We start from the raw sequence: 72,089 nt of genomic DNA, 5'->3' as shown, positions 1-72,089 counted from the left end.
CCCAGCCATTGAGGCCATGACCTGAACAGATTTTGTGTCTAGCTTTCGGATAGAGTTTACGCTAGTCGTGGAAATTTAGTAGCTGGATAGGGAGCTTTTGGATATGAGACAGACTACTAAGACGGTGGTGGAGATTACCACCAAGTTTAGGGAGAGGGCCTTGTTGGTGCCCCAGTATGCGGGTGATGAAGAGATGAAGAAAACCCAGTACCATGATATGTCGCGAGCTGACATTCTGAAATATGTCAGTTATTCGACGTGCCCGACTTTGGATGATATGATAGCCAGAGCATAAGAGAGGGAGATTGATATAGAGCATGTTCGGAATAGGAAGGCAGAGGTTAGGTAGACGACTGGGGTTTTGGCGAAGAAACCCAAGGGATTCGACTTGAGTTCGAAGTACCAAGAGGTTCGGACCCGCTGTGGGAAATGCGGCAAGCCACACGAGGGAGTTTGCAAAGTTGGGGGATTAGGTTGCTATAAGTGCAGCAAGACTGGGCACTTTAGCAAGGATTATACTGCACCTACCCCCACCATTCAGACATCAGACCTGATTTGCTTCCATTGCAATCAGTGGGGCCATAAAAAGGCCAACTACCCGAGATTGGTATCAGGAGCTCCAATGGCGGCGCTAGATCCAGCGACCCTGCGGATCACAGATGGCCACCAGCGCAAGTCAGATGCTCTTGTGGTGAGGAGCCGAGCCTTCCAGTTGACAACCGAGGAGGCACGTGTCGCACCAGGTGTGGTGACGGGTATGTTTCTTCGCCCAAATTTTTCATTCATGTCAATTTGTTATTTATATTTCATGTATTTTGTTTTTGGATCGTTCCATGTGAATGGTATCCCAATACTGGTATTATTCGACTCGGGGGCTACCCAATCATTCGTATCTCTTGCACTCAGCAAGAGGTTTGCCGAGTCTACGAGTATGTTGGATTGTCCTTTAGAGGTCGAGATTGCGGACAATCGATCCGTTCGGGCATCATAGGTTTATAGAGATTGTGTTCTGAGGATATATGACGAGCGTTATCTCGTTGATTTGGTTCCCATTCCTTTATGTGGGAACAAGGTCATCATAGGCATGGATTGGTTGAGCCCTAATGAGGAGGTGATCGACTATGAGCAGCAGTTGGTTCGGGTTTGGACCCCAAGTGGGGGAGAACTAGTGATTTAGGGTGAGAGACCGCAGCATGGACCGGTCATGTATTCTATAGCGAGAGCCAGACGCTACCTTCATTAGGGATGTGTAGGTTTCGTCGCCTGTTTTATGGATACCCAGGAAAAGGGGACCGTGGATGACGTGCCAGTTGTGCAGGAGTATCCAGACATGTTCTCGGAGGATTTTCCTCATATACCTTCGAAGAGACAGGTGGAGTTCAGGATTGACCTGACTCCGGGCGTGGCTCCGATAGCCAAGGCCCCATATCGGTTGGCTCATCCCGAGATTCAGGAATTGTCTACACAGCTGCAGGAGCTGTTAGACAATGGATTTATCGGACTGAGTAGTTCATCATGGGGAGCCCCGATTCTGTTTGTGAAGAAGAAGGATGGGTCTCATCGGATGTGTATAGACTATCGGGAGATGAATAAGGTAACGGTGAAGGACCTTTATGCCCTCCCGATGATTGATGATCTATTTTACCAGCTACAAAGTGCATCTTGGTTCTGCAAGATCGATCTGCGATCGGGTTATCACCATATGCGAGTCAGGGACGATGGTGTGCAGAAGACAACCTTTCGGACTCGCTATGGTCATTACAAGTTCGTGGTGATGTCGTTTAGGATCACCAATGCTCCTTCCGCGTTCATAGATCTCATAAGCCGTGTATGCCGACCAATGACGGATCGGTTTGTGATAGTATTTATTGATGACATCTTGGCTTACTCCAAGACTTAGGAGTAGCATGAAGAGCAAATGAGGGAGGCGATGGAGAAGTAGAGGAGGGAGAGACTTTTCAAAAAGTTCTCTAAGTACGATTTTTGGTTGCACGAGGTGCAGTGTCTGGGGCACCTCGTCAACTAGAACGATATATTGGTTGATCTGGCCAAGGTAGAGGTCGTGATTAGATGGGAGGTTCGAAGGTCTCCATATAAGATTTAGAGTTTTCTTGGTCTGGCAGCTTATTATCGGAGATTCATCCCGGATTTCTCCGTTGTTCCACTAACCTGACTAACCAAGAAGTCGGTGACATTCCGTTGGGGGCCTGAGCAGCAGCCAGCTTTCGAGACTTTGAGGCAAAAGTTGTGCGAGGAGCCGATATTGACTCTGCCTTAGGGCATTAAGGATTTTGTAGTATATTGTGATGCATCTAACACGGGTTTATGCGCAGTATTGATGCAGAGAGGGCGTGTCATAGCTTACGCCTCGAGGCAGTTGAAACCTCATGAGGGGAATTACTCGACACACGACCTGGAGTTGGGAGTAGTTGTTTTTGCCCTCAAGATTTGGCGACACTACCTCTATGGGGTTCGTTGTACTATCTACACGGACCACAAGAGCCTGAGGTACTTGATGGATCAGCCAAATTTGAACATGAGGCAGCGACGTTGGTTGGATGTGGTGAAGGATTACGACTGTGAGATCCTTTACCACCTAGGGAAGGCCAATGTGGTGGTCGATGCTCTCAGCCACAAGATGGCTGGGAAGGCCAATGTGGTGGTCGATGCTCTCAGCCACAAGATGGCCATGACACTGATTCGGGATATATGCCGGAGGATGACAATGACTACTCCACTGCTGGAGCGGATTCGGGAGACTCAGGTCGAGGGTATGAAGATCGAGCGCCAAAAGTGCGATCAGATTATAGGGCATGTGGCTTCATTCGACTATGATAAATGTGGATTGTAAACCCTGCATTGTAGGGTCTGGGTTCCTTACTGGGGTGGAGTGCACTAGGTTCTCATGGAGGAGGCGTACAAGTCGAGATTCTCCATTCAATCCGGGGCGATGAAGATGTATCGGGATCTTTGCCCTGATTATTGGTGGCTCTGCATGAAGCAGGACATATCTTGGTACGTAGAGCGGTTCTTGACTTGCAGGAAAGTCAAGGCCGAGCGTCAGCGACCTCACGGCAAGACAAAACCATTGGAGATTCTCGTGTCGAAATGGGTAGGCATCACTATGGATTTCATCACAAAGCTTCCCAGGACCGCACGTGGGGTAGATTCTATCTAGGTCATCGTGGATTTGTTGACCAAGAGTGTACATTTCATACCAATCCAGGAGAGTATTTCGGCCGAGAAGGTGGCAGACATCTAGATCAGGGAGGTAGTAGCTCAGCATAGGGTGTCGGTTTCAGTGATTTCTGATAGGGATGTGCAGTTCACTTCTAGTTTCTGGAAGAAGTTTAACGACGAGTTAGGCACTCTTCTGCACTTCACCACAGCCTTCCACCCACAAACGGATGGTCAAAGCGAGCAAACCATTCATACTATAGAGGATATGTTGCGGGCGTGCGTCCTAGACTTCGGTGGTAGCTGGGATACCTACCTTCTATTGGCAGAGTTCTCATATAAAATAGCTACCATGCCAGTATTGATCGGCCTCACTTTGAGATGCTTTATGGGAGAAAGTGTAGGACCCCGATATGTTGGGGTGAGGTGGGACAGAGGGTCACGGGGAGTACCAAAATGGTACTCAAGACGATAGAGAAGATCTAGCAGGTCCGGAGTAGATTCCAAACGGCCTAGAGTCGGAAGAAGAGCTACACTGACAGACACCGATCAGACCTAGAGTTTTAGTTCGGGATATGGTCCTTTTGAAGGTTTCACCTTGGAAGGGTGTCATCCGCTTTAGAAAATGGGGCAAGTTGGGCCCCATGTATATCGGACCTTTCAGGGTTATAGCCCGGGTGGACAAGATGGCGTATAGGTTGGATCTTCTGCAAGAACATAGACAAATCCATAACACTTTTCATGTCTCCATGTTGCGGAAGTGCTTAGTGGATGAATCTGCAATTATGCCTTTATAGGATATTTAGGTGAATGACAGCTTGAACTACATTGAGAGACCAATAGCCATTCTCGACAGGAAGACGAATGATCTAAGGAACAAGAGGGTTGAGTTGGTGAAGGTGTAGTGATAGCACCGCAAGGGCTCGGAATGGACGTGGGAGCCAGAGGATGAGATGAGCGAGAACTACCCAGAGCTATTTCCAGCTGCAACAGACTTTGAGGACAAAGTCTGAGATAAGTGGGGGAGATTTGTAACGCCTAGTTCCTAGTATATATTTAATTTATAATTATTCACTTTTATATAGAAACTCGATGCGTTGGAGGCCCCAAACTCGTCGAGTAGAAATCAATTGGACCACGGCTTTGGAAAACTACAAGACAAGTAAGGAGATCTCAACTCGATGAGTAGCCTAGAAGAAATGAAACCCTAATTCCAGGGTTTTGCACCCTATTTAAACACCTTAACCCCAAGCTGTTGGCCTCATCTCCAGCTTCCACTATCCAAAACCCTAATCTCGAAACCCTAAGCCATTTTTAGTGATTGTGAACTAATCTTCTACTTTCTTGGTTTGTTTGAAGAAGGAGAAGCTTGAAGGAGGAGTAAGAACGTGTATGAGGAGAGTAGATCCAGAAGTTGAGCTTTATTCCTTGTTCATTTGAGGTATAAAGCTTCAACCTTGTCTATATTGGATAAGGTGTCTAAGTCCATAACTATATTTGCATCCAACTCGCCGAGTTTGTTCGTACACTCGACGAGTTGGACCCCCAGACAGCATATATTCGATTGTTTTGGCTGGAATTGGACTATGAACATTACCCTAAGCTATTTTTGGACTTATAAACTTGTTTTTGATGTGGTAATGTTCATGAATATCCAATTTCAAAGATAATTTTCAATAGATTCATGTTTTGTGTTAGTTTAGTGATTAGGCTAATTACATGAAAAAGTTTTATTTGAATTATCTTGTTCTTATGAGTTGCTTAGATTAATAGAATAGTTAATTGATTATGTGTTTTCAATCCATTTTAATCTAAGAGTTGATTCTAAAATGTGCTTTTTTAACTTGTCCTCAAGTTATATGAAAAGTCACATTTAAGTTTCATAAAACTCATAAAAGTTGGCAATGGTTTCAAAAATGAAGAGTCTTGTCCTCAGGTTATGGAGGTTCAAGAGTCACTTCATTAAGTATCAAAATGTGTAACCTTAATTAATTCCATAAGTTACTAAATAAAGAAAAGTTACATTCTTTTAATAATTTAAAGTCTTCCATAACTTGTCCTCAAGTTATGGAACTTGAAGAGTTTTTTAATTAAAACAACTTTAAACACATAAGTTATGGAATTAATTAGTTTTGAATAGTTTCAAAGCTTGCCCTCAAGTTTTGGAATTTGAAAAGTTTTCAATTATGAATACTTTAATTCCAAGTTAGCCCTTAGAATTTTAAAAGTTAAAATTCACCCCTTATACTTTATAATATTATAAGTTAATAATATTTATATATATATATATATATATATATATATATATATATATATATATATATATATATATATATATATGTATGTATAAGAGTTAAGTCAGTATTACCGTTAGTAGGCCTCATTCACGAAGCCAGTCAATAAGGGGGGTATAAGATTACTGTCTATAAAATGGCAGTTTAATGGGTGTCCACTCTCACCCACCGCTTCCTTGACCGGTGGAGGGTCGTTAGCCGAACGGGTAGGACAAGGACTATAACTCTCCCTTCATTAAAAGTATTAATGATAAATACTAAGTAACTAAAACATTTATAAATACCCAATATTAGTTACTTAGGAAAAAGTGAATAAGGTGCTAACCCATGAAATTACACTTTGCACTTTGTTTAAGTCATTAGTGGAGCGTATGTGGTTAACCGACACACTAACCTGGACTTAACAAGGTGGGCAAAGGGTAACTTAATATTTATCATAGTATCGGTGGAGCGTGTGTAGTTAACCGACACATCAATTAAAGGGTAAATATTAAGGGTACCCAGTATATTTGCATGGTTACTTCACACCTTGTTTTGTGATCCTCGGCATCCCAGTCACAAAACCTGAAGGGCACACTTGAGATTGAAACATGCCATTGAACAGTTCAATGAATCTCAAAAGATCAAGGAGTTTCAAGTCCAATTAAAATCTAATATTACATTTCGTTTATCTTGCTGGAAATTGGTGAATCGTCATTCACATACCTTAAAATATTTTATAGCTTGGATTATGGCATCCCTCTTCTAAGTTATAAAACAGTTTGTTGGGTCCTAGCCTTAATATTTCATATTTGGTGTCATATTAAGGACTTTAAATCAACTATCTTGAATATCTCCCAAAAAGATGTTTGCTTTAGACATTTATGATCTTCCTAAATCTCTTGAAACAAGATTTCCAAAATGAAGATGATGTCCCATGGAAATCATACTTCTTTCACCTCCTCCAATTATTCTCCCTAACCCACAAGTTCTTGAAAAGTTTAAGGTCACTCAAGCCCTATTGGCAAGGCAAGGTCTAGGTGTGATCACATCTTGGAGATGAAGTCACATATTGACAAGCCGGGAGCGTTGGGTGTCAAAGTCTTGAGAAAGTTGGTGGCTCAACTACTTTCTAAGTCACATAGTGAGTTCCTTTGGGACTCCTATGAAACAGACTATGACAAGACCCTTAATGATCTTATCTATTTGCTAAGATCAACTTCCAAAAGCTTATGGACATTGACAATAGTGACACAGGATATCCAGTAAAGCTCTCTCTTCCCAATGGAAAGGGATCGACCATAGTCAACTCGGTTGACCAAACGGTAAAGAGAATGGCTAAGTCTGTGATAGTCCCATGTTCCATTACCAAAGCGTCCATATGTTAAATTGCCAAAGGAAGGGGCATTGGTTGTGAAGCTGCCAAATTTACCTAAGGGTGTTAAAGTCAACAAGTTTGACTCTACTTCAGGTAAAGTCCACTAGCTAACTCTGCTAAGTTTCTATTCTGAGGTTCTTGATACATGATGTAACTGGCTCACATGGTGATGTTTTAAGAATCAAAGAAAAGTGAAGAAACTTAAAGAAAGAATATGTTGAACTAATCGCGTAGATGGATTTTTATCACATAGTTTGAAGATCGGATTCTTGAGCTACTTTTTAAGAGTTATGAGATATTGCTTAGGAATAGATAACAACAAGTTTTCATATGGATTGTAAGGATAAGTTTTTCCGCAAAGTTTTTAAAAATAAAAGGAAATTTTTGTTTTTATTTGTTTTATGTATCCTTACAATGGCGTTTGTCAAAAAATTGTTGCTTATATGATTCCATTAATAGCAAGAGTGGAAATATGAAATTGATTCTTTCATTTGTGGTAATGTCTAAATTTACCAAATAAGGAAAGATCCTCATCACCCAGGTTTCAATTGGACCGGAACTTGGAATAATGCAAGTTGTATAGCATGATGAATGAGAACTTTCAAGCATTGGAAAAATTAAGACTAACTACTTGTTCACATGGATGTGCGAGTCAAGTGAAGGACTAAGGGATCGAGTACACATTCTTGTGCACTGGTCAAGTCCACAACAAAAGATCGATAAGATTATTCTTCATAATTTACTAAAGCTCAGTAAATATGGTTATACTTACAAGCTTAAGTGTAATTCTGAGACATTGGAAATGGTTCCAATGTATGGCAGAGCGAATAAGAAGAATCAAATTAGGCAGAAGGATAAAAGTTTCTCAAATCTAAAAAGGTGGGAGAGTACTTTAGTATCAGTTTTTTTTATCGTCTTAATGATTAAGAAACCATAGCACAATTAGTTCTCTAAGGAAATCTTTGTGCATTCTTATGACTAAGAAGAGGAATCTTGAATTGGTGAAACGGCTAAATCAAGAAGATGAGTCATACTTCGTTCCAATACAAGTCTTAGAGTCATACTCCAAGATTGTAACTTGAGTGACATGTCTTAGAGAAGGTTTAAAACATATGTCAAATGTAAGAGTAAAAGTTTTCTAGTCTTGTACATTTGAAATTGGTAAGTTGTGATGTTTTGGATAAAACAAAGACCAACTAAGGACAATTGTGTGAAGTGTTTGTCTTGGTTAGAATCCACACTATCTCTTGAATATTTGAAAAGAAAGACTTATATGTCAAGAGGACACTGGGAGTCTTAAAGGTCTTGAAAGTCTCAAGAACTAATCAAGAATAAATCCTGAAGTTCTTCACTAGCACACGACTTGAGGTTCATAACCTATCGTGTTGACATATTCTGTGTCAATTCCAATTAAATTTGGCTTTGCATATGAGTTCTTAGAGTTCTCAATTGGTTGCACAACAACTTGGAAGCAATGGCAGGCCCTTGAGCTGCCAGGTGGCAAGAAATTAAGATTGAGTTCAGTCCATATGAGTTTGGATTTGTCATTATCCTTGTCTTGTGACTATGGTTTTGACAATTTACTTGGATAAGAACGCATACACCATTAAAATCTAAGAGTCATAAGGTTTCTCCCCGATTCATGAAAATGATGGTTAGGAAACACTTTCACTAAGTAGATTTTAGCTAGATAGCAATTATGATATTTGCATTCTCAAAGTTGTTAGTGGAGCGTTTGTGGTTTACCGGCACACTAACATGGACTTGTGAGAAGTGGCAAAGTTCTAAACAATCAAGACTATGATTACGGCATCCCTTTTCATAGTTCTTAAAATTGTTTAGACACACCTTTAAGCTATCTAAGATAAGGTGTATGATTATGATAAAGTTTTATCAAAGCAATCTAGTATCAGAAATCTGAACTTTGGTAAGAAAGTCAATAAAGTATTGATTTCTAGAAGTCCAGCTGATTTTTGAGTACATATCAAAGCTAGTGGGAGCATAAGTGTTATGCTAATAATCATCATGTTAGTGGGAGCATGATAATTATGATAAGTATTGCAAGTTAGCAATGTTAATTATAGAAAACAAAAAGGTTTCAATTGGGAAAAAGTTGTTTTGCTATAATTAAGGGAGAGGAAATTATACTTCATCTCAAATCTATAAGCTTAGATTGTGAGGTTTTAATCGTATTTAGTCAAGTATATATATGAATGTTATGTTGGAATGGCTCAACATAAGAAAATTCTATATATGGGTCCATTATTTGCGTTCTAAAATTCGATTATGATTACAACATCCCTTTTCATAATCTAAATTATGAGAACTTGGCAAATAGAAATGGAAATGTTATAGCAAAAGACTGGTTTAGTCTTTATGTGAGACATCATGAATCGTGTCCCATATGCTTTGGATATAGGATCGATTACATGTGCTATATTCATCCTTTCTAAAATGTTACAAATGCCGAGGGCATTTAGAAGGGAAAGGGTCTAGAATTGGATATGACTAAAAGGATTAAACAATTATCGAGGACAATCTAAGGTTTACCAAAGATTGGTTTCTCAAGGACAGTTGGAAGTATAGTGATAATTCTAGAAGGACCATATTGACATAATCTGTAAGGAGGCAACTCTTGTTCAGAAGTGATAGTCAAAATAAAATCTGGAAATGTTTCAAAGTTAGAAATTATTCAATCTATGTAAGATTAGGAAACTTAATGCAAGAAGGATGTTTCTAAGGAGCTGATCTCCTTTAGAATGATCTGTAATGGTTGTTGTCAAGTCTTTCTGACTTTGTACATAATCATTACAAGAGGATCAATGCATATAAGTTTAGAATCTAACAGATTTCAGTAAATGGCATGAATTTGGAATTCTTGCATTTGCAGTAAGGATTTAGGACCGTGAAAAGAGGATCATTGGAGTTATGTTCAATTGATCTATTTCACAAAGTAAAGGTCATAGACAAACATAGTATGCGTACTTGGTGTATGGCATGACTAGTGTTTAGAAAACATAGTGTACATGCTTGGAGCATGGGACAACTATTGTTTTAAATTCAAGAATAAAGTTGATAGATGAAACAGTATACAATGAATAATGTGTAATCGTATGGTCATAAATAAAAGGTGTTTTATTTATGTTCATAGGTTTTGAAACCATATTCGATTCAATTATTATTGTGTTTCACTTTGCATGTTTTAACTTCCAGAATAACTAGGTCATTTTTCTAGATGACTAAGTTATTCAAACCATCCACAGTCAGTCATATGTTGGAAGTAGATATGAATCAAGACTGTCATGGGTTGGCTTGTAGAGGTCTAAGATGTTGGACAAAGGGCTACAACACTCATGAGTGCTCATAAGTTCTGAGTATTGGATTCAACCCGCGCTCATTGGAATCACTTCATGGATTTTATCACGAGTGATCATGAGACGATAATATCTTATATTCTTCAAACCTAGAGATATGACTTGTTACTATGAGTTGGTTGTACATTGATTGCACGCAAACGCATTCGGTAACTCGGTGTAATAAAACGTGCCTTTGTGTATGATTCAACAAGTAGTAGAACAAGCCATATGAGTCAAAGTTTATCCATTCCTTTTACCTTCGGGATAAAAGAGATATCTGTGGGCCCCTCAATGATTTGGTGATGACAAATGTAAGTGCTCGGCTGGGCCAGGACTGATTTGATTTGTTCAATTAGTCAGTCATCATAAATCGGAAATCGGGAAACAACAAATGGACAGAGAGAATGATTCTAATCCATGTCTCAGTCCATATGATATCTAGAATGGAGGAATATATGATCCCTTATCTAATGGACAAGTCATTGAAAAAGGTTAGAGTTCATCTACAAGGTCAGAGTTCGACAGAAGCTTTTGAGAGCTACGATTGTCAGTCGGTTCCTGAAGTCATACACAATAATAGTTTTAGACTTATCCAAGTGGGAACTATTTGATTAATGTATAAGTCCATAACTATAACTGGTAACACTAGACCCGACCCATCATGGTCCATTTGGGTTGCATGGCATCATGCATTTGGATAGACTATAATGAGATAAATAACACTTAAGGTTTGTTAATATATTATAAGTTCTAATATATTAATAAGGTTATTTAATTAGTATTGATCAAGAATTAATTTGGAATTAATTAAGTGATCAAATGAGACTAATTAAATATATGGGTTGATTGTGTAAATCATTCATTCTTATATATATGGGCTTGTGATTCCAAGATTCCTTATGTTGGACTAAGTCCATGGGGTGACCCATGGATACTCCATGGAGGTTAAAATCCATGGAGCATAAGGAATGGGTAAAGTTATGAGTTACATGGTGTAACCCTAATAGCCACCATATAAAAGAATCCCATGGCTCAAGAAATCGGCTACTATGTGTGAGAATGAAGGGCTAGCCGATTTCATGAAGTGTGTATGTTCTCTCAAGTTATTCCAAGTGTATTTGGTGTTGTGTGAACCATTTGAGGTGTCACACTTGGGGAACTAGGCACTCAATCTTCATGAAGACATTCTACATCAAAGAGGTATGTAATTCTAACTTGATATATTCATATGAATAAATGTTATTATGCTAGTTAGGATGAATACCTTGGAAAGTTCATATTTTCATGTATAATAGAGAAAACATAGATCCAAGGTATTTAGGGTTGCATGTACACTTAGGAGTGTTAGAATGCTCAAAAACCCAACAAGTTACACTTAGGAAACTTCAAGGACTCTTGAAGACCGCGGAAAGTGGTCTTAAGAGTAAGTTGGTTTTTACCACTCCTACTCCTACAGCGGCCCCTGTCTTGGCAATCGGGCAAGGCAAAGGAAAGAAGAGGAAGAACCTTTCGAAGGGTACCAAGGGAAAGTCTCTTGATGGCTCCTCTTGAAGTGGAACCAATAAAGGTTTCGTCACTCCTTCTGTTAACCCTAAAGATGATGAAGGCTTCTATTGCCATGAAAAGTCGCACTGAAAGCGAAACTGCACAAAGTACCAGCAAGATGTGAAGGATGGGAAAGTGAAACCCAACCATGCAGGAACCTACACTATATTGTCTAATAATTCACCCCATTCTAATTCTTGGGTCCTTGATACCGGATGTGGTATTCATATATGTACTGATTTGCAGGGAATAAGAAGAAGTGAGAATGTGGAGCATGGGAAGATACACTTGATCATGGGGAATAGGAAAGCTTCACCTGTCACCAAGATTGGAGTTTATTCTTTGTTGCTAAGTAGTGGATTAGTATTAGATTTGAATAAGTGTTGTTACTCGTCTGAAATGGCGAGAAATATTATTGCCTTTCAGGGTTTGTACAAACAAGGTTTTACCTTTTCATTTGATAATGATAGTGGTGTTATTAATGCTTTCTTTAATAATGTTTTTTATTTTAAAGCATTACCTTGTGATGGTGTATATGAAACAGTGTCGGTTGTTGATAACCTAAGAAATAATGTATTGTGTATCGATTCTTCCACTAGTTTGGATAAAGCATCATTATGGCATTGTCGTCTTAGACATGTAAGCAAGAAACGCATAGGCCAATTCCAAAAGGATGGAGTCTTGGAGTCGTTTGACCTAAAGTCGGATGATAGTTGTGAATCTTGTTTGCTTGGGAAAATGACAAAGTCACCCTTCACTGGTTCTTGTGCTAGGGGTGAGGGTTTATTGGACCTCATAGATACTGATGTGTATGGACCCTTCAGAATTGCCACAAGAGATGCTAACCGCTTCTATGTGACCTTTACTGATGATTATAGTAGAGATGGATATGTCTACTTAATCAAGCATAAGTCAGAGACCTTTGAAAGATTCAAAGAGTTCAAACAGGAAGTGGAGAATCAGTTGGGCAGGAACATTAAGATGCTTCGATTCGATCAAGGTGGTGAGTATCTTAATACAGAGTTCCTTGACTATCTTAAGGAATGTGGGATTATCTCATAACTGGCACCTCCCAGGACACCACAACTTAATGGTGTGGTTGAGAGGCGCAATCGAACCTTTTTGTATATGGTTTGTTCCATGATGAGTCGAGCTTCGCTACCAATCTCATTCTGGGGGTATGGCTTAGAGACTGCTGCCCATATTCTTAATCTAGTCCCTACCAAAAAAGTTGCCAAAACACCTCATGAGATGTGGACCGGAAAAGTTCCAAATCTGGACCACATCAAGATTTGGGGTTGCGAGGCTTTCGTGAGGCGCAAGTCTCACGACAATCTCAAACCTCGAAGTGAGAGGTGTATTTTCATCAGCTACCCATAGAGATCCTTTGGTTACCTCTTCTACAGACCTAGTGATAATGTGGTCTTTGTAGCAAGGAGAGGAGTCTTTCACGAGAGAGAATTCATGAGCCAAGGAAACAGTTGGAGGCAAATTGACCTTGAAGAAATTCAAGAATCAAGTGGTGAAGGAACCTCAAACCCTAGCAATCAACCTGAGGAGGAAACTCCTGCTTATCCGACAGAAGAGTATGTACCTCTGAGGCGTTCCACAAGAGTTAAGAATGCACCTGAGCATTACTAGGGTTTCCATATTACTATAGAAGGTGATACACTTATCAGTGATAGCACAATGGTAAGTCTGGATGAACCTAACAGCTACACGAAAGCCTTGGCAGGCCCTGAGGCTGCTAAATCGAAAGAGGGTATGGATAGGGAGATACAATCCATATATGACAATCAATTTTGGAACTTGGTTGACAATGTACCAGGTCACAAGATAGTCGGGTGCAAATGGATCTTCAAGAAGAAGACCAGCATGGATGGTGATGTACAAACTTATAAGGCGCGACTGGTTGCAAAGGGCTTTTCTCAAACTCTGGGAGTTGATTATGATGAGATCTTTTCACCAGTAGTGAAGATTAAGTCTATTAGGGTTATGTTAGCCATTGCTGCATTTCATGATTATGAAATATGGAAAATAAATGTCAAAACCGCTTTCCTTAATGGAAAGTTGGCTGAGGATGTTTACATGAATCAGCCAGAGGGTTTTGTCAGTACAGAGTAGCCTAATAGAGTGTGTAAGCTTGAGAAATCCATCTATGGATTAAAGCAAGCACCTCGCAGATGGAATATTTGCTTCGATGAGAAGGTCAAAGAGTTTGGCTTTTCGAGGAGTGCATATGAATATTGTGTATATGTCAAGGCTAGTGGGAGTATAGTCAACTTTTTGGTATTGTATGTGAATGACATACTACTCATAGGAAATGACATCCCAACTCCGCAGGAAGTAAAGTCTTGGCTTGGGAAGTGTTTCGCTATGAAGGAACTTGGAGAAGCTGCCTATATCCTAGGGATAAGGATTTTGAGAGACAGGAGTAAAAGACTAATTGGACTTAGTCAGAGCACCTATGTGGATAAAGTGTTGAAAAGATTCAACATGCAGAACTCCAAGAAAGGTGAGTTACCAATCCAGAGTAACGCCAGACTAAGTAAGACTCAGAGCCCGAGTACAAAGGCTGAGATAGTAGAGATGATTCGAGTTCCATATGCTTCCGCTGTAGGCTCGATCATGTATGCTATAACTTGCACTCATCATGATGTGGCCTTTGTATTGAGCATGGTCATCAGATATCAGGGGAACCCTGGCAAGGATCACTGGACTACGGTAAAGAACATTTTCAAGTACCTACGTAGGACTAAGGATTGGGTCCTTACCCTCGGTGGGAGTAATGACTTGAGAGTAATAGGGTATAGTGATGCTAGCTTTCAGACTGATAAGGATAATCTCCGCTCTTAGTCAGGCTGGTCTTTACCTTAAACGGAGGAGCAATTTCTTGGAAAAGCTCCAAGCAGGAGACAGTGGCTGATTCAACTTGCGAATCAGAGTATATAGCAGCGAGAGAGGCACCAAAAGAGGCTATATGGCTAAAGAACTTCATTGGAGACCTTGGAGTTGTACCAGCTATAAAGGAGCCTATGGAAATTTTTTGTGACAGCAACAGTGCGGTTGCCTTAGCCAGGGAACTAAGAGATCATCGCAGATCCAGACACATTGATAGAAAATATCATTTCATCAGATATTGAATAGAATAAGGACTCCTCATGGCAAAGAAAGTATCTTCAGATGAGAACCCGACAGATCCCCTCACGAAGGACTGGGTAGGGTTAAGCATCTCCAGCATGCGAGGCGCAAAATGTGTAAAGTGTAATTGACATTTGATGATGAATAAAAGTTGTGTTTATTTATGAGTAAAGTGTTGTTATCTTTTTTCAATCGTTTACTATCATTTCATTTTGCATGTTTTGACTTCCAGAATAATTATATTATGGTATATCATATTATTCAAATTCTCCACAGTCGGTTATATGTCAGAAGTAGGTATGAATCAAGACTGTCATGAGTTGGTTGTAGATGTCTAAGATATTGGACATTGCAAAGTGTTGCTACAACACTCATGAGTGCTCATAAGTTTTGAGTATTGGATTCAACCCACGTTCACTGGTATCACTTCATGGAATTTATCTCGAGTGATCATGAGACGGTAATATCATATAAGTCTTCAAACCTAGAGATATGACTTGTTTCCTATAAGTTGGTTATACATTGATTGTACGAAAATGAAATGGTCACTCGATGTTATAAAACATGCCTTTGTGTATAATTCAACAAGTAGTAAAACAAGCATATAAGTCTTGGATTAGAAGCAATATCTGGGCCCTTCGATGATTTTTTTTGACCCATGTATCGGTCCCGGTCAGAACTAAGTTGATGTGTTCAATTCAGTTCTATGTCAAACAAATCAGAAATCGAGAAACAAAATGTTGGACAATAAGTAAGACATTGTTCCATGTATTTGTCCGGCTGATATCTAGAACAGAGGATTATATGATCCCTTATCCAAAATGGCGCTTCATAGTTCAACAGAGTTTTAAGAGCTACGATTGTCGGTCGGTTCCTGAAGTCATAATTGCAACTATAGCTATTAGACTTTCCAAGTGGGAGACTGTTGGATAAGGTGTCTAAGTTCATAACTATATTTGAGATGCACTTGACCCGACCCGCATGGTCCATTTGGGTTACACATCACTCGAACAATTTATATGGATAATCTTTTGAGAATAGTATAAGTTATAAGTTACTAATATATTATAAGTTCTAATATATTAATAAGAAATCATATTATTTAATTAGTATTGATCTAGAATTAATTTAGTGATCAAAAGTATTATTACTAATTAAGTATGGACTCTTGTATTTATATAGTGTGGGCTAATGCTTATTTAGAATGGGCTAAGCTTGCATGGTAAGGCCATGGATAGTCCATGGAGCTTTAACCCATGGATCTCATGGAAATGAAAAGTCATGGATATTAGGGTTTACATGGATGTAACCCTAATCCACCACACTATATAAAGAAGTCTTTGGCACTTGACATCAACTAGATAGGTTTTGTGTGAAAACTAAAAGGGCCGATTTCAAGAAGAGTGAAACTGTTTTCTCAAGTTTCCAAGGCTTATGGTGATTTGTGACTTCCATTTGAGGCATCAACATTATTGGTGCTAGGCTCACAAACTCCAAGCAATCAACCTCTACTAAAAGGTATGTAACTCTACTAGCTTATTATGTTTTAAAAGTTCCCCATGCCATGCTAGTTAGGTTAAGAACCTTGGAAAAACAAATTTGCATGTATCATAGTAAAACATAGATCCAAGGTTTCTAGGGTTGCATGTACACCATAGGAGTGTTAGAATGCTCAAAACCCAATAGTCTATAGCATGCTTAGATCTAGTTTTAGGTTTTTTGCTTCATGTTTTGGTCCAAAGATATTGATGGTTGGGATTTGGACGTCCTACTTGGGCAAACCCTTCAGATCTAGGGTCTCAAGGGGACTCCATGGCATAAAGGTGCCAACTTTATGGCCATGGAAGTCCCATGCAACTTCTAGACCATCATTTTGGTCTTTTAAGCCCTAGTAGGTAATGCATGGGAGTAAAGATGGGATCTTTACGTGACCAATTTCTCCTTAGAGTCCATATCTATGACCTTAAGATATATCTTGAAGTTTTGATGGCTTTTGGAGTTGGATCTAAGCCATTTTGGGTTAGGGTTTGAGTTTATGCCATGGGAAGAGGTTCTTAATGGGTAAAGTTGGAAACTTTACACTTCTAGACATATTTCCTGCTTGGATCCAGAAGATAGGGCCTTGATTTGAAGAATAGGGACTTAATGCATTAAGAAAGTTAACAGAATGAAGAACTCGACGAGTTCATAAGCGGACACAATGAGTTGTTCTAGAAGTGTCCCGACTCTGTTGGAAAAAAGGAGGACTCGACGAGTCGACTGGGGATATCATGATTCTGTGAGTCAAGGAAGAAATCGACGAGTTAGATCGCGATTCCATGATTTTATGATTCTTGAGAACTCGGCGAGTTGAAGGGAAAACTCGACGAGTTGAGTCAACTCGGAGCGTTGACTTTGACTTTGACTCTGACCAAGTTGACTCATAAGGTGTTATGAGTATGAAAGGGTAATTAAGGAAATCTTTTGTGTTTAGGAGCTTGAGTTGGGTTGACATTCGGGGCCAAGGAGTTTCAGCTACTTTCTAGTATTCGAGGTGAGTTACCTTCCTGTATGAGTAGGTCGAAGTCACCAATGTCGGCCCACTAGTAGTCATTATAGTGGAGATGATTATCTTTGTGATAATTGTCTGGTATGCCACTATCTGTTATGATTTATATGCTTATTGCTATGTTATTATGTGGTAGTTTTAGGGGTGAAATAGACCCCGTAACCGGTTGGAATATACCGGTGGGTAGGTCGGACACCCAGATATGCCTGACAATATGTTTGTGATATGTTATTATATCGTAGTGGTAGGGGTGAAATAGACCTCGTAACCGGTTGAAATATACCGAAGGGTAGGTTGGGCACCCATATATGCCTGACAGGGTTGGTCGAGCACCCAGGTATGCTTGATAATGTAGGCCGGGCACCCAAATATGTCTGCCAATATGTGATTATGTGGTATTATGGGGGAAGTCACTAAGCTTTGTGCTTATGATGTTCAGTTTTGGTTTCAGTTACTTCTTCTTCAAAAGGAAAGGTGCTGGCATGATTGCAGCACATCACACCATGATTTCCACAATGAGATCTTTGGGAGTTATACTCTGATGATGTTTTGTTATTATATGTTTTGATTATTGACGTTTTGGTTTTGACATGGGATGAAACGATGAATATTTTTATACTAATGGTTTTATAATTACTTAATTAAAAATGAAATATTTGGTCTTGAATTTTGGGATGTTATAGAATTTATTTAAAAAATCTATATCCTACAAAAATCATAAAATCTAACCCCACCTTCTTGATAATCTTTTCCAAAATGGACGGCATGAATAGAATCTAAATGCACCCTCAACAAATAAAATGTTTCTTTTCAAAATGTTATCATTAATTAGTAATGATTTATTCTTAACACAATGGATCCAACTTATAAAAAAAGCGACCAGTATGTTAAAAAAACACATCCCTCGTTAAATAGAGAAAATGAATCACTGAATTGAAATTAATGCTTAGTATTATTTGCCAATACATTGTGTCTTATTTTTAATATTACATTTTTCAAAAACAAACTAATCACTGAATTAGAACTAATCATTGACTGCCAAAAAGAAACTAACTGGCCAAAATTATGTTTTCTCAATCCTGAACTGAAATTTGCTTATTATGAGATCATGCGACATGTCCATAATCATATTCAAGAAGTGTTCTTCAGACGGTCTCGGTGGAACAGGAAAAACATTTTGGTATAAATATGTACTTGCTAATATTTGTTGATGTGGTCATATTGCACTCGTGACTGTTCTATCAGGTGTTGCGGCTAATAACATGTCTGGGGGAGAACAACTCAATCTCGCTTTGAAATTCCACTCAATCTTTAAAATAACTCAGCCTACAAGACTACAATAAAGAGTGGTATTGCTCAACTACTTCATATTGCAAAAGTAATCATTTAGGACAGCTTCAATGACTAAAAGATATGTGTTGGAGGCGGTTGACCGTATGATGAAAGATATCACTGGGGTGAGGCTCCCATTTGGTGGAAAGATAATAATTACGGGAAGTGATTTCATATAAGAGTTGTCGGTCGTGAGATATGGAACACGAACACACACTGTAGATTCTAGCACATAAATGTCATCCTAAGGTCTTGGATTATCAAGTTGTGGTTAATTATAAATACAAGGACACCAACTGATCCATTGTTTAGATATATTAACTGTTTGTGCAAAAAACTAATCGTTTATAGAAACTAATTTTTGAAAAACTATTTGCACCCGTTGCTTGGCGCGGGTAAACGGCTAGGGTCTATATATGTATATATATATATATATATATATATATATATATATATATATATATATATATATATATATATATATATATAGTTTCCATATATCTAGCCACCACGATGTTGTAAAAAAGCACCACGTCGTGGTCTTCATGGATATCCCATATTCTCCAAGTAAGCTCATTGGTCAAGAATCTTCCATTGGCCAAGTCATGGTGTATTATCACCACGCCGTGGTCTTCTATGTTCAATCCTTCTTTGTCTTCTTTTGGCTTAGCTCATTCATTCTTGCTTCCTATTCCTCATTTGCTTCCTTTTTATCCCAAGCATGTCTTTGCTACTATTAAACATATTTCAAACATAATAAATACCTTGTGTCCCAAAGTAAACATAATTGTAACTAAAAGTATTAGAAATATGCACAAAATACATTACTAAATATGCACATATCAACCGCCAACAATTAAAGAGTCCAAAGTTTAGAAGGATATATGAGTTAGGATTATTACCTTGGATGAAAAGGTAACGTGTGGAATCATTATACAGATCTTATTTTGTTGATAATTTCGGGACGTAATCATCGTAAGGGGGAGATAACTATAACGTCTGTAGATTTGGACTGGTAAATTAAAATAAAATAAGCTATAAAAATGATATTTTTGTAGAAGATTATTTGGGATAAATAATCTTAGCGTAAGCTATAGTATATGTGATAAAGATTTTGTACATATATAGAACTCTGAAATCTGACTTTACATGAAGAAGTTATGTTTCTTTGAAGTTTCGCGATTAAACCTACACGGCTCTACGTATCATAAAAGTAAATTTTTGATAGCTTGCTTATTAGCCTAATTAATCCAAGAAAAAATTGTAGTAGTTGTAAAACCAACAACATGCATATAGAGAACATCCAAATCTGACTTCGTGAGAGTAAGTTATGATTTTTTAAAGTTTTTGCACAGCAGTGCGGGAATAGAAATTGAAATTCAAATTGGCTGATTGTTAGCGGAAACAATGTTAGGACATGATTTGTGGTTTATAGTTTGCTTTACATAGCTTTTGTATTTCTTGGTCTTGGACCGAAAATGCCATGAATTCAGTGGTGTATGGACCGAAATCTCTTAATGATTTCGGTTGGGCTTTAGGGTGGGCTTTTGTATTTAGGTCTAGGTATATAATGTATTAATTCAGCCATGTTCAAGGTTGGTCATTCTAATCAGTTGATTTGAGTTTAGAGAGAGATAGAGAAAACTGAGAGACATAGAGATCTTATGTATTAGACTATTGATCAATATAGTGTGCATTGAAGATTCGATATTGTGTTCTCAATTCATTATAACTGTTTTGCATTAATCATTAGATTGGGATTCTGCACCAATCTTGTGATTTGGATTGATACATTAGATCGGGTTTTACAATTGGTTTCAAAGCTAAGATTGGTATAAATCGAATTGGCAAAAGATTAAACATTTCTTGGAGTTTTTCTTGGTGTTTTCGAGTTCTTTTTGAAGAAAATTGTTGCTGTTGTTCTTCATGTTCTTCACTACATTGAAGATTTCAATCGAAATTGGTCTCAATAAATTACCAGTATCGTGTTTCTGGTGTTTCTGGACGTTTTTTGCGGCAAGTTTCAAGTTCTTGGTTAGGTTTCAATGTTCTCGGCGGCTGAACAATGTTCTCAGTAACGAAATTTATGGTTCTCGGCTTGGAAGAGTTCTTGGCCAAGAAACAGCGTTCTCAGTCAACTGTTTCCAATGAAACAGTTGATCTCGGTCAGATAGAGATCTCGGTCAACAGTCTTGACTTTTAGATTTTTGGTCAAACCTGGTAGTTTTCGGTTAAATCATATACCTTTCGGTTTATAATGGACTCATACACCACCTTTCTTTCAACAATACAAAGTGATATTGATTCAGTTATGGGGACAATAACTCGAATTCCTCGGCTACTGACTGCTGATGGATTTCCTGAATGGAAATTCCAATTTGAGAAGTATGTTAAGATGAAGGATAGAAAAGCGTGGAGAAGCTTCCTAAGAGGTCCAGTCAAGATCACAACCACTATAGATGATGAAGCTAAAACTGTGGTTGATAAGCCAATAAAGGACTACACAAATGAGGATTTCGACAAGATTGAAGATGATGAAAAAGCACTTGCTATTCATTCCATGGCTTTGTCCCCTGAAATTGCTCAAGGTTTTCAGGAGTATAAATCTGCTAAGGCTTTGTGGGAAGCCTTGATTGAGGTGTATGAAGGGAACAAGGATATGAAGCAAACCAGATAGGATTTGCTTCGTCAAATATTCAACATGTTTAATCATATTCTTGGGAAAACTCTAGAAGTCCAATTGCACCGTTTTATCGCTCTCAACACAGAAATGAGTACTGCTGGAATTGTGTTGTCTCGCTCTAAGATAAATAAGAAGTTGCTCAACTCACTTCCCAGGAATTAGGACGCGAATGTGTCTGTGGTCAAGAAGACAAAGGACCTGAGCAAAATCTCTCTTGTCGACGTGATAGCTATCATCAATTCATGTGTCACGAATGACAAGCAGAGAGAAATTAATCATGTCAATTCCTACTCAACTACAAGGTTAGGAGCATCCACTAACAATGCATTTTCAGCTATACCATTTCATCATACTCCTCCATCTTTTGGTTTACCAATGTGTAGTGAATTATGAACATTGGTTCGACAAGCGGAATTAAAGAACACACAATGAACACGGTGATTTGGGTGTTTAAGAGATGCATTCGATTATGTGTGGTGTTACACAAAAAAGGATCTAGATATAATTTTTAATAATTAACACACACACACACACTCAATGTTACATCTCACAAGCACACCTCCATAAGTGGTATGAACCCACCTTATATAGAGGTGTTTGCATATCTCTCTCTTACTCTCTATCTCATGTCACAAGGCTAATGCACCACATGTAAGTGGGTCTACAAAATTCAAACCATTTACAAAGTCATACATGGATAACTTTGAACCCAACATTCTCCCCCCTCAAAGTTAGGAATGGATGACTCACTTCAAATCTTCAAAAATCGAGCAACTACGTGATCTGAGCCTCGAGCGTGATACATGTAGAGATGAACTTCAAATCTTCAATTCTTCCATGATTCTTCAATTTGGGTTCTAGGATGTGAGACCATACGAACCGAGCATCAACGGATAATTAAGAGCCTCTCAAACTCCAAATAATCACCCTAAAGTTGAGCATGAAAGCACACCCCCAAAAATCTTCAATAAGTCCAAACCCATCATGAACCAAAATCACTTCGGAACTTCAAATCGAATCATTTCATAAGCTTCAAAAACTCAAGGTCACTTCGGTCTTCAAGTCCGCGTAACATGAAAAATTCAACTTTTGAATTTCCATATAAATTTCTCCCCCTTTTTATAATCGAAATTTGATTATAAAACCAACAAGGAAAGAGTATGTGCTTTATTCGGAATTTTTCTAGCCAAAACTCCCCCTTAACATGTGGCATAAACTTTATGCTTCAATCCGGAAAATCCAAAAAATCTTTAATTTTTAGCTTCGTTCACGGACCGTCTTTGACAAAAATTCTCAAAAATGGGTATAAATTGTCAATTTCAAAATTCTGCGGTGACCCGGTGCGCCCAAAACAGCCAAAAATGTGAAACTCTCCTCCATTTGTGAAACTGGGTAGAAAGCATTAATTCGCATTAACTGCAGGGGTCTAAAATGCATATTCTTCAATTTTTCAGCAAAATCAGTCCATTTTCGAAATTGGGTATGAACAGCTAAATGTTTGAAACTTCAGGGACTGCTTTCGAAATTTCTGCTCGAAAATTAACCCAACTTTCTAAGGTGGACATAAGATGTCAAACATTCTAAACTTTAGGTACTGATTTCGAAAAGTCTGCCCACAACTTCAAACTTTCGAAATTACCTCCTGATTTCGAAATGGGTTAAAAAGCGACAAACGTTCGAAACTTCTCGGTCTATTTTCAAAACATTTCACTATCCTTCTCCATTCGTTACCAGGTAACGAAAATTTCCAGTTTTCAACTCAAATCGTCATAACCTACGCTTTTAATCAATATCGACTCCTATAAACCCATTCTTCCCATTGTCGATTGTTGAACCCCTAGATTCGCTTTTTCATTCAAATCTTCGAAAGTAAGTATTCAAGCAACCACAATCATCAATCGCAAACCATACTTGACTATCGACATCAACGGCCAAAGTTCCCATATTAAAGTCTTCAAAATCGACTTAGACCCCCTGGACATTGATCCATATACAGACCCATCGTTTGCCAACAATCAAATCAATCCTTCGATCATCGACAGAAATTGACATCTCTATTCCAAACCTTCTCAATCTAGATATCGAGTCAAATTTTCAATTCCAAGCTACTTGATTCAACATTTAATCACAGTAGTTGAACTCGATTTCTCAATATTGACTCAATTTGAAGTTTGACTCCAAAATAGGTTTACAGTATGCGAACAAGTAACATCATGTCAATTTGAACATAATCATAAATTCGATTTCAACTCCAATCATACACAACGAACTCGACTCTAACCAATACGCTCGATTCGATTTCGATTTGAGCTTCAACAACATTCATCTTTGAAATCAAGTTCGACTCCAAGTTCATATTCCTGTTCAAAATCGTATTCAATACCAAGCGATCTTGAATCAAGTTTAGATTCCAACTCAACACAAATTGAGTTTTTTGATTCAATCATTGTGATGAATGGATACGATATGTAAATTCTTTGACGGAAATAAGATGTAATCGTATAATCAATTTGAACACTGTGAATGGATTACGAACAGTAATAATCAAGTGGAATTGGGCTTAATAATTGGACTTAAGTTTTGACTTAACGAACACTGATCATGTTTTGGGCTATAACAAATCATGACCAATATACAATTTTTGAATTGGGCTCAACATTTGAATTTATGAACTCTTATATTTTGAAGTTTAAAAAAATACGAGTTGATTTTGGTTTTGATCTAAACAAAAATTAATTGGATCAACAATGGGATTGAAACGGATTAGATCTAATGAGACAAATCAATCAAAAATGAAAAACGTAAAACACGAATCAACGAGATTAAGAGAGATCATAGAGTGGGACTCACCATAAATGCTCCAATTGTGACAAATTTTGCAAAACCAAGAATCGTTTCATCAAAAAATCGTGTTGATCTTCGAAGACCCGCTCTAATACCAAATGTAGTGAATTATGAACATTGCTTTGGCATACGGAATTAAAGAACACACAATGAACACGATGATTTGGGTGTTTAAGAGATGCGTTTGATTATGTATGGTGTCACACAAAAAAGGAACTAGATCTAAATCTACATAATTAACACACGCACACGCTCAATATTACATCTCTCAAGCACACCTCCATAAGTGGTATCAACCCACCTTATATAGACGTGTTTAAATGTCTCTCTCTCACTCTCTATCTCATGTCATAAGGCTAATGCACCACATGCAAGTGGGTCTACAAAAGGCAAACCATTTACAAAGTCATACATGGATAACTTTGCACCCAACAAAATGACATCTCCCAACTCCTCTGCGTCCAGTTCCACCACTAAATCCAACTCGCAGACTCCAACCGCTGCCAAAGGAGCTGAAGAAAACATGGTTATGATGGCTAGATTCATGAACTGCTACAATGCCTTTGTTGCTGGTGAATTAGTTCTTCCAGTTATGATTTGAGAACTCGATCAAATTCACCCTGAGGATGTTGAAGAGATGAACATATCATGGAAAATTGCTATGGCGGTGTTAGGGTGAAGAAGTTCACTTAGTGAACTGGAATGAATAACTAGGGAATGAATGTGGATAAGAAAGTGGGCTTCAACAAGAGAAAGTTGTGGTGTTACAACTATCACAAGGCAGGTCATTTTGCTCGTGAGTGCACCAAGCCAAGAGTTGAGAATAATGTTAAGAGGACTTTGGTTCCAGCTAGAAACAACAAAGAAGCGCCTCTAAATAATGAGAATGATATGGTGGAACAACAGTTTTCGTGGGAAGATCAGATGCAGGCCCTCAGTCTTAATGAAGATGGATGAGCTAATCTTGCCCATATTGAAGATAGCGAGGATGTAGATTTGGCTGAGGAGAAGATGATGGAGCTGCAGCTCGCTTTCATGGTCTCCACCACTCCTACCACCAAAGAGGTTAGTGAAGTTTCATGCTCTAAATCTTGCATAGATAGAGTTAAATATCATGAGTAAAATGAGTTATTAGTTAGAGAAGTTTTCGATACTAAAAATGAAATCTATGAAATTAAGAAAATAGACAAGCCCCTTAAAGAAAAACTAGATGGTCAAAATAAAGATTTAATTAGGATTAGGGAGGAATATAGCACCAAATGTGTTCACCATCGTCATGCTAAAGAGGAAATAGCCAAATTAACTGCCAAACTTGATGCATTAAAAGCTAAATTTAAAGATGTTGAATCTAACTTTAAGAAATTTGATGTGTCAAGTGAGATAGTTGAATCTATGTTAGAAAAACAATTGAAATGGAAAGATAATAGAAAAATGGCTTAGGGTATCATAGTGTTCCACCTCCTTTTAATGATAATTATATTTCTACCTCTGAGATTATAGAAATAGAAAAAATTGCTCAATATGGCTAGCACCCTGCATCAAATTCAGTTAAGACTGAACAATTTGGCCCCTCCATAAGTGTTGAGGTGAACGATACTGTCGTCTCTACCTCATGTGCAGATCAAGTATTAGTGGAAGATTAGGACAAGGAGGACATTAATAATGCTAGTTCTGTTGAAAACCTTTCAAAGACTAACTTTTCTTTTTCTTCTGTCTCACATAATTGTGTGAACAGAGATATTAAAAATTTTGTTTTAGATTCTTTTCAAAATTGTGGTGATGTTGCTTTTGATTCAAATTCAAATAGTCTTGTTCTTGAAAAATTTAAGCCACATAACGTTATGAAAGAATCTGATAAATGTAAGTATGCATGTGGAAATTCATTGAAACAAGACTCTTTTGGACTAGGACCAAGCTCAAATAACACTTTCTTAAAAAGACAGACTTGTTTTAACTGTGGGACTCCAGGTCACATTGCTAGAAACTGTCCACATCATTCTTATGCTCCTTTCTCTGAATTCGGATGGACGAACATGCCAAGGGGGAGATCTTCCAAAAAATCCTTCGAGCTTACGTTCCCATAATAACAATTGGAATGATGACAAGGCTAAGAATCAGGCCTTTAAGGATAAAATGAAAATTGACTCAAGAGATGGCTCAACCAAGCCAAATCAGGTGAGGTCAAAGTCATCTCAAGGGTCTTCTCCTAGCTCACACTTACAATACCATCCTAAATCGAAAGGTAGTACCATTCCAAAGGTAAGTGAAAAAGGTCCCATTCGGTTCAACAAGAAAGTACACAAACCAAATTATCAATGGGTACCCAAAGTCCTTTCTTCTAAATCATCAATTGGTCCAAAAAGGTCTTCAGATTCTTTGAAATCATTATTTGATAAACAAGATATTGTATGGGAAAGAGTATCCCAAGTTGATAGTAATGGTCAACTTAGTTTCAAAATGGACTAGGTTCCCAAAACTAATTAATCCCGCAACTTGTGCAAGAACAGCTATGGAGGAATATCATCTGACCTTGGTATGTTGATAGTGGTTGCTCCAGGCACATGACATGAGATATGTTTATGTGTTATTATTTGTTGGTGGGCGAGGCCCTGTGACAGCGCAAGGCCTAAGTGAAACAGATCTGTATCCAAGTGGGGCTCGAAGCCAGGCGGGGCTTGGAGCGGCGAGGTCATTGTATCGGGCGAGGCCCGAGGTAGGGGCGAGGCCCGGGATAGCGGGCGCAGCCCAGTATGTGCAGTATGTGGTTATGCATGGTATGTGGTAGGGTGGGGAACTCACTAAGCTTCGTGCTTACGGTTTTCAGTTTTGGTTTCAGGTACTTCCGGTAGCGGAGGGAAGAGCTCGAGGTGATCGCATGGCACACGCCATAGATTAGACAGCCTGGGAATGTTTTACTCTGATAACGAACATGTGTTTTTGAAATTCATACTCTATTTATGTTTGGATTGATGATTTTGCTTTAAGTAATGTTTTATTAAAAGAAAATTTTTAGTCTTAAATTTTGGGACGTTACAAGTTGGTATCAAAGCCTTGGTTTGAGGGATTCGGGCATGCTCTCGGGTGTGCCTGAACTCAAACTAAGGAGTCGGATAAAAAGTTTTCAAAAATGAGAAGACAGTTTTGTAAAAAGGAAGTTTTTAGAATGAAATAGTTTTAGAAAAGCAAAAGAATTCAGAAAGAAAAGAACTTTGAAAAAAGAAAAGGGGTGTGGTACATGCAATCAGCCGAGCTCAAGTAAGTATCCCAAAATACCCATACAAATTTATGTTATGATTATCAGTTAATAGAATAGCATGCTTTGATTAGGACTAAGGATCTAGGGATGATGCCTTATGTGCCTGTTATTTGTGCTTTTGAGCTTCATGATAGTGCTGATTAGACAGTAGCCGGATAGCCTGTATAGGTTATGCCTGAGTTCATGAGTTGGTGTGAGTCTATGAGTTTGTGTTGCATGCTAGTTCAAATTCTTGCTATGTGGATATGATTGCTTGAGTATGTTATGGTTAGATTTTCCCTTGTCTGAATGCTGCTTGCTTTGTGCATTGTGGGATTCTGAGTGATGGGAGTTAGCCACTAGGTGGATACGACACATCATATGTGATCAGGGTTGAATAATCTCAGAGTGCTGGATTTGGTCCTATTGTGCAGCTCTTGTTTGAGTCTAACCATTGTAAGGACGAGTCTTTTACTTGAAGGATTATCTGATCCTCGTCACATGTGATGGTATCCAGGTGATGGCTAATTGGCATCACAAGGAGACCTTCAGCAGCTGAGGACTAGTTTGAGTTGAGTCAGAGGTTTCCCTAGGGTAAGCCTAGGATGAGATAGTGCTGGGAGCAGTAGTAGTGGATAAGGGACCTGGTGGAGTCGAAGCAATTCCTGAGGAAAGTATGGATAGATGTGGAAGGTAGTATGGGCCCGTACTACTGAAACCAGAGGATCCATAATCGATTCGGGAAAGGCTGAGACAAGATCGGGAACCTGGTAGGGTGTGTGTTTGGTCTCGCAGCAGTGATAAGTATTCTGATAAAGGATGTATTATATTTTCTTTAGTATGGTGACGTTGGGAGAGAGACCAACAGGCGGATCAGGCGCCAGAGAGGGATCAGGCTCGAGTTCAGGGACCGAGCAGCTCGAGGAGCGAATGAGGGAGGTGATATCCGCCGAGGTTACACGCAGTATTCTAGATCAGACTCCTGTCATCTTTAACACGGTCAAGGAGGGTATATTGGAGATTTTGGATGAGAGGCTGGGAGCCTTCCGTACCGAGATGATGGCTTTGATGGGAGCGCATACCTTGACATTTTGAGAGTTCAGGGCTTGCGGGGCATTAAATTATCATGGGGCTAGGGACCCCATCACTAGCAGCAGATGGTTGGCTGATGTTGCCAACACGTTTCGTACGAGCCGATGTCCTGAGGAGGACAAGGTCAGACTCGCTTCCTGTCTTCTGAAGGACAGAGCGAGGGATTGGTAGGAGGAGATTGGTCATGCTCTAGGGGATGATGCCGCGTTGGACGCGATGACTTGGAGCGATTTCTCGGCCAGGTTCAGGGCGGAGTTTTTGCCAATTATTGAGGTGCAGCAGTTGGCACGAGAGTTTCAGGATTTGACGCAGACCACTGAGACTATGGTGGAGATCACCGCCAAGTTCAGGGAGAGGGCTCTTCTTGTACCGTAGTATGTCGTGGATGAGGAGATGAAGAAGGCCCGATATCACGAGATGTTGAGGGCGGACATCAGGGAGTTCGTGAGCAGGTCCGGCTGTAAGACGCTGGAAGATATGATTTCTCAGGCCAGAGAGAGGGAAATTGATTTGGAGCGGATTCGGAAGAGGAAGACGGATGAGGTTCAGGTAGCCGCAAGTTCGGGAAAAATGCCCAAGGGATCGGATTCGAGATCGAGGGATTTTCAGGACCGCAGCCGATGCAGGATGTGTGGCAGAGCGCACGGGGGCACGTGCAGGAGTGGTAGCAGTGGTGAGTCTGGTTGCTTCAAGTGCGGTCGGACTGGTCATTTTAGCAGGGATTGTACTGTTACCACCACTCAGGGATCCGACTTGATATGTTTTCACTGCAATCAGCGGGGCCACAAGAAGGCCTAGTGCCCTAGTTTGTTTTTGGCAGGGCGGGTGATGGCACCTGCCCCTTCAACTTTGAGGATCACAGACGGTCGTCAGGGCCGTGCAGAGGCGCCTGCGGTAGGAGGCAGGGCTTTTCAGATGACTACCTTGGAGGCGCGAGCAGCATCGGACGTTGCAGTTATGCGATTTCCGTTTTCAGTTCTTTTAGTTGTGCATGATTATATGGTTATGGTTCTGCATCATTATCGGTATAAGTATTTTATTTTTGTGCGGCTTGCTTGTGATTGAGTTATATGCCATCTGCATACCTTGGATATTTGAATGGTAGTTAAGGGATGTGCTCTATTGGGGAAGCATGCTTAGGATGCAGTGACTGTAGCATGCCTGGGAGGGACTTGGTATGTCTCGCTAATTCGGAGCCATATGATTTTAGAATTGGATTGGTTAGATCCCTAGCTATGGTGAGCTTGGGGTTTCTCAGCAGGTTGATTCTAGAATGGTAGCAAGGATTGGGATTTCTTTTCGAGCATTGAGCAGCAAGGGTTAAGCAGGAATGAAGTGGGGGAGAATCCTCTGAGCGGGCAAAGGTAAGAGCATGCAGATCCAGGATGAGTGCGCGACCTCCGAGAAGGAAATAGAAGTGGTACAACATTGATGGATTGAGAAGTTCAGGGTTGGGAGCTTGAGAAACTTCCCCCTCAGCCAGTGCGTGTACTGGTGATGGTTAGTATGTGGTTGGGAATTCAGGATGGGGGATTACTTGTAGGGATCGAGTGAGTCAGAAGGAAGATCTTGAGAACTGATAGCATGGGGTGATTTCGCACTAGCAGTCAGAAGTGGAAAGTGTTGTAAGACTACGGGGCAGGTGTAGCATTCACTAGCAGTTAGTAGTGGAAAGTGTTGTAAGACTACGGGGAAACCGTAGCATTCACTAGCAGTCAGTAGTGGAAAGTGTTGTAAGACTACGGGGCAGCCGTACCATTCACTAGCAGACGGTGATAGAAGGTGATGTAAGACTGCAGCTAAGTCGTATCATTCCATAGTAGCTTCGTTGGCGGAGTTGGGGCGAGGCCCTTGTCTCCTAGTGATCAGATAGGGATCAGGAATGGGTAGTGGATGAGAATGATGGGGAGTTTGCCTGTATAGCCCTAGAGAGGTGAGACCTTGGGAGAGGCCACTCCAAGATATAGTTAGGGTGAGACCCGTGGGCAAGGCCCGTATATGATGAGCAGTATAGGTGAGACCTGAGAGCAGGGTTGATCAGTAGTGTGGGTGGGTGAGACCCTTGGGCGAGGCCCATGAGTTTTAGCAGCACAAGTGGGACCTGGAAGGGACCTTAGTGTCGAGATAGGGGATCGGGGATCCCAGGATTGTAGTGCCTGAATGGCAGAATAGATTGAGCAGTTATAGGTGGTCGAAGTTTCTTCGAAGTCGCTGGGAGCGAGTAGGAGTTGTCTTGGGTCTAGTTACCGGTGGGAGCTGGTAACCAAGATATTGATAGGTTGGTAGGGACCAGGGTGGTCTCCGTTCATCCGGGAGTCAGATGAGGAATGGCAGAATTTTTAGTCAGTAGCAGTGCGAGTATGCAGCGTATGGAGGAATTCAGTTAGTTGATCGTGGGGTGCTTGACACCAAATTATAGTAGAAAGAAATGCCCAGTGGATACTGGCGATAATGACTCGTACTGGAAGTAGCGGGAGTAATAGATTTGGTGAACATAGGATCTTCACAGTGGCAGAGGAAGTAGTTGGTTATGGAAGGTTGCCCTGGAAAGGGCAGAAATCGCACAAGGAAAGAGGGGGTGAACCCTTATGGATTCAGTTGCAGTACTCGGAGAGTACCAGAATTTCGGTTAAGTAAGTTGTGTTTCCAGGATGTTCCGGGTCAGGGTTGACCCGAGATTTTCATTCGCAAGGATTGATGTTAGTCAGAATGACCGGGTGGAAGGCCAGCGAAGGTAAGCAGCTGGCGTTGGGGTAATTAGTAGGGTATTGGGCGCAGATCGCAGGCGGTGGGCCATAGCAAACTTCAAGGACGAAGTTTAGTTTAAGTGGGGGAGAGTTGTAACACCCAAAGTCTGGAAGGCCACGAAAGGAAAGAAAACCCTAATTTTAAGGGACGACTCGGCGAGTCCAAGGAGTAAATCGGTGAGTCCAAGCGGGATCCGGGTCGAGGAGTAAGTGACCGACTCAGCAAGTCGGCCAATGAGACTCAGCGAGTCTGGTCTGTGCGAGGAAAACCCTAAATTCGGGACTTGGAGCCTATTTAAGTGCCTCATTCTCTTCCCTAGTGTTCCTTTACTGCCTCTCTAACCTAGAACACCAAACCCTATCCGCCATATCCATTGATTGAGCCAATTGTTGCCTTGAAGAGTGCATTAAAGCTTGGAGAAGGAAGAAGGATCTTGGAGGTGCAAGAAGGGGCTATAGATCTGGGATTGGGAAGATATTTCTGAACATTTGGAGGTAATAAGCTAGTTCTTGGACTCTTTTGCACCTAGATCTATGTGTGAGTTTTGGGGCTTTTTTGCCATGATGGTATCCATTTGAGTTAGAAGCCAGATCTGAAGTTGCTACTTCGGATCTAAGCATATTATGGTCTTGAGAAGCATAAAGTATCTGCCTTTGAGTTGATTATGGAGCCTCTTTGCCTTAAACCCTAGTTTATGGTGTATTTTGCCTAGATCTCCTTCTCTACACGTAAAGTTTGCAACTTTACGTGAGGAATAGGCTTGGGAAGGGTAGATCTACAGTTTGGAGTCCATGCATGACTCAAAAGTCCTCTGCATGTATGAAGGTCTAAATGGACTCGGCGAGTCCTTGGAGTGGACTCGGCAAGTAGCATGAAGATTTGGAGGAACTCGACGAGTGGGATGAACAGCTCGTCGAGTCAGATAAAGTTGGGCAGGAACTCGGCGAGTTGGAAGAACAACTCGGCGAGTCTGTTAAAGGTTGTCTTGGACTCGGCGAGTCTGTTCTTGGACTCGGCGAGTCAGGTCACGAAACCCCAAACCCTTCGAGTTGAGACTCGAATCAGTGAGTCGAGTGGAGACTCGGTGAGTTGGACAGGTCAGGACTCGGAAATCGGTAGACTCGGCGAGTCGAGTCGCGAATGGAAGGACTCTGAACATATGAACTCGGCGAGTCAGTAGGGTGACTCAGTGAGTAGGGTTGATCTGGAACGTTGACTTTGACCAGGACTTTGACTTTGACCAGAGTTGACTTGGTTGTCTTTCGGGGGTTAGTTAGACTTAGTGTTGCATTGATATTGGTAGCTCAAGGAGTGAGTGGAACAGGAGTTCAGAGAGTTGCAGGGCAGCAGCTAGTGGGATCATCAGCAAGTTCAGCCAGTGCATGTGAGTTTCCCTTTGTGTGAATGGGTCTAAGGCCACAATGTCGGCCCATGTAGTTACGAGTAGAAGACCCGGGGGTTAGCCCTAGGCACTGTATGCTAGTATGATAATCAGGACAAGGTCCAGTGGTAGTGGGCGGGTGCCCAAGGAATGGTTTATGTGATAGTTTATACTTGTTGTCTGTGTGATGCTTGTATGTGCCTGGTAGGGAGGTGAGTGTGGGCGAGGTCCCGTAACTCACTAATAGCAGAGCGTGGATGGTGTTCCACATTTCGTTAGCAGCAGATCATGGGCGAGGCCCGAGTTAGGAAAAGAGTGAGTATGGGCTGGGCCCGTATCTCACAATCAGTAGGAGCATGGACGGGGTTCCATGACTCATCAGTAGTAGGGCAAGGGCGAGGCCCAGGATAGGCGAGGCCTTAGGACAGGATCGGTCGTATGTGTGTTAGCTTATGTGTTGTGATATGTTTATGTGTTATTATTTGTTGGCGGGCGAGGCCCTGTGACAGGCAAGGCCTAAGTGAAACATATTTGTATCTTAGCGGGGCTCGAAGCCAGGTGGGGCCTGGAGCGGCGAGGCCGTTGTATTGGGCGAGGCCTGAGGTAGGGGGCGAGGCCCAAGATAGCGGGCATGGCCCAGTATGTGCAGTATGTGGTTATGCATGGTATGTGGTAGGGTGGGGAACTTACTAAGCTTCGTGCTTACGGTTTTTAGTTTTGGTTTCAGGTACTTCCGATAGCGGAGGGAAGAGCTCGGGGTGATCGCAAGGCACACACCATAGATTAGATAGCCTGGGAATGTTTTACTTTGATAACGAACATGTGTTTTGGAAATTAATACTCTGTTTATGTTTGGATTGATGATTTTGCTTTAAGTAATGTTTTATTAAAAGAAAATTTTTAGTCTTAAATATTGCGACGTTACAGAGGAGAAAAGGGAAAGATCACTGAAATGAGGACCGCTACAAATGATGTGTTGAATTTTCAAAGTGTCAACTTCGTTCCTGAATTTAAACATAGTTTGTTGAGTATCTCTCAAATATTTGATAGAGACTTCTCAACTCATTTCACCAAGAAGGAGTGCTTAATTCTAAAGAACGGTATCATCATACCAAAAGAATGGATATTGGTAAGGTCAGAACATCAAAACAACTCCTCTATCATTGACATGAATCATAAGATCCTCGAGAACATTACTTGCCTGTGTCTCAAAGACTTATGAACAGAATGCTATACTTTGGTATCGTCACCTCGGCTACACAAATGCAAAGAATCTAAATCGTCTTGCCAAAAATGATCTTGTTCGATGGTTGCCTATTAAAGATTTTGTTACCTTTGAGAAGTGTGTGGCATGTACATAGGGAAAGCATCATCGAAAACCACAAAAGCCAAAATTGGTCAACTCAATCGACACACTTCTTCAATTGCTTCATATGGATCTCTTTGGACCAATTCTGTGATGAGAAAGGGTTGTAATGTCAACACAGTGCTACTCATATACCACAACAAAACAGTGCAATGTCAATACAGTGCTACTTGTACACCACAACAAAACGGTATTGCTAAGAGATGGAATAGAACACTAATTGATGCTGCTAGAACAATGCTGTGTGACTCAAAATTACCGGTGTTCTTCTGGGCTGAAGCTATCAATACGACATGTTATGTTTAGAACTAGATCCTAATCAACAAGCATCACATGAAGACTCCATATGAATGCCACTATGGTCACACACCAACTGTTGCTCATTTCCGCACTTTTGGATGCCTATGCACTCTTCTTCATCTCGAAGTCACTCCACAGTTCAATTCAAAGGCTAATGACTGCTACTTCGTCGGGTATGCTGGATGCACTGCTTATCAGGTCTACAATAAAGCTACCAAGAAGATCATGGAGTCCTTTGATGTCTACGGGCTAGAAGAAAATGAGACAGATGTTGGAGTCGGCCCTTATTGGTTATTTGATTATGCTGAATTGTTTAAACCATTTTATGTGTTTTCTGAAAATGTTTCAGGTTCCCATCCAAATTCATGTGGATCATGTAGGGTTAAAGAAGAAGAAGTGATCATTGCCGAACCAATCAAACCATTGATACTGCAGGATGAATCTACAAGCTTGAATGGTGGCACTCTGGAACCCAACCAACAGATGATATACACCTGCTGAATCTTCAAAAGGGGCTGACGGTTCATCCGTTTGGAAGAAAATGTCACCTCTATTGAAAATGTCACCTCTGACTCTACAGAAACTTTTGATTCTACTTTTATGGATTTTCTCTTTCCTGAGAGAATTCCTGATGAGTATGTGGCGAGTACTTCGTATGACTTCTGATCATCAGATATAAGTGATTCAGCCACAGGCAAGGTAGAGAACATCACGAATCTTCCAGTCTCTTCACAAGCGGTGGATCATGAGATTTCTTCAAGAGTTCAGCGAGATCATCCCACAAAAAATGTTATAGGTTCCCTGGAAGATGGAGTCAAAACCAGAAGCCAGAGCGGATATGTTAATGGATGTCTATATCCGTGCTACATATCCCAAATCGAGCCAAAGAACGTTGAGATGGATCTTAATGAACCAAGTTGGGTGGATGCAATGCATGAAGAGTTGAATCAATTTAAGAAGCTGAGGTTTGGCAACTGGTAGAACTTCCTGAAGGAAAGAAGTCTCTCAACATAAGATGGGCTTTTCGAAATAAGCAAGATGATAGCGGGGTGATTTTACGAAACAAGGCTTGTTTGGTTGTTCGTGGTTTTAGGCAAATAGAAGGTCTTGATTACATAGAGGTATATGTTCCCATGGCTCGACTGGAAGCAATTTGTATCTTCTTAGCATACGCCTCCTACATGGGCTTCATTGTATATCATATGGATGTCAAAATGACTTTCTTGTACGGAGAAGTAAAAGAGGAAATCTACATTGATCAACCTTCAGGTTTTGTCAACTCAAAATTTCCAAATCTTGTGTATAAGCTGGACAAGGAACTTTACGGTCTTCATTAAGCACCTTGAGCTTGGTACGCCACTTTGACCGAACATCTATTAAATCATGGGTACACAAGAGGCATGATTGATCAGATGTTGTTCATCAAATGAGTGGATAAATACCTTATTTTTGTTCAAATCTATGTGGATGATATCATTTTTGGGTCAACAAATGATGAACTATGCAAGGATTTTGAAAAGGTCATGAAGATGAGGTTTAAGATGAGTTCTTTAGGCGAAATGACGATGTTTCTAGGATTGCAAGTGCGTCGGGATTCTTCGAGTATTCTACTGCATCAAGGCAAATATGTTGATGATATTTTGGAGAGATTTGGGTTTACGGATGCTAAAACTGCTTTGACTCCCATGGCTGAACGACCATTGCTGACATCAGATCTGGATGGAGAATCAATTGATCAAACTTTATATCGATCCATGATTGGCTCTCTGATATATATCTGACCTTTAGCTGTCCAGATATACTCTTTGCAGTCTGTCAATGCGCGCGCCATCAGGCTAATCCTAAACTTTCTGATGTAATTGTTGTCATACAAATTTTTAAGCACCTTAAAGGGAGACCTAAATTGGGTCTCTGGTATCCTAAAAATCGTGAATTTGATATTTATGATTTTGCTGACAGCAACTATGGAGGTTGTTACATTGACAAGAAATCTACAAGTGTTGGATATCAATTCTTGGGAGACAAGCTGATCTTGTGGAAGTGCAAGAAACAACAAACTGTGTCTGCTTCTACAGCTGAGGCTGAATACGTTGCTGCCTCTGCTTGCTGTTCTCAGGTCATCTTGATGCAAATTCAACATCAAGATTATTGTTTGAATTTTCTTGGCACTCCTATCTTCTGTGATAATGATGTTGCTATTCAAATTGTTAAAAATCTAGTTAAGGATTCTAAAACCAAGCACATAGATATTAAAGTTCATTTTATACGAGACTGTTTTGAGCGTAAACTTGTTCATTTGGAACAAATCCACAATGATAATAATGTGGCCGATTTATTTACAAAACCTTTTGAAAAAGCTGGTTTTGATATGCTTGTGAGTTTTCTCAAAATGATTCGTTTTGAAGAATAAAAGTTTTTTGTTTTGTACATTTTGTATTTTATTTTTGTTTTTGTTAAATTTGTTCATATTTTTTTTCCTTTATGCACAAATTTAGGGGATAATTAAAATTAAAAAAAATCATAATATTCAAAAATCCAAAAAAATGTGTTTATTTATGTTTTTATTTCTTTTTCAGAAAAATCAAAAATCCAAAAATATTTTATTGTTTTTGAGCGTTTTTTTTATTTTATTTTTATTCTTAGTTGTTTTATTGTGGGCTAAGTTTATTTTTTAATTTTATTTTTATCTCCAAATTTCATTTGTCTTAAAATGCAAATTCAAAAGAAGAAGAGACTCAAGGAGACCGTGTCGGCATTTTCTGAGCAAGAAGAAGAAACCGGGAAAGGAATTGACGGTCATTACACTTCACACTACTTTCACAAGGAATTGAAGGCATGAAATTGTATAAACTATCAGTTAGACAATATCTCTCTAAGAACTATCGTATTCAAGGAAATGAAGACATGAAGCTGTATAAACTGTCAGTTAGGCAGTATCTTTCTAAGAACTGTCGTATTTAAGAAATTGAACGTATTGTCAAAATTGGTCTTGTCAGTTATCTTTACCTAAGAACTATCATGGTACTAGGGCGATTCACCCAACCTGGAGATATATATCGTTGAAGATCCCGCCTAGGGTCTTGACATTCTTTTTGTCATGCAAAACTGTAGAGACTTAAATGTATTCTCGGAAACATTCTTTGCAGGTAAGGAATTAACGGTATTGGCACCAGGGTGATGCACCTCGCAAGGCTCGATTATCGCTGAATATCCCGCCAAGGGCCTTGACCTCATGTCATGCTAAACTATGAAAATTTGTCTTTGGATACATTTGTCATATGAATGGTTTTGTGAGTTATTCTTCATTAACTCTCACCGACACTAGAATGGTACACTTCGCTGAGATTCAAAAACCATTAAACGTCTCGCCAAGGGCCAAGTTAACTTGTTAACTTGAAAAACTATATTGAGATCTTTGATCGATGATATGCAGGGGATAACATCAAAAATAGCCACAAGTAGTTCTCCGGTACTCAACAAATCGTAGTGTGTTCCTCTGTGTTTACACAGATATTGCGAGTAGTCTCCATCTGAGCCATGGCTGGGTCTTTGAACAACTATGGTGAGAAGGGTCTTTATTAATATATGATTCACAAAGACATTTAGTCATGGTTACTTTCATCTGGGATCGATAAAGAATATTAATTCGAAGGAACTAGAAGTGAAGATTATTTTTCAACACTCAATCTTTGAACCCCGGAAGCAAGGTGAAGTTGTATTTGAAGTTATGTGAAGAATTGCATTGAAGCCTCCTCGGTCAATTTGTTGTTATCTATGAACCTGCTGAAGTGATCCAAAAGAATCAGTCTCTCTGTAATTTTATCTGAAGTATTTCAAATCTGAAAGTGCTGATTTTCAAGAACTTATATAAGAAGCCTCTATACCAATTGTGCGTTCAAAGTCAAATCTTAAAGGAAGCCCAACTATTCAATATGAAGTCATTCATGTAGAAATTTACATGTTCATCTTGAAGTCATAAAGAAATCAAAGATTAAAGGTGAAAGTCAAGAACAAAGAGAAGATTGAAAAGAAAAGAAAGTTATAAACCAAGGGGAAGATTGTTAGGACATGATTTGTATACTTTGCTTTACATAGCTTTTGTAGTTCTTGGTTTAGGACCAAAAACACCATGAATTCGGTGGTGTATGGACCGAAATCTCTTAATGATTTCGGTTGGGCTTTGGGCTAGGCTTGTGTATTTCGGTCTGGGTATATAATGTATTGATTCAGCTGGCTTCAAGGCTAGTCATTCTAATCACCTGATTTCGAGTTTAGAGAGATACAGAGAGAACCGAGAGACATAGAGATCTTATGTACTAGACTATGATCAATATAGTGTGCTTTGAAGATTCGATATTGTGTTCTTAATTCATAATAATTGTTTTGCATTAATCATTAGATTGGGATTCCGCACCAATCTTGTGATTTGGATTGATAAATTAGATCAGGTTTTACAAACAACCTAACTGAGAATTGAAGATCTCGTAAAAATATGAACTTGTCGATATACAGACAGTTGAGAACAGAGTTCGTATGAAGAAGTTATGAAATTCGCATGGACTTTATTAGTCTAAACAAGTCCAAATATGAATTTTTGTTAGAAAAAAAGTTAGATATTGAGACCTTATTGAAAGTTGTAGTGCTCGTCGTCAGGATTCTAGGGATATAAAGAATTTCGAATCTCTGTAAGTTAAGTTACACTCTTTTATTTCAAGTGTAACTTATATTTATGTTCATAGTTGTTATTATGGACCTATAAATAAGATTTACCAGTGATTCTCAAATCATTATACTGATTGATCTATGTACGGGGATAATGTCTACAATGGATTTAATGAGGTGTTTAAAGTGGGATTTCCAAATAGTATACTTTGTATACCAAACGAATCCTACCTACGATATGATCCTAATTGGTGATTCCTTAATTGATAGATCTTGATATAGACACTGAGATTGTTGAGGAATATAGATTATCATTAATCATACGGAATGTAAGATTAAGACTTAGTAATAATCTAACCAAGGTCACGTCAAGGGAAATGTCAAAGTGTTAAGGCGAAACACTGCTCAAATTTTGAGGCATCCAGTTTTAACAGGTGAGTGCATAGTTACTTTTAGGTTACATATAGATATGAAGTATCTATTAAATTATGTGTGTGCTTACTATTTGTTTACTTGATATTTATGCTATAATATGATATGATTTTATTTATATAAATTACTTTATCATATTCACATTGGGTAATTGAAGGGTTTTGGGAAAGATAAAATATGGATTAGGTAGTAAAGGGTTTTTGGTAACACTAGCAGAATATATGTGATAACCACTGCCTCTTTTAGGTAGTCCGATAGAACACTAGCAAGCTCGCCACTTGTACGTGTTTATGATCAAACTTTTCAGGGAAAAGGAAAGTTGCTCATTTGGTACTCTATCCTCTAGGGTTGCCTTTTTGACACATATTGCTATGAATTCCCCGAAGCGGTATTGTTTACTGACAAAGATCCTTTACGGTAGGTCTCTTGAGATTACCATTAGGGATTAGAGAGTTAGAATAACAAAAATGGGTAATCGAGATTATTTGTTTATTATGAAAAATATATAATTACAACATTTTGGGTTGAAAACCCTATGTGTTCACCAAGCTCCCAAGCCTGACCCACCCAGTTTTTTTTGTTTAATAGGTAGCAACACGAAGACACAATCCACTGAGAGATTAGAGGAGTTTAGGTTATTAGTACAATAAGTTATTGTAAGGCTTGTAATGATTATGTTTATGCATATGCTTTGTCTCTCTTATGACATCCCAATTTTAATAATCAATGAAAAACATTTTCTTCGGAAATACTTTTTATAGGAAAAATTTCACATTTAGAAAGATCACTTTGATTTAAAATAAACATAAATAACATAGGTCTTTTTGGAGCGCCAAATTTGAGATGTCACATTAGTTCCACCTGGTGATATATATATATATATATATATATATATATATATATATATATATATATATATATATATATATATATATATATATATATATATATATGAACTCAAGTTCCTTTGAGAATCAAAAGATTTGTGAGAACTTGAGAAGTCTTAATCCACACATCATCTTTCAGCACTAGAACCACAAATATTAAAGAAATGCAGTGTCTACGCCATATCCACGCTAAGTAAAAAATTTGAATTTTTTTATTTTTTTGAAAAACATTTATATACAGGTATTACTGATGCGTGCATGAATGTATGCATCCGCAGTCCGTTTGACAACTAATGTATACATGCATATCTGTGTCCACAATCCATATGTCTTTTAATGCATACATGCGTAGTTGCGTCCGCAATCCATATGACTGTTGATATATATATATATATATATATATATATATATATATATATATATATATATATATATATATATATATATATATATATATATATATATATATATATATATATATATATATATGCTGTAAATTATTGTGAATGACACCAATAATTGGTGAATTGGTAAAAGATATCATGTCATACTACTTATATTACGTATGATAGGTAGTTTTGTTGTATATATATAACATGCTCTTGTAAGAATAAGACGCAACAATTTCACAAAAGATAAAATATCTGGTATATTTCTAAATCTTCTTCTCCATCAAGTTTCTTTATGTATGTTATTTTACTTTATTTTTTTTTTAACGTATCTTAATCATGTCGAATTTATAACACGTTATCAGCACGAAAGCTCTTATCAAGGTTATTAAACAAGTGGAAATCACATCTATCTTAATCAATGTATGTATTACTTAGTAAAAACAATATTAATTATAAAAACCTCCATCATATTAAAATAACAATAATACTAATGAATTAATAAAATTATACATTATGGACATTGTGAACTACTAACAATTTTTTTTATTTCTTATACTAACATTTCTTTATGTATTCTAATTTTTATGCATACTAACATTTACATTATGCAACTAATTTTTATTTATGCAAACTAACATTTACATTATGCAACTAACATTTACATTATGCAACTAACTTTTATTTATGCATACTAACATTTAAATTATATTTATTTATACATGTCAATGTTTATTTATATTTTAAATACTCTTCTTAATTTTATTTAAACATTTACTAATATTTATTTATGTTTCTAATTATTAAAATTATACCAAGTAAGGTTATGTATTGGTTATAAGTGTTATTAGATGATTTATAGAATACATATACACACAACATATATATATATATATATATATATATATATATATATATATATATATATATATATATATATATATATATATGTAACGGTTATAAACAGCAAAAACAACGGCTATATTTTTTTACTATAAATAAACATCTTTACCTTGTTTATTTTACCCATAACAAATATTTTCTCTTTTCTATCAAACAAATCAATTTCAAGAAATCAAGCTTCAAGATGATTCACCCTTTTGTGATAATCATGACTATAATAGTCATGTTACTTCTCATCCCAATTCTTAACATCGAAGATAATATGGAATTTCATCTACTTTTAGGCTTGTATACAATGTTAGCTTTACCGCTTCTTTTTTGTGTAATATTTATTGAAATAAATGGATTTTAATTTTAATTTTTTTTATTTAAATTTATAGTTACATTATGTCTAACATTGCAAAGCTCGAGTTTGCAGCACTTGAAGTTAGTGGGAAAAACTATGTGCCATGGATGATAGATGTAAAAATGCATCTTGAGTCCATGGGAATCACAAATGCTATATACGAATTTAATAATTGCTTGGCACAAGAAAAAGCAAAAGCACAAGTTTTCCTTCGTAAGCATATTGATGAAATGTTGAGATTTGAATATCTTGATGTTACTGATCCAAGTATTCTCTGGAATCTTTTGAAAGAAAGATTTGATCGTCAAAAGGAAGTTATACTTCCAAATGCTAGAGATGAATGGAGAACACTGAGGTTTCAAGACTTCAAGAAAGTGAATGAATACAACTCAGCTTTGTTCAGAATATGTTCACAACTCAAGTATTGTGGACAAGAAGTTACTGATGAAGATATGCTATAGAAAACTTACTCCACATTTCATGCAACAAACATTACCTTGATGCAATAATATCGAATGCAAAAGTTCACAAGATATTCTGAACTAAATGCATGCCTGCTTGTTGCAGAGCAAAACAACGAGCTCTTGATGAAAAACCATGAATCTCTTCCAACAGGATCAGTAGCACTTCCTGAAGAAAATACTACAAATACTTATGGTAATCGAAACAATACACGTGGACGAGGGCGTGGTCGTGGCAGAGGACGAGGCCGTGGCTATTTTAATCGAAACCAAAGCCATAATCAAAACCATAATTTTGGTCGTGGACAAGGTAATAATCGTGGTCGCGGCCAGAAAAGACATAATTATCAATCTTCACAAATAAGCAATGTCCATACACAAGATAAGACCAAAGTGTCAAAACATGATGCTGGGACGTCACAAAAATCAGATGGTTCATGTTATAGATGTGGTAGCATAGGTCATTGGTCAAGGACCTGTCGCACACCTGAAAATCTTTGTCAACTTTATCAAGAGTCCATTAAAGGAAAAGGAAAAGAAGCAAACCTCATTGATAATGTTGAATTCACTCCGCTAAATGTTGCTGATTTCTGCAATGACATGGAAAACATAAACTAAAAAAAAATCTATTATTGTTCTAGTAAAACTGTTTTTCCTTCGTTTGTTTTTTTTATGTAATGCCTTTCCTTCAATAAATGAACTTTCTTTATTAATAATAATTTTTATTATGTTTATTCACTTATTATTCCTTTCATATATGAAGTTTAATATGAGTCCAACTGGAGCGCAACGCCAAGAAAAGATTAGAGATCTTTGTATAGCAGATAGTGGTAGTACACATACTATTCTAAAATCAAAGAAATATTTTTCAAAATTAGTACCAACAAAAACAATCATACATACAATATCAGGTCCTGCAGACATGATAGAGGGAACCGGGAAAGCCCATTTTATATTACCAAATGGTACAAGCTTTTGTATAGAAAATGCCTTATTTTCTCCAAAGTCTAATAGAAACTTACTCAGTTTCAATGACATATATTTCAAAGGATATGATACAAAAACTGTGACCATTAAAAATAAGAAATACATGTATATTATAGACAAAAATCATGTGCTTGAAAAACTACCAACACTTGATTCTGGTCTTCATTATTCATATATACATATGACTGAATCAAATATGATAATTAAAGAAAAAAATTGTGATCCCGGGACATTCAGTTTATGGCATGATAGGTTGGGCCACCCAGGATTGACAATGATGCGAAGGATAATTGAAAATACGAATGGGCATCCATTGAAGGACCAAAAGTTCCCTCAATCCAACAACATAAAACCATGTGCATCTTGTTCCCTTGGAAAGTTAATTATAAAGCATTCTCCAATGAAAGTTGAAAGGGAGTCACCTAGATTTTTAGAAAGAATTCAAGGTGATATATGTGGACCGATTCACCCACTATCTGGACCATTTAGATACTTTATGGTCTTAATAGATGCATCCAGCAAATGGTCTCATGTTTGCCTATTACCAACTCGTAATATGGCATTTGCAAAATTTCTTGCCCAAATTATTAAATTAAGGGCACATTTCCCTGATTATACTATCAAAAGAGTGAGACTTGATAATGCTGGTGAATTTACTTCACAAGCATTTAATGAATATTGTATGTCTGTAGGGATTGTTGTTGAGCATCCAATTGCTCATGTACATACACAAAATGGTTTAGCTGAATCACTAATTAAACGTCTCCAACTGGTAGCTAGACCATTGATAATGAGGACCAAACTTCTTGTATCTGTTTGGGGCCATGCAATCTTACATGCTGGATCATTGATACGCATGAGACCAAGTTCATATCATGTATATTCTCCACTACAACTTGCTTTCGGTCAAGAACCAAATATATCCCATTTGAGAATTTTTGGGTGTGCAGTATATGTCCCTATTGCACCACCTCAACGGACCAAAATGGGTCCTCAAAGAAGGTTAGGAATATATGTTGGTTTTGAGTCAGTATCTATTATAAGATATCTTGAACCGTTAATAGGTGATGCTTTTACAGCACACCTAGCAGATTGCCAATTTGATGAGGCAAATTTCCCATCATTAGGGGGAGAAAAGAAGATTATGGAAAAAGATGTGTCATGGCATGAGCCTTCTTTATCATATCTTGACCCTCATGCACAAAATTATGGTCAAACAAATAGAATATGTGACCAAAATGAAATTGAAAATATAAGTACAATATTTTCTTATTCAGTTGCATGTGATATTATGAATGATGATCCCAAACCACAATTTGTCATTGAATGTCAAAGAAGAAGTGATTGGGCTAAATGGAAGGAAGCTATGCAAGTTGAGTTAAATTCTCTTAACAAGAGAAAGGTTTTTGGGACCATTATCCTCACATCTGGAGTTGTGAAACCATTAGGGTATAGATAGATCTTCATACGAAAAAGAAATGAGAAAGACGAAATTGTAAGATCCAAGGCTAGACTTGTTGCTCAAGGTTTCTCTCAAAGACCTGGAATTGATTATGAGGAAACTTATTCACCGGTAATGGATGCAACCACTTTTAGATATTTAATTAGCTTGGCAGTCTCTAAAAATTTAGAGATGCGTCTTATGGATGTTGTTACAGCTTACTTGTATGGATCACTTGATAGTGATATCTATATGAAAATCCCTGAAGGATTTAAAATGCCTGAAGCATTAAGTGCAAAACCCAGAGAAATGTAATCTATAAAATTACAAAGATCTTTGTATAGGTTGAAGCAATCTGGACGCATGTGGTACAATTGTTTGAGAGATTATTTGACAAGTAAAGGCTATAAAAATAACATTATTTGTCCATGTGTATTTATTAAGAAAACAACATCTGGGTATGTGATCATAGCTGTCTATGTTGATGATCTAAACATCATTGGAACGAATAAATAAATCCTTGAAGTGATTGAACTTTTAAAGAAGGAGTTTGAAATGAAAGATCTTGGAAAAACCAAATATTGTCTTGGTTTACAGATTGAGCATATGCCTAATGGAATACTTGTACATCAATCAAATTACACAGAACGAGTATTGAGACGTTTTAATATGGACAATGCTAATCCTTTAAGCACTCCAATGGTTGTTAGATCATTAAATATTGACAAGGATCCATTTCGTCCATGCGAAGAAAATGAAGAAATCCTTGGTCCAGAAGTACCATACCTTAATGTAATTGGAGCTCTTATGAATCTTACCAATTGTACTAGACCTGACATTTCTTTTGCTATAAACTTGCTAGCAAGATTTAGTTCAGCCCCAACAAAAAGACATTGGAATGGAATCAAACATATTTTTTGATACCTTCGAGGAACTAGTGATTTAGGATTATTTTATCCTAAAAATTCAAAACAAGGTTTAATTGGTTATGCAGATGCAGGTTATTTGTCTGATCCTCATAAAGCTAGATCTCAAACTGGATACATATTCATGAATGGAGGTACTGCAATTTCCTGGCGTTCTCAAAAGCAAACACTTGTTGCCACATCCTCAAATCATGCTGAAGTAATTGCACTAAATGAAGCTAGTAGAGAATGTACATGGTTAAGATCGATGACACAACTAGTTTTAACTTCATGTGGACTTGAAAAAGATATAGGTCCAACTTTGATATATGAAGATAACTCAGCATGTGTCACTCAAATGAAAGAAGGATATATCAAGAGCGACAGGACAAAACATATACCTCCAAAGTTTTTTGAGTACACTCAAGAGCTTATAAAGAATCATCAAGTTGAAATCAAATATGATCAATCCAACAACATTGTAGCAGACCTTTTTACGAAGGCACTTCCTACTGCAACTTTCAGGAAACATGTACATGGCATTGGAATGCGACATGTGCATAGAATATAATGTAACAAATGTCTAAATAAGGGGGAGTCAACTATACACTGCACTCTTTTTCCCTTCGCTAAAGTTTTTTCCCACTGGGTTTTCTTTAGCAAGGTTTTTAATGAGGCAGTACTTCAAAACTGAACTCTAAATTAGAAATGGTGTCATCCAAGGGGGAGTGTTGTAAATTATTGTGAATGACACCAATAATTGGTGAATTGGTAAAAGATATCATGTCATACTATTTATATTACGTATGATAGGTAGTTTTGTTGTATATATATAACATGCTCTTGTAAGAATAAGACGTAACAATTTCACAAAAGATAAAATATCTGATACCTTTCTAAATCTTCTTCTCCATCAAGTTTCTTTACGTATGTTATTTTAGTTTATTTTTTTTAACATATCTTAATCACGTCGAATTTATATATATATATATATATATATATATATATATATATATATATATATATATATATATATATAAACATACTTCAAAAAAAAATCGTCAATTTTTTTTCCGCCTAGATGTTGCTTAGACAATGCATTTTGTTAGTATTTCGATGTTCCAAAATGATCCGTGGATTATAAGTTCTCAAGCTATTGCAAATTTTTTTGATTCTCACAATAGCTTTTATATATATATATATATATATATATATATATATATATATATATATATATATATATATATATATATATATATATATATATATATATATATATATATATATATATATATATATATAGGCTTAGGTTATTCTATTCAAAGTAATTATTGTGTTATTTTATGCATAAATGTGGGCCAATCATTTTACTTATTTTAATAAAGTGATTAATACATATTATTTAATTAAATATAATTGAAAAATACCATTTAATTTAACTAGAAGGGTATTTTAGTCGGTTAACATAGATTTAATAAAGGAAATTTGCATATTTTAAGGGATCAAAGATTCTATTAATTTTAGAAATCCGATTTTACAAATTATAAGGTTTTTAGTTCGGACATTCTGACAGAATATGTTTGAGTATGTTAAAAAATAAAAATATTCATGAACCATAAAATAATAAAAATATTCTTGAACATATTTCTTGATCACGACTTTAAAAATTTCTTGTAGAATAACAAAATTTTCGAACCATCCCTTGAAGAATTAAAACAAAAATTACATTAATTCTTATAGAATACATGTAACAATTGCTAAGAATTACATTTATTTTTAAAGAATAAAACTAAAGAAACTTTCAAATCTGGAAAAAAAACATCAAAATCTAACAAAAACACTGATACATTCTAAAAAAATAATGTTACTAAGAGGCGTCGTTCAAATTTCGTGGTCCGTTCTTCAAGCATCAGTTTCTATAGAAACAAATCCTATGAATAAATTAGTGAGAAAATATTCATACTCCATTCCAACATAATTGAAATTCGTGATTCCATTCTGATAGAATTCGAATTCATTTACCAATAATTATATTAATTCGAGGAATTCTAACAGAATATGTTCGTGATTATCATAAAAAAATATTCTTTTCTGATAGAATGCTATAAACGAAGAAATATCATTCAGTTGAAGCATTTTAGCGAGCGCTTGGTGTGCATGAAAACAACTTTCAATTCAGTTGAAGCATTCGTCTGTCAAATAAGCAACCAAAACAACCATGATTTGTGTTCAACCAATCAAACCCAAAAACTCATCTAAACCTATCGATTAAACTTCATTGATTTACAGTAAATCAATCAAAATAAGAAAGAAGATTATAGAAACAAGTGATTATCTAGCCAACAACAACCCTTTGTTTCTTCTTCTGCTTGCCCATTGATTTCATAGCCTCAATCCACCCATTTGATTTCGGTTCTTCTTCCTTACCTCCATCGAACCACCTTCCTACCTCCGTTTCTTTCGAATCAACCCAAACAAGAACAACTAGAGACTGTTGGAACAAAAAAAAAAGCAAAATAGAAAAGATAAAAGATGAAATCAACTAGGAAGCTGACGAAGAAGACCCTAGTTGCGACGATCGCTGGTGGCATAAGCTACCTTCGGTTTCCCCAATCGTTGCTCAGTTTTCACCACCACATGACCTCCTTTAATCGATGTTCTTTTGACCTGATGATGCCAAGACGAGGACCGAAGTCGCTTTCTCAGCCCCCCTTGCGATCGATCGAAATGTCCAGGAAATGCCCTTTGCAGAAATCGGTTCTTATTGAAAAAAACGCAGAAATCGCGCTTGGGCATGGTACCGCTCTATAAAGAAGACGATGAAGGGCAACCCTATAAAGGGTCGCTGGTGTCGATTTGTTCAATTCAGGGTTTTTAGAAATCGGTTTTTAGATAAAGAGGGGAACGAGATTTAAACTGGAGAGCCATAATTATAAAGATTATTTTTGGAAGTTATTAAACAAATGACTAAATTACCCTTATTTATTTATATAATTATTTAATTTTTTATTTAATTTTGATTGACCCATATTTATGCACACAATAACACAATACTTAGTTAAAATACCTGAACCTATCTCTCTCTCTCTCTCTCTCTCTCTCTATATATATATATATATATATATATATATATATATATATATATATATATATATATATATATATATATATATATATAGGGTTAGGTTATTTTGTTTTCACTATCTATTGTGTGCATGTATGACTGATTCTGGACCAATCATTTTAGTTATTTTAAGAAAGTAATTAATGCATATTACATGTTGAAGATATAATGAATATTAATTACATCTTTAGCATTTAATATGCATTAATTACTTTCTTAAAATAACTAAAATGATTGGTCCAGAATCAGTCATACATGCACATAATAGATAGTGAAAACATTTGAATATATATATATATATATATATATATATATATATATATATATATATATATATATATATATATATATATATATATATATATATATATATATATATATATATATAATTTGTTTGGATAATGTTCAATCTTTCCCATCATATATTAAAGTTGTGGTTGATATGTTTCAATAATTTTTTTACATAATAGTTGTGTAACAGTAGTTGTCTAACAAAATATTGATGTGTGATATTTTGTTTTACATATTTTTGATGGTGTCATGTTATGTTTTATTACTTTAATAATGAAAGGTGATTTGATTAGAATTTTTTTATATCTTTTTTTTTATGACTTTAGTAAGTTTTACTTTAAGTCTACTCATTCAAGTTATTTCGTACGGTTTCTCTCGTCTTATTTTCAATCTTTAGTGATATTTTCCATATAAATCAACTTGTTTAATTGAGGATATATGTTTTTTGTAACTCAAACAATATTTTTGTTTTTATTAAATATTAGGTTAGCCGGTTGTAAACTTAGAAAACCTAACTATATTATTAAAATATGAAAATATAAATTTATTAATAAAATATTTCGACAAATTGAAAATATGAAAGGGTATGAAAATACAATGATGAATATGTGTGAATTAAATATTTAGTTTATATTGTATTAAAATTGTATTTTAAATGTAGAACGGTATATTGTACTTTAATAAATATGTATACAAAGATCACGCAAACAAGAAATAAGACTTTGAACGAAATATTGTTCAATGATAAAAAACAAGGTTCTAAAAGTTCGTTATAACTCCAAGGTTTGTAACTGTCATCAAATTTTACCAAAACATAGCTTTAACTCAAATATATATATATATATATATATATATATATATATATATATATATATATATATATATATATATATATATATATATATATATATATATAAAATAGAAAATTGATTCAAAATACATATAAATTTTTTAATTATATATAAAATTATTGCATTAAGTCACGTTTTACAAACGAACTGACTCACTTAGGCTCAGAAATGCTTGAGACTTAATATTGCCACCAAGTTACGCCTTAGGTTATTTAGAACATTAGTAAAAACACCGACAAATGGCAGGACTTTAAAAGTAAAATGCTTAAATTGTAGAAAATTGGAAATAGAATGTTGAAGTAAGCTTTCCTTTTTGTAAGTAAACCGGTGTAATATAAATATTTATTAAGAAAAAAGATTTAATAATTAAGACAAAACTTCAAAAATGGTCCCTATGGTTTTCAAAAATATCAAGTTTAGTCCTTAAGTTCAAAAAACCTCACAGATGGTCCCTATGGTTTCAAAACTTTTAACAAATGGTCCTTCCGCTTAACTCCGTCAGCTTTCTACCGTTAAGTGAGGGACATTTTCGTCATTTCAATACACAGGGACCATTTATGAGGTTTTCTCTACTTAAAAAAAAAGAAAAAAGAATATAATTATTTAATTAAAGGGTCCCACCCTCTCTCTCTTTCTCTCATGAGTTAACCACAAGTTCATCTTCTCCGGTGAGACCAAAATCACCCTTCTTCATCATCATCCTAGCTACCATAAACCACCACCTAGTCCACTAATATACTTTCTCTTTCCCGTTCAATTATTTAGATATGGAATCCACAAAACTCAAACACCTTGCATCCGATTTCAAACTCAAACACGGAGATGAATGAAAGAAGAGGCAAGAAGAAGCAACAGCCTCCCTCGTTCTCCACCACTGTTCCTGTCGAAGAGGCTCCACAAACACCCCCTCACAGCCACTAAAAACCCCAATCCTATTTTATTCATTGGCTCACCGGAAAAAAAAAGCAGAAGAATTCTCTCTCTGTGTGTGCTTGTTTCAGCAAGAACACCAAAACCACCGCTCTTAAGCCTGCTTCTCGCAATCCGACCTCAAATCGAGCCCTCAACAACTACAGAACACGAAGAATGATCAATAGGTTTTCAAGAACGAAATTTTCGTCATCAAACACCAAATCAACCATGAACTCAAAATACACGACGATGAAGACGACCCCAATGCGTTAAACCCTAGTTCTACCGCTGGCGACGCTCAATCTCAGAGTTCAGGAGGAGCCGGAGTAATTCCTCCGGATCTCAAAGCCCTAATCGCAGAAGAAGATACTCTCGTTCCAAGAGGAGATTCGATTTTGATTTGGACACCAGTTTGAAGAATGACAATGGTGATGATGATAAGACTGAAAACGATGAGGCACTGCACAACCACCACCACTAGCACAGGGAGGAGGTTAGGGTTTCGTGTCTCTCTCTCTCTCTCTCTCTCTCTCCTGTAAGTTGTATAAAATTCTTTCTCGTCACTGGCTCCCTTGTAAGTTGTATAGATTCCATGTCTCATTCATCATTTGATTCCATATCTTCATGAATCAAATTGAATCTGAATTTGTTTTGAATCGCCTTTGTATACCTTCGACTCCATGACAGTGTAGAGTCCATTAGATGGTCTACTGTGGGAAGATACAAAGTCGATGTAGCATCATTCAAATCATTAGCTTTGCCTGAGTTACAGGTTCGTTTAGCTTCATCTCCAATTTCTCAGTAAGAAGTTGATTTCAATTTCATTTTCAGTTCAAAGAAGATACATATCTGATTGTGATTGATGAAGTTGGAAAGATGGAGCTCTTCAGTTCGTTGTTCTTCCCTGCAATGTTACATGTTCTTGAGTCAAAGAAGATAAATCTTCGGTGGTTGTTTCTTCCAATGATGAATCGGAGAGAGAGAGAGAGAGAGAAAGAGGTGGGACCCTTGCATATTAAATTTTATTTATTTATTTATTTATTTTAAAAAAAGTAATACAAAACCTCATAAATGGTCCATAGGTAGTGAAATGACAAAAATATCCTTTACTTAACGGCTAAATGGTAACGGAGTTAGCCGGAAGGACCAAATGTTAAAAGTTTTGAAACCACAGGGACCATCTGTGAGGTTTTTTGAACTTAGGGATTAAACTTGATATTTTCGAAAACCACAGGGACTATTTTTGAAGTTTTGTCAATAATTAATAATGAAGACTAAGAAATGACACAAATATTTTCACAGTTTGAATTTATAAGAAAAGCGAGAATTGAATTATAAAAATTAAAATGTTTTTTTTCTTTTAAATTTAAACAAATATTTTAAATAAATAAATAAAGGAAATTAATGAAACTTTAATTTAGTAATTTTGAAATTAAAAGGGAAGTCTATTAATGAAATTGATATGCATTTTTTATTAGATTTAAATAATATTTGGCATTTAATAAAAATAGAAAAACCATAAAATGACAAGTGGAATAAAAATTAATTTAAAATTATCATAAAATTACATGTGGCAAATTGAATGAGAGTATGACAAGTGGCAAAAAAACTTTCATTTATTAGAGTAGAGTTGAAGTTGATATTATAAATACATAACTACATTAAAATTGTTGTTCATTATTTTGCGTTTGTTATACATTTGTTTAATGCGGCAATTGAGTGGTTTCCCCATTAAATAAACATTCTATAGATTGCAAATATAATAGCAACATGAAATTTTACATGTTAATAAATATAAAACTTTTTGCTTAAAACCTTCTAAGTTATGGAAATTAATTGCGTACGTAATAATTTTTTTCATACAATATATGCTTTAAAATACTGTATTATAGAATCTACAAAACATAAATTATTATGCATTTACAAAATTCTTATGTATGAACCATTAATCATGATCCTACGTTATTAGGGTCGAATCAATATCTTAAATATTCATAAACAGACATATAATCTAAATTTTTATTTGACTCATCTATAAAGTGAAACATTCTACTTTTTCCTTGTAAGAAATTAGATTATAGTAAAATACTAGATTATGACCCGCGTAAAATGAGAGAAACATATAAAAAAAATACATATAAACTTATAAAAAGCCGACACAATAAAAAAATAAGATAAAGTAACATAAATAGACTTTATGTTATTGATTATATTGAAATGTCTAAAAAAATAAAACGAAATGTCTGATTATTATAATCGTTGAAGGACCTCTTTGTAGACAACATTTTTTGTTTTATTGGTTAGACAATCTTCTTCGTCACATATGAGTATCTTCAAGCCTTTTTACTTGTCATACGAGAAACAACTGCATATAACTGACCATGAGTGAAGACGGGTCTACGCAAATACAATCCAACAGTTGATAATGATTGTCATCGACTCTTGTTAAACACAAGTTACTCAACCAAGTAATATAGATCTTTAAAGAGAGAAACTAATAATTTCAAAAAACAAAAATACAATAGTACACAAATTTTAAAATTAAAATTACTGCCATCAAATAGTCGGTTTAAATAAAATACAAAAAAAATGAACTCTTACTTAAATCTAAATGACCATCTTGCCCCTTTACTCATTGCAATAAAAAAATCCATATTTTATGTAATATATTCATCAACTAAACTTTTAGATGACAATTCCATTAGTCTTCAATTCTTTTTCTTTTATTTATCAGGTAGTATTAAAATACAAAAAACTATATTTCATCTTATTACATCATTTTATTCCATGAAATCCAATCAACTATAAAAATATAAGAAAACAATATTACTTGCTACAATAAATAGTCAATGTGAGGTGCTGATTAGAAACAAAAAAAAGTAGTCACTAAATGGAAACAAACATGTACACATATTTAACAAAAAAAAAAAAGTTGAAGTAAGTAAATAGCAAATATGTCAATTTGACAGCAGTTAATAATTTAAAAGAGTAATACAAATAAAAAAAAACAGAATAACATTGCATTTATGATTCAGAAATACACTATTACTCTTTTGTAGGGACAAAAAGGTCAACTGGACAATTTTCTTTCATGAAAATGTTAAACTTTACAATTAAAAGGGGAAAATATGTCAAATTGATATGAGTCGATAATTTAAAACAACAATACAAATATAAGAACAAAATAACAATGTATTTATGGTTCAGAAGTACATTGGTATTATGTTCATTGTAGAAAATGAAAGTATCCTACTATGAAGGGATATAAAATTGTTTTCCATATTTGCCCTTTGTATGAATAGTACCACCGAATGTTGCATTATTGATTTTCCATAAGGGCAAAAATGTGTGAAATTGAAACTCTTTTTAATTCAGAATGTTTAATTTAAATAAAAACAATAACAACATTGACGAAGACATTAAATAGTTGGAGGAAAACGAATAAAATCAAAATAAATGGTTTTATTGGATACACGTCTGTTGAAATAACTAATTAGATTAATGTGAAGATTGAGGTTTGAGTTCATGAAAGTATGCAATGATTTGATAACAGGAATTGAAAGTGTGAAACGGAAAATGATAAGGCATAGAAGTACATACATATAGTTGATCGTCGTTGACAAGGTTGGAGAAGTTTTTGTTCTATTTTTCTGAAAATGAAGTATGTCAACTATTCCTGCGTAAATCGAAGAATAAAAGGTCAGAATTATGTATTATGTATAGCATATATATATATATATATATATATATATATATATATATATATATATATATATATATATATATATATATATATATATATATATATATATATATATATATATATATGTAACAGCCCAAAATCTCAAAGTATTGTTAAATTGCATTTTGGGGTGTTTTAAAGGGGAGACTCGGCGAGTTGGAGCCAGACTCGCCGAGTAGGGACGCAGAGCTGGTCGCGGGTTCGCGACTGGACTCGACGAGTCCAGGTATGGACTCGGCGAGTCGACGCTGTCAGTGGAAAAACCCTAGCCGTTCGGTTTGGGAAGTATTTAAGGGATCTTATGCCTCCATTGTTCGCCTTTTGGCCGACTGAGAAGGACCCTTAGTCGTTGTGGACGTCTAGGGCAGGAGAAGAAGCTTTTGGAACTTTGAAGGAATTGTGGTGCAAGAAGAGGAAGGATTTTGGCCAAAGGAAGAGCATGGGGATCGAGTTCTGAGGTTTGGAGACACAGAGAGGGTGCTATTCAGGTAATATTTCGAATTATCCTCTGCTATGTTGGTGTGTTATGGAATTAGGGTTTATGAAACCCATTTGGTGATTGATGGATTATTATGTTGTTATACAAAAGTTTATACCCTAGTAATAGGATGATTAGAGGTCCAGAAGTCCCATTGGTGTGTTTTTCGGGAATAAACGTATCTCAGGAAGCAGTTGGATCGACTGCATGGCGTGGACTCGCCGAGTCGGATGATCAGACTCGGCGAGTAGCTTGAAGATTCACTGGGACTCGCCGAGTTGTTCTTCAGACTCGGCGAGTGGAGTCGGGGTGGCCCCGCGATTCTTCCAGGAGTGACTCGTCGAGTCAAAGGGGATACTCGACGAGTAGAAGGGGAATCTCAGAGGATTGAAGGACGACCAGACTCGCCGAGTCGCCAGGGAACTCGCCGAGTCCAGTCGAGCTGACATTGGACTGTTGACCAGAGTTGACTGGTGTGATTCTTAGGGTCAGTTAACGTGGAAGATAGAAGTATTAAATAAGGGATATATGATGTTACAGGGAGCTTGTAGCTCGGAGGATCAAGTGCAGGGAATTTTTAGGAGTTGCTATCTTCTAGTGTCCGCGAGGTGAGTCTTCTCACTATACCTCACCCGGAAGGGTTTGATTGTGTGACCGGAAGGTCAAGTATGTTGTGTGTTATGTTTATATGCTATGAATGGAAAGTTAGCTGCTACGCGTATTATACATGCTTATATATGGGCCGGAAGGCAAGGTATTATGTGACAGAAAGGTCAGGTATGATATGTGATATACGTGCTTTATGTGTTAGAGTATTTGTATTATGTGTTATATACGTATGGGCCGGAAGGCGATGTTATGTGGATCGAAAGATCCGGGCCGGAAGGCAACGTTATGTGGATCGAAAGATCCGGGCCGGAAGGCGATATTATGTGGATCGAAAGATCCGGGCCGGAAGGCAATGTTATGTGGACCGAACGGTCCGGGCCGGATGGCGTATGCGCGTAAGGTATATTGGGGAACTCACTAAGCTTCGTGCTTACGTTGTTTATGTCATGTTGTTCCAGGTTTTTACAGTAACGCGGGATGGCAACGGTTCGATTGTACACACCGAAGAAAGAGTTATGTTTTGGAGGATCCTGGTCTTCTTTTATAACGAAAATGAAACTACGTTTTGTAATTTGAATGCGAATAAGAATTTAAACAAGTGTTTTTAATATTAAATTGATTAATTAAATGAAAATTTTATTTTTTGGAATTTGGGCTTTACAAATTGGTATCAGAGCCTTGGTTTGAGGGATTCGGACGCGCCTACGGGTAAATCTGGACTCAAACTGAGGAAGTAAGAAAAAGTTTTCCAAATAAATGGTTTTCTAAAAGTGAATAAGAGTTCAAAAGGAAAGCAAGAAAGAGCAGTGTGTACAATCAGCCAGAGCCAGACGGTGATTTCCCAAAATACCCTTACTTTTGTATTATGAAATATCTATTATGCACTTTATGAGATATTATTGCATGCTAGAGACAGGCTAGGTATTTCACACCTTAGGACTAGAGTGGCCTGATTTGTGATGCCTTAGTCTAGGGTTGCTGTTATATGTGCGTTATGCTCTTGTGTGTATGTGATGAGTGAGGGTATCTAGTTAGAACGCACGAGGGATAGAGCTACAGAGTACAGTAGCACATCCGAGGATGAGCCGAGAAGGTGGAGCTATCACAGCTAAGGAGTCCTATGTATGCTTCGATGCTCGAATGCTGCTTGCTTCGTGCTTTGTGGAGTTCTCGATGATGGGAGACAATTACTAAGTGAGTATGACGATACTCAGGAGGTAGAGGGCTGGCATCATTAGGAACTCTTCAGCAGCTGATAGCAAAGAAGTGGGAGGACGGCGGAAGGGACTAGGGAATGAACCTAGCCAAATGAGTGCGCTGGTAGAGTAGAGGATTTCGCTGGAAAGCGAGCACGCGCGATGAGATGGGCGAAAGAGCAGGTTTATCAGCTACTTAGGAGCTCTGGGATGGTCCGTGTGGAAAGTATGGGTAGATGTGGCAGGTAGTATGGGCCCGTACTACTGAAAGCAGAGGACCCATACTTGATACAGGGGGCATTCTAAAGGTCCTAAGGAACAGATTGAGGGGTGATGTTATGGTTCGGATACCATACATCGAAGCGGATACAGAGTGATGTTATGGTCCGGGCACCATACATTGGAGCAGGTTGAGGAATGGTGCTATGGTTCAGGTACCATACACCGAAGCATGTTGAGGAAGGATGTCATGGGGTGAGTACCATGGTTCGTAGTGGATGATGCTTGTGGCTATCTGGTTATCCGGTTATCGATCGGACGAGCACGAGCGAGGGGGATGCGAGGATTCGCGAGATCCGACGTGATGAGGTTGCTGCGTAGTTGCGGGTTGAGTCGCCAAAATTGTTGGGTCGATCAGGACCACTATGATTGAAGTAGTTGGATGAGCGATATGCGGCTTTCGCAGAGACGGCTGCCGCGGCGGTTACAGCGGCTGTAGCAACGGCGAAGAAAGGGGCTAGACGGGGTTTTCAGTATCGGGACTTCTATTATGCGAAGCCTCCCGCATTCGATGGAGTTCAGGACTCGATGGTTGCTATGAGATGGTTATCAAACATGGAGGGGTGTTCCTCCACGAGTTTATGCCCTGCTGATCAGAGGGTGGGGTGTGCTCTGAACCTGTTGAGGCTCGGGGCGAAGGATTGGTGGAGAGTGACCACGAGGTTGTTTTTCTGATGCGCAGAGGGCTGCGGTTTCATGGGACCAATTCAGAGGGATGTTCAGTACGCGCTAGGTTCCGCGGGATGAACAGGAGAAAGTGGCTCGGAAGTTCTTTAAGCTGAGGCAGGATTTGGAGTCGGTGACTGAGAGCACCGGGGTGTTTATTGAGAGGGCGATGTTTTGCCCTGAGTTCGCTTCGGAGCAGGCTCAGATGTCCCGAAATCCGAGTATGCTCAAGAGGGGGAGTATCAGACAGTTCGTGTCTGCGCAGAGACGCGAGACCGTGTTGGTATCGCAGGAGGCCGCCATGTGGCGTGAGTTAGAGGTTGAGTTGCAGTAGCGTGAGATGAGGCAGGCCCCGACGCAGTCGCAGTCGGCGCCGAAACGGTCCATGACCGTAGACGTTGAATAGCAGGTTGGGTTATAGTGGTAGCAGTGAAGAGTTCAGACGAGTTTTGCAGTGCGGAGAGTATCGTCTGTATTGAGAGTAAGTCCCTGTTCTTGGGACAAATCCGGCGTTGGATACGGGTTGATGAGTGAGATGAGAGGAACGATGATGCTGCGGTGCAGTCTACGAGCCAGATATGTTCTCGAGCAGTGCAGGTGCTCAGTATTAGATCAGTATGGGATTTGGAACGATTAGAGGCAGCTGTGATGAGAAGTTCTTGGAGAGTTAGCTAGAGGATCAGAGTTTAGGGGATTGATTGACTCCATAAGGGGAGGGACTATCGGGTGTTGCACAGCACTTTTTCTGGATCAGATACGACTTAGCTGGTGAAAGATAGTCGTGGGTTGATTGTATACTAATTGGTGTTGGTTCGAACCCTAGTGGGGGAGAACCGGGTGCAGTATGTAAGAGAGTAAGATTTGTCAGGAGTAGTAATAAGTGGAGTATAGAGATGCAGTAGGAAAGCATGAGACTATAGGTGTCGATGATCGAGTAAAAAAAAAAAAGGGGTTACATCGGAGCTTGCGGGTCCGGTGGTACATGCCGCAAGTGCGGAAAGGAGGGGCACTGTGCGCGGGACGGTTGGCAGTCAGTGCCAATTCGGGATTTGAGGAGGACAGAATGAAGCGGAGCCCCAGAGGGCTCAGGGTCGTGTTTATCTGCGTGCGACAGAGGGAGACGGAGCAGTGCCGGAGGCAGCGGCAGGTATGATGCTTTCGGGATGTCTTAATTGTCTTGCATGGATGTGGCGTATTGTTTGTGCTGGTATCTTGTATGGATTTCGATGCGGTATTCGTTGTTTCGCGGGTCGGGCATGGTTATGGATTGGTGCTTCAGGTTTTCGCTTTGGCATTCGTTATTCCCTGATGGTTGGGTATGGTTGTAATTGGTATTTTAGTGTCTGTAGTCTTGTGCGGTTTTCGATGTGATGTTCATCCTTTGGGCAGATTGTGAGTTTGGTTATGGGTTGATGTCGAGGATTCCCTTGGTTATTGTTCGTGAGGGTTGTTAGGGGAGATGCGGCACTGGGTTGATTGTCGGGTAGCATCTGCAGTGGTGGAGTGGATAATTGGAAGATCGGATTCTTTTGAGCGGATTGATCATGGAGGAGATGTGTTTTGCTGAGGGTTGCTTACGCTTGTGGGAAGCAGTCAGTGGGTAAATGTTCTCTTTGTGCAGGATTGTTCTGAGAGGTCGTTAATGACGATCGGTGGCAGTTAGTCAGTGCTTTAGTGGGGGAGAATTAGAAATTCTCCGGGAGATCGATAAGTATGTGAGGGTGCTTAGCTGCCGGGATTCAGCAGTGTTTGTCAGCGTAAAGTATAGGCCGACGAGAGCGAGTGTTGGATATGTAGGGCGAGATACAGACCTAGGGCATTTGATTGTGGAGGCCTGAGAGGAGGTCGGGATCGAGCTTGAGTAGGTAAACGGAAGTTTGCGATCAGAGTATTGGTACGTTTGGGGTACGTGATGGTTGTACTGCATTAATCCCACGGGATTATGTTGTGCATGTTTCTAGAGCTGGAACCGGAAGGTTCCCAGAGTTAGAACCTGAGGGTTCGCAGAGTTGGGTGTACGGACCCACAGAGATATAGCCTCGAGTGGCTAGTAGGTGTTATGAGAGTCGGTCCAGTCATACTGGAGACTCTGTTGGTATTGCTGGAGTCGGGGTGGCCCCGCGATTCTTCCAGGAGTGACTCGTCGAGTCAAAGGGGATACTCGACGAGTAGAAGGGGAATCTCAGAGGATTGAAGGACGACCAGACTCGCCGAGTCGCCAGGGAACTCGCCGAGTCCAGTCGAGCTGACATTGGACTGTTGACCAGAGTTGACTGGTGTGATTCTTAGGGTCAGTTAACGTGGAAGATAGAAGTATTAAATAAGGGATATATGATGTTACAGGGAGCTTGTAGCTCGGAGGATCAAGTGCAGGGAATTTTTAGGAGTTGCTATCTTCTAGTGTCCGCGAGGTGAGTCTTCTCACTATACCTCACCCGGAAGGGTTTGATTGTGTGACCGGAAGGTCAAGTATGTTGTGTGTTATGTTTATATGCTATGAATGGAAAGTTAGCTGCTACGCGTATTATACATGCTTATATATGGGCCGGAAGGCAAGGTATTATGTGACAGAAAGGTCAGGTATGATATGTGATATACGTGCTTTATGTGTTAGAGTATTTGTATTATGTGTTATATACGTATGGGCCGGAAGGCGATGTTATGTGGATCGAAAGATCCGGGCCGGAAGGCAACGTTATGTGGATCGAAAGATCCGGGCCGGAAGGCGATATTATGTGGATCGAAAGATCCGGGCCGGAAGGCAATGTTATGTGGACCGAACGGTCCGGGCCGGATGGCGTATGTGCGTAAGGTATATTGGGGAACTCACTAAGCTTCGTGCTTACGTTGTTTATGTCATGTTGTTCCAGGTTTTTACAGTAACGCGGGATGGCAACGGTTCGATTGTACACACCGAAGAAAGAGTTATGTTTTGGAGGATCCTGGTCTTCTTTTATAACGAAAATGAAACTACGTTTTGTAATTTGAATGCGAATAAGAATTTAAACAAGTGTTTTTAATATTAAATTGATTAATTAAATGAAAATTTTATTTTTTGGAATTTGGGCTTTACAATATATATATATATATATATATATATATAATGATGAAAAATAGGAAGTAAATAAACTGAAATGTATTTTAAATTTAAATTTGAAATAGAAGATAACATACCTTATAAGTTAATTTTTGCAGAGATATCATTTGACTTATGAAAAGTCGCTTACTATGTATAATATCAGTTAGAATCAATTAGAAGATTAATATGGTAAGCAATTAAATATTCCAAAACATGAATAAAGATTCTATAATTATAGGCTATTTGAATTCTATTTAGGGAATATGATGTCAGCAAATTGATCTAACGGTAGAAAATATAAGATTGAAATACAATCAAGGGCCCTGATTGCTTCATTGGTGAATTAAAGATTCTCTTTTAATAATATTTATAGATTATATGCGATATAGTTTATTTTTTTAAGTAAAAAGTGTTTATTACATTTAACTAGTGACTTTTTGTTGTTTGTATGGTGATAGTTTTTCCTAAAATTTCAAAAAAAAAAAAAAATTAAATCTTCAATATGTCCTTTTATACTTATATAGTTAAAATTTGATAAATAAGTAATTGTTTGATTGTATAAACTCTTTAGCATTCTATATATAACTTATAAAAATTAAAAACACACATAAAATTAAAACATAAAAATATGGAACACTGACACACTCTAAAAACATAATTATTAAGACTATCTCCAACTTATCATCATTTTTTCTACCATAAATGGTACAAAAATAGGGTAAATAGTATTTTATCTCAATCATACTCAATTTTCTATCTCATTTTTACCCCAAAAATATATTTCTAGAATATTTTATTTTAATAATTTATATATATTGACAAATACATCCCTCTACTAATTATATTTTAACAAATATATATTAGATTTTTTCATTACAAAAGTATTACAAACTATATTATCATAAATAAAATGTTTATATAATAAATTTAAATTAATTATTACTTTATTATAAATAATTATTAAATAAATAAGATTATATTTATAATAAATATATCCAGATCACGATCATATTTGATTACTATATTTTATAAATTATGTTATAGTGTTTCAAGTGTTTAGTATATATTTATTTTTTTTATATGAATTCTATAAATAAATTTTAAACTCTATATCTATGATTAATTAATATCAATTAGTATATAACATTATATTACAAATATAAAATATTGCATTTAAATTATAATTAATAGATAAAATAAACTAGAAATATGTAAAAGAAAAATAAGAGAGACTAAATTTGGCAACCAAAACTTCAACTCTATTTTTAGATATATGAATAAGATTCCCCCGTTGAGATGAAAATGAGATATGATTGGAGAAGAAAGAGCAAGAAATGGAGGGAAAATGAAGTTTCAAGTTGGGTTGGATATGCCCTAAAAGATATAACTATACCATCTAAATTATCAATTTCACAACCAAAAATTATGTCAAAACATTTTTTTTAATCACTTAAAATCCTTGATATATATATATATATATATATATATATATATATATATATATATATATATATATATATATATATATATATTCAAGAAATACGATATTTTTATTTATTTATTTAGTATAACCGATAACAGATTTTAAACTCTTTAATTATAGCGATTCACATTAATTAAATTATATATCATAAAAACTTTCTTGATAATAAAGGATTACATGATTTTTCTACATTATCATTATTTAAAACATTTAAGTATTTCAAAATAATTTGAATTTGAATTTGAGAAATTTCATAAAATAACCATATCTTAAAGGTTGTTCTCACCTTTTAAATATAAAATTCCGAAATTTGTAAAAATGGCCATAAGATCCGCAGATGATGCTCTGAGGATCGCTTAATGGCTCTGAAGATTTGTTCTTGAGCAAAACATAGTGCCAAATTTTTAGGTATGAAAATGTAATTACTTGGTTTTTCAAGTTAATTATATGTTGTTAGTGTGTATGATAATTATATGAATGTATGATAGTTTAATGATTAGTAAATCCCAAATTTTTGCCCGACTTTTTCCATGGAAATATCATTTATGCGAAGAACAGATTCACATGTGTTTTGCTCAAGAATAAGAACATATCTACAGAGCCCCCTCTGGGGATCGATGTTCATCTCTGCGAAGTTATTACTTTTTTAAGTAACAAAAATTATTAAAAATGATTATTAAGTAACAAAAATTATTAAAAAAATAAACTTGTTGATTTTGGCACTATGTTTTGCTCATGAACAGATCCTCAGAGCCATTAAGCGATCCTCAGAGCCATCTCTGCGGAACCCTAAAGACCCTCCGAAAGATTTTGTCATTTAGTGTTGCCATCCCATTTCCGCATAGGTGTGCTAAGATCCTTAGAAGGGTAAACAGATCCGCAGAGCACCCTCTACGGATCTAATGGTCTTTTTACAAATTTCGAAATTTTATGTTTAAAAGGTGAAAACACTCCTTAATATATGTTATTTCATGATTTCTCATTTGAATAACCTTTTATAAAAGAAAAAGGGAAATTTTAATAAGACAAAATATCAAAAATGGTCTTTGTCATATGTCGAAAATTGCCACTATAATCAAAAAAGGTTTAAACTAACACAGATGCAAAAATGGAAATTTGAATAACCCTTTGTATTTTCTTTTTTTTAAATTTTATTACAGAAATAAGAAAAGGAAAAAAAATCCCTACACTCTCTCTCTCTCTCTCTCTCTCTCTCTCTCTCTCTCGAAATTCAAAACACTTTAAGATTTAAAACACATATACATTCATATAAACACTTAAAAACATGTACGTATATTTATGAACAACAGTTGATGCCGACATTATCCGTCATCACAACCACCCGTTGGCTACCAGACTCTTCCACCACAACCACCGTCCGACACTAGTATCTATCACCACCATCACTATCAGACACCCATCTTTGCTGGAAAAATAAGAACACCGCCACCATCACCCGCTATGATAGAACCCCATATGTTCATCGATGGAATATCAAAACGTCATCATAGACACTGCCCCTCTCCTTCTCCGACAGTGTAACGTTCTCTCCACCAACGCTAACACCGTCTCTCTCCTTCTTCCCTCCCACCATCGCCTTTCTAATTTTACAAAACCCTAGGGTCGCCACCCTTCTCATCCACAACTAGGGTTTTTGTCTTCAAGATCTGCTAAGCATCAAGGGTTTTCATACGTCTCCACCATTTTCATTTGGATCGGTTTACATATACTGACGATTACAAATGCCGCCAGATCATCATCGTAGCCCCTTTCTCAGATCTACATCGCCAACCCCTTTCTCAGATATATGTTTCCAGCCCTTTCTAAGATCTTACATCGATTCCGGAGAAGAAAGATCATTGTTGTGTTCGTCGATTTACATCACCATCACCCTCAACCATCATCTTCGTCGAGTTGAGGATCAGAGCTAAGGTTTTTAGCATAGCAAATTTGAAAAACAAGGGTTTTTGTCACAGTAAATCTGAAATATGAGGATTTTCGTTGCGGGAAAAACAAGGATTTTCATATCGATGTTTTTTAGTGATGGCGGTGGTGTTCATATTTTTCGGCGGTAGTAATGTTCTTATTTTCCGGCAATAGAGGTGGTTATATATATATATATATATATATATATATATATATATATATATATATATATACATATATATATATATATATATATATATATATATATATATATATATATATATATATATATATATATATATATATATATATATATATATATATGGAAAATGAATGATTAGGGCAACACATATTTGAACCAATGAAAATATGACAACACATCACTTCCACAATAACTTCCACAATACATTACTTGTAAAGAAAGAAATGGACACGTGTCATTTGATTATTAGTTCCGGTAGATATTGCCCTAGTTATTTGTTTTCCATAGAACTCATTCCTATATATATATATATATATATATATATATATATATATATATATATATATATATATATATATATATATATATATATATATATATATATATATATATATATATATATATATATATATATGTTCAAGGCCCTTGCTAAGCATGACCCACAGATGGTAATTTGGGGATTTCCTTCCATTTTCTGACTCTTGAAGAAAAATATTTGTTGTTATGTGTAAGCATATCAACGGGTAACTTTAAAGTGTTGGTGTTTAGAAAAAACTACAAGTGTATTGCTATTATGGTTATAAAAATTTATATGTGCTATTAACGACCCTTTTTAAAAAGACATTGTATATTTTGTTTAAAATTGTAAATTCCATTGTTTTTTTAGAACAATAAATCTATTCTATTCCTAAACTACTCCTAATTCCATCTATGTCTTCAATGAGACTTGAATCCTCAATCTCTATGAGGGAAAACAACACCAACTACCGTTGGGCTAGAAGCCCTTTGATTGTAAATTCCATTGTTAAATGGTGTAATTTACCCTTCATCTTTTAAACAACATCACACATTGCCCCACACACATACACATCCGCATGCATAATGTGCATATATTTATGTGTTGTGCGTTTGTTTTACCTCATCCTTATAGTTTTACGATAAAGATGCATTCTTAAATTTAAAAAAAAAATGAAAGTACAATGGTATAACTTGCTAGGTTTCTCATTTTACAATGTCTTAAAAATAAAAACCTATCAAAAAATCAACATGGTAATAGAAAAATGAAAGTTGATTTTTGTATTGGAAAATTGATTGTTCTTTCATGCCATGCATCAAGTTAACCATCCATGTGTTACTTGTTCAAATGATAAGAAAAAATAAATGAATAAATAATTGTAAAAAGTCAAAATTTATGCAACAGAACTTGTGAATATTCCTTATTTGTTGCATATTTGTTACCTTGTTGGCCCTAACTATATATTCTCTAATAAATCTGAGGTTAGCTGCATTTAACTAATTCATTACCATTATTACTACCTATATAAAAATCATCACCTATTGAAGATGCAATTTACTACTGGCTACAATAGATGTTAAATGAATAGTTCAACGAGTCTTTCTAACCGGGTCAACAACACCAAAAAAAGAGCAAGACCATGTAAGTGATATAGTCATGTAAAAAAGTAATTACGATGTATAAAATTACCTTTGAAGCAAGGAAATCCCGGTTGGGCTGGTATGACCAGATTGCACCCCTGAATTATTATTTTGAGTGTAATCTTCTTCTGAAAGCCTTATTACTTCCGCACAAATATGTGGTGCATTAGTTGCAGCAGTCGGTGATCCAATAAAACTTGATAGCAATATAAATTATGGGCTAAATGCATGAAAAAATAACATACTGTCATTTATTTTTCAATTATAGTGTCTTACTTCTATGTGTTTCATAAAACATTGACCTTTGAATACTATTCCTAAATATAGCATCAACGTATTTTCAATATGTTTCTTATTAGGACATTATCTTTGTAGAGCTTTTGGCCCAAGAATTGGAAGTACTGATGCAAGCTTTGTATTGGGGACCGGAAAGCTTTTGCTTAAGGTTTGAAAATTCTTGTTTTCGACATTCATTACTGGGCGCTTTGTATTTTTCTTTAGATAGTGTTTGGAATGGTCCAATACGCGACTCACATCATGTATAAAATAGATTATACCTCATGAAAGTACCAACTAGTGACTGGATAGATTTGATGTGATAAAAATTTGAATTGGATGGTATGATCACATTACCAAAATTCAACTTTGAGACCTACAATGTATTAAAGAGTTTGTTGTGCGTTAGGATTTATTAATTCCTAACTTTTTGTTGTACATCTCGTTATATTGTTTTCAAAAGATTATGAATTTTATGCATGTGGTTGTTTTGTCTCATTGTCTGTCCTTTTAAAGTTTTAGGTTCGCGTGATTACTGATAAAAAAGATACACGTAAATTATTATGTAAAATGACAGAAAGTTCGGCATATAATTGCTGATTCAGACTAAATCTTAGAAAGAATTTGAGCACAAGTTTTCTAAACTAATAGTTTATTGTGATGTTGGGATAAAGAAAAACTCAACCAACTTACTAATTTTAGCTCTATGACTACTATGTTATGTATGAATCTCCACTGTGAAAATCCACTAACCACAAATCTACATTTGGCGTGAAGCACTGGTACTCTAACATAATCACTTTTTATTATACAAACCTACTACGAATTTAATTTTCCCAATAACATAAATTGAAATACAAACTGTGCCATATTTTTGTGTTAACTCTTGCGGTCTTTTCAAAGTTATATGCAGATTTTTTAAGCTTAAAGTCTTGACACATCAACTTTGCTTCATGAAGATCAACTTTCGGATTACTATTAGCATTTTTGAGTATATCTAAAGGTCCTGCCACCATTTTACCCTTCGTTAAAAAGTCATGTTCACTACCTCTTTTACCCTTGAAGATCGGATATTAGAAGTCGTTAAAGTGAAATTATAATGCTCCTGGATGCATCAATATTACAAAGCTAAATTTGGAATTACAACATAAAATAGATTGATATTTCTACAAAACCAAAGATCAAACCTCAAGAACAGATATGGAAAGGTTCAATCAGATCAACGTGTTGCTGCTATCAAAGACTTGTTGCTTTTTTGCTATTTTTGTTCCTATAATTCATTCCCTTATAGACTAGTTTTTTACTGTTTAATCCTTTTTTTTCTTTTTCATTTCTGCAATGTAATTCTCCTAGTTTCCTGCTGTTTTTTTTAGTTTTATTTTATATAATATTCTAGGGCTTTAAAAAAACTTTCAAAAATCAAATAAAATAGAGAATTCCCAAAAAAGCTAAACCCAACAATTAAAAAAAATGATGAATTATACATCATTAAGATTAATACCTAGGGAATACAACTACATTTGTCGCTCGTGAAAAGATTGAATTGGTCGACAGCCTGTAAAGGAACATTATGAAAATCCAAACTCTTCCATGACCTTGCTTAGCAAAGATTATAGAAACTACACAAGAAGAAATGGTCTCAAAGAAAAAAAAATGATGATTATATGATAGATGACATTTATAATATAATGGATTAGTCAAGTACATCCTCTGAGTATAATATATCAATGACTCTGAAATTAGACTAACAATAGGGATTTGATCAGGTTTATCATCCAAAAAAACTGCATGAAGAAGTGTACTTATAGATGAATTAGGCTGTAAGAGGAGAATACACAAAGTATCAGTGTCAATCATTTATATATGATGAAAAAGTAGTGTATGAGTAAATGAGCAGAATTACGACCTTAGAAACAAGCAGCGTGTAAGTCCCCAAAAACTAAGAACCAGCTACTGATGAACACAAAGAACAAACCAAAATGATAAAGTAAGATGGAGTAGAAGTAAGAACGGTCCAAATTGCACACGTTTATATTGGCTGCAAACATCTGGTACAATGGACTCGAAAACACACATACGACTGTAAACTGCAATAGTAATCTGACACCTACTGGCACTATATATAGGGAACAGTGGCTGCAAACATGTTTACAGCCGTAAACGTGTTTACAGCCGCAAACACACCCAACCGTAAACTCCACCCCAACTGTAAACCCTTACAAATACATGAACAAATACTAACACAGCCTATACAAATGAATGTCTAGCTCAAACCAACAAAATATGACCTAACAGTCTCCCCCTTGGTTTGAGACTAGCATAAACTCAATCTTTTTCAATGATCAGCACGTCAGATCTTCCCATTGCCCCCAACCACATCTTCTTGTTAATAATTTCAACGATCATACTCGTAAATTCTTTGGCGGCAACCTCAAGGATCTCATTCTTGACCACTATTTTATGTCGAGCCAAGGTGTGAATGTCACGTTCACCAAACTGAATGAGATCCTTTGCCGTAACGACACGAAAAACTCCAGTTGGGAATTTGATCACAGCAGTGGCTGTGGCCTCGTCAAAAACCCAATATTCCATATCTTGAAGAGATCCATCACGGAAATGCTGAATAATGGGAATTTCTTTCATCTGCTTTGTAGGAGGCCACATCACAGTCTTCATGGATTTGTTGGCTTTTGGATCTATAACATCTTTGGCCTTCTTCACAAAAGATTCTGCTGTCTTCATTCCATCAAACTTCCTCTTCACTTGATTCTCTAAAAAGAGTTTGAAGTTAGTCCCTCGAGGATCATTTGATGGGTTATGGAAGTGAGCATTTGCAAGTTCAGTAAGATCCACTTTTGTCCAAGAACCAAAATCATTCTTGTGCTTATAGTATTATGAGTTTTCACTCTTCCTTTTTACCACCCAAATATTTAATTTGTCATGAAATCCCCACATCAATATTCCCGACGGGTCACCATATTTAGTTCCGAACCACTTCTTTTCCAGCTCAGTCACGGTTAATTGAGGTTGGTCTCCACGAACATTCTTGTCAGAATTCTTCATAAAAAGCCATTTCCTTTTCCTTTTAGAAGAGACAAGCTTATGGGCTAGCTTTAAAGTAACTTTGGGATTAGCTTGAGCATGTTCGACTTCGTCAACAATACGAGTGGTTCTAACAGGTGAAGGATCATCGAGTGGATCTTGTTGAGATGCTTGGGCAGGGGCACTAAGAGGAGTCTCGACTGCACTGGTCTCTCTGCTGGATGTTTTGAATTTGTCTCCAAATTCACTAATCAACTTGTTCTTTAAATCAAAGTATCCAGCTGATAGAGCGCCAAGATTGAGCTGTAGAATTGAAATTTTTTGAGATTTTTCAAGATTTTCCTTTTAAAGATCAGAAACTCTAATGTCTAGAGTTCCTATCAAAATATCTTTCTCGATAATCTTCTGGTTTAAGATTCCAATCTCTGCTCAAAGCTTGAAAATTAATGGATCAACTCCCCTAGAACTCCCTACACCAATAGATACTCCTTTACCTCGAGGTGCAGGGTCAGAATCTTGTTGAGCTAAAAACCTGGCAAGCCTTTCCGAGGCAACATTATACGCAGGTTGGGGAGTTGATGAGCCACCAGGAGCAAAAAGAACTCCCGGTTTCAAAAGGTGAGCGAGCAATGTTGGGCTCCTCATGCACAGTTTGGCTGTCAGAGTGGGTTGGTTTGGTTGGAGTGTCAGTTGCAACGGACTATTGAATATTCTGAGCTTGTTCCCTGATAAGCACCTGACCTCAGATCGGCTCTTCTCCTTTTAAGTGGAGGCTGGGAGGCTGGTATCTCATGAAGATCACTCTCAGATGGCATAATGACTGGAGTAGCATCTGCTCGGGGAGGAATCCAGATTAGCCATAACCTCGAGCATCTGATCAGTTGTTGGAGGTGGCACTTTAGGAATGTTAACATCTCCCCCTGTCTCCGTTGAAGGATTTAAAACATCATTGATTTCATCAAAAAAACAAACTGAGATCCTCATTGCTAGTCTCGAAATCAATACTCTGCTCAAAATCAAAGTTCAAGTCATCATTGTCATAGCCTGATAAATCATCACCTTGAAGCATATCAGTTCCATCATCATCATCCTCATCATCATAAAAAACTAGGACATCATCCTCTCAACCCATCTCATTATCACCTTCATCATCCTCATCATTGTCATCTTCATTTGTTACTGGCACATGTTCTTTTGCTATAATTGCAACAGGAAGAACAACATCTTCTTCATGATCAGAAACAATGACATCATCATCTTCATCAATTGAGGAACTTTCTGATTCAGAAGCTTCGCCAATCTCAGAAAACTGACCAAATTTCTCCAACAGCTGCTTTCCTTGAAACACTAATTTTTTACCCTTATGGTTTTGCTTCATTAAACCAAATGTGTTTTGCACCCATATATTTGAAATCTAAGGAATCACCTTTCCTTTCTAACTCTGGATATTTACTGTCAAAGATCATCTGAAGGAATCTTGGATACATCAAAAATTTGTCCTTCCTTTTCCCTTGTAGATTGTTCTTCAACTCATTCAACACATATCTTGAAAAATTGAATTCAAGATCCATGATCAAAGCAACTATGGCGCCAGTGTTCAGAAGGGAAATATCATCAACACTTGTTTTCCTGCCGGAGATGCAAATTACAAAGGAGTGAGCAAGAAAACGCCAATATGGAGGCAAAAGCTTCTTCATTGTGGGAGGGAACACTCCTTCATAGCCCATTCTTTCAAGAACCTCTTCAGTCTTTTCAACTGGAATTTTAGTCGGAAATCCTAGCTGGTCCTCAATTTGAAGCACATCGCGAATAGTTTGTTCTGACACCACAATCTTTCTTCCTTGGATGACAGATTCCACTATGCTTTCTCTACTTTCTCCTTCATTAATTGAAGCCTTGTCCCAAAACTACATTACCAACTCCTGATAAATGATTGGATTCGTTTGATAAGCATGAGTAAGTCTGCAAGATCTAAGTCCATGAAGCATGGACCTAAACTCTTGATGTCCTGCTGGAGGATCGGACAGGTAAGCAGCAATGTTGTGACTTTCCTTAAAATTCAAGTTAGCCATTTGATCTACAACAAAACGAGCCAAATGAGAAAATCAAGAATTTAAGCAATTAAATATTTTTTTCCCAATTACAAGTTGATTTGGCCTTAAATTAATTTTCAATTCATATGAAAAACAAGTATATAGCTGGAAACGAGTTTACAACTGTCAACATGTTTACAATTATAAACGTGTTACAGCTGTAACCGGTTTAATGGTGGTAAACGCGTTTACGGCCGTAAACGGTTTAACGGCGGTAAACGTGTTTATGGCTATAAATAGGTTTATGGTGGTAAATGTTTCCAGATCGACGACGAACACTTTTTGGCATCAATAATCCTGCAAGAAACGATCGAATCAAGTTATAGATAGCATTGTGGGTCTCGCAATCAATATACCTTAATGAATCGAGGCTCAATTTCTGAGGAAAGAATAAACAGATGATGAATCAAAATCAGAAGATGAGAGAATACGGGAAAAAGGAGTTTGCAGTTCTAAACAATTTTAAGAGGATAGTGGGATTTGCAGCTGCAAACTCTCCCTTTTATACCTTATACCAGATCCGGCTCAAAACCCATGGGCGGCAAACCAAAAGCCTTAAATTCAAACCCAATACATCCAATACTTAATTAA

At 37.0% G+C, this 72,089-nt stretch overlaps 2 protein-coding genes across 2 annotated transcripts; both read left to right on the top strand.

Moving 5' to 3' along the window:
* Positions 1-41,880: 41,880 nt before the first annotated feature.
* LOC111891217 (uncharacterized) lies at positions 41,881-42,479 on the top strand. Its single transcript, XM_023887284.2, has 2 exons — positions 41,881-41,960; positions 42,053-42,479. The coding sequence occupies exons 1-2, from the start codon at positions 41,881-41,883 to the stop codon at positions 42,477-42,479; spliced, it is 507 nt and encodes a 168-aa protein (XP_023743052.2).
* A 54-nt stretch (positions 42,480-42,533) lies between these two features.
* Positions 42,534-43,097, top strand: LOC111891216 (protein MLN51 homolog). The gene has a single exon (XM_023887283.1). The coding sequence runs from the start codon at positions 42,534-42,536 to the stop codon at positions 43,095-43,097; it is 564 nt and encodes a 187-aa protein (XP_023743051.1).
* The last annotated feature ends 28,992 nt before the right edge of the window (positions 43,098-72,089 follow it).

Source organism: Lactuca sativa, chromosome 6, assembly GCF_002870075.4.
Source record: "Lactuca sativa cultivar Salinas chromosome 6, Lsat_Salinas_v11, whole genome shotgun sequence".
Classification (NCBI taxonomy): Eukaryota; Viridiplantae; Streptophyta; class Magnoliopsida; order Asterales; family Asteraceae; genus Lactuca; species Lactuca sativa.
The sequence above is the reverse complement of the archived record's forward strand: the minus strand, read 5'-3'. Positions and strand labels throughout refer to the sequence as shown.

Coding starts and splice junctions, on each gene's coding strand:
- LOC111891217 (XM_023887284.2), top strand. CDS start 41,881: ATGACTATAATAGTCATGTTACTTCTCATCCCAATTCTTAACATCGAA. Junction 41,961..42,052: donor TTTCATCTACTTTTAGGCTT/GTATACAATGTT, acceptor TTAAATTTATAG/TTACATTATGTCTAACATTG.
- LOC111891216 (XM_023887283.1), top strand. CDS start 42,534: ATGCAAAAGTTCACAAGATATTCTGAACTAAATGCATGCCTGCTTGTT.